This window comes from Salvia hispanica, chromosome 5, assembly GCF_023119035.1.
Source record: "Salvia hispanica cultivar TCC Black 2014 chromosome 5, UniMelb_Shisp_WGS_1.0, whole genome shotgun sequence".
Taxonomy (NCBI): domain Eukaryota; kingdom Viridiplantae; phylum Streptophyta; class Magnoliopsida; order Lamiales; family Lamiaceae; genus Salvia; species Salvia hispanica.
Window position 1 is genome coordinate 20504425 of NC_062969.1, and position 72089 is coordinate 20576513.

Sequence of the window (72089 nt, forward strand, 5' to 3'; positions counted from 1 at the left end):
AGAAATCCTTGTTTTTTTTTTCGACTACTAAAATTTTATGGTCGAGTAAAATGAGTTTCTTTTGTATATGGGCTTGTCCAAATCAAATTTTTGGGCTAGCAATTATTTTTTTATATTTTCTCTGGACCATTTCTTTTCTTGAGATAGCAATTTACTGGAGCCCAGTTGAATTCCAGCAATGTGAACCCATGAATAATTTTGAGCCAGATTCTTCAAATAAATCTGTTGAGCCAATACTCCTTTTAGCCCAAATATTCCTCCTCCACAATGATTTACGTTTCTTTTCAATATGCGAATCAAAGGTCACATTATTTATCAACCAATAAATCTCGCAATTACACCAAAGATTCAACCGGCACACATACTTCTATATTACGCGAATTACACATTACAAAGAAAAGAGAAAGCAGAGAAAAGGGGGAAGTGTTTTCTTTCAATCCAATTCAAGAAAAGTGAAGAAGAATAACAAAATCACCACCTTCTACCCAAGATCAACACGTTCAAAGTTTCAAACAAGGGGCTGTTTCGGCTACGAGGCTCGACGGGCTGAGAAATTGAGCGGAGCTGCGGCGAGTGGCTGTCCCAGTCAACGGCAGGGGTAGCGAACGGCTGTCGCGGCTGTTCGGCATGCTCGAGCAGCAGTGGTCGGCGGTATGTGAGTGGCAGCGGCTGCAGCGTGAGATTCAGAGAGAGAGAGAGAGCGCTTGTGGAGTGACTGACGATGACGACGGAGCCAAGGGAGTAGCAGTAACCGGTGCTGTTCCGGCTATAAATGGAGTAGGAAGGAGAAAGGCGCTGCTACTGAAAAAAAATGAAAGAGGGAGACCGATGGACAAATTATTTTAGGCATCAAGTGAAGAGATGAAATGAAAGAGAAGAGGCAGTCCCATTGTTTTGATCTTGGATTAACATTTGATTTAATGTTGGGCCTATGTTTCCAAACAAATAATTAGAAAAAGAAAATGAGAGACTTTGTTTAAAGTTGATTGGTGAAGAGAGGGTTTTTGCACGTGTGTCGTGTGCACGTGTCCCTCCTTTCAACAAAATTTATAATTTTTCCACTAATGCAACAAATATTACTAAGTATAAGCGGCAAAAGCGGGGTCGAACCACAGAGACTATGGACCTACTCGAGGTCGTTTCTATGACACAAGCGGAAAAGGGGTCGGCTGCTGCCACGATTCATTGAGTGGGTTAAAAGTCTAATCTGCTTGACCTGGTGGAATTAAACTGGACTCTATCTACCCGACCTAGGGGATGGGAAAAGTACGGACACTTGCAACTTGTAAACTGGAGTTAAACTGACTAGAACATCTGTAACTAAAGGAACATGCTGAAACTTTCCCAAAAAAAAACAGACAAAGATGCAAAAGTAAGTGAGGACCATTTTTCCTAAACTGGCTGGGGCTGGTAGAAAGCTGGGAAAAGCAAAAAGTAGATCTGATTCTCCTCTAACTAACTCCTACTTCATCTTCTCCAAAAAACCAAGTAAAAACAGAGCATGGGACAGAGCTTCAACACCATTGACAAAATAAAACAGAGCATGCATCAAAACGAGACGTAAACACGAAATTCAAGCTAGAACTACCAGATCTACGCTACTGGGTCAAGCAGAAAGCGAAATGAACACAAATTACCTTGCGTGCAACACCTAAATTAACGGATCTCAGAAATCGAGCACGCGAACAACTAAATCTCATCCTCTAAACTACTGGGAATCATGTAAACAACAAAGATCTAAACATCTAAGTCACCAATTGCGAAGAGCATCCAAGAAACATAAGTAAATAACATCAATAACATGAAAATAAACACCAAAACTTCATAAAACCGAAAATAAGTCGAGATCCAAAGGTGAAGTCGTCAATTCCTCCAATGAAACTACATATTTAAGCCAAGAAAGCAACAAACTATTGAACTAAACTAAGAGAGCGGTGGCGTTAAGCGCCTACGAGAGCTTCCTACCTAAACTACTATAGCGTTAAGCGCTCCTCTTCATTGTGGAAAGCTTCTATTTATAGAGTGGCTTTAACTTCAACCCTAAAGCAACTTCTTGTCGGTATTTGACCATTTTACCCTTGCAATAATTGAGGATCTTCATGTCAGCACGCCATTCTGTCTCCTTGACCAGGTAGATGACTTTTTCTGCGCTTCAGCTCTATTCCGCCATTCTGTCTCCTTGACCAGGTAGATGACTTTTTCTGCGTTTTTGCTCCATTTCTACTCTTGTCGTCAACTTCCTGATTCTCCTAGGTCCGAGCAATAACTTCTGGTATTCTACTCCAAAATCAGCTATTTTGCATCTGCCGGGTCAATTAGCACAAACTCCTGGGTCCAGCAGATTTCTGCACACTTAAGCTCAAAATTTGTGCATTATCTCCCCCAAAAGTATATAATATCACCCAAAACCAATGCATGAAACGAGCCTTATCAATTGGGCCGACAGAATAGGTGGAGTCTTTCCAAGTGGGCTTAGTTAGCTTTTAAGGGGGCGTTTGGTTACACAAAAATATAACCCAAGAAAAGGGAAGGGTCAAGAAAATGTTTTTTTTTTCTTGAAGATTTTGTTTCTTGGTCGGTTGTTTGGTTGTCATGATTTGGTTGTCGGATTTGTTTTCAGGCATTTGGTTTGTGCAATTAGAAGTCAATGTTGACATATATTTTGATGAATTTGCCCTGCACCAAGTGGGTAAATTCAAGTTCTACCCTTCAACCCTACATATAAAATCTACATTTCCCTCTCATTATTCCCACCGTCGAGTTTATTGCAAGGAGAAGAAGAGCACCCATACAGAATAGGTCACAGAAGTGTGAAATAGTTTCCGTTTGGCGTCCTCTACATACGGCGACGGTTAGTCATTCCTTCAATTACAAGCATTATGTTGTCAGATTTTATATTCCGTCTTCATTGTGTTGCTTTAGATCTTGTATGTACATCATGTTTGTCGTATCTCCTTTTGTTGGTTTGTGTTGTTGGAGTGTTGGGGCCTACTATTTTGCTTTGGTGGAGGCCGTTACTATGCTGAAGTCAAGTAGTTGTATGTGTCATTGTGGGGTTGGCTCTGTGTACCTTTGTGCTTTGCTTTGGTGGAGGCCGTTACTATGCTGAAGTCAAGTAGTTGTATGTGTCATTGTGGGGTTGGCTCTGTGTACCTTTGTGCCCCCTTTGTGCTTTGCTGTGACATATCTTTTTCAAAGCATCGTGATCGATTGAAATCTACATCACTAACGCACAATTGTTTACAGTCCAATGTCTCAGCCAAAGCGCAACAAGTTTGTCAGTCCTTCGTTTGTTCAACGACCACTGAGTGAGTTGTTGTATATGTTCTTGCTCTTCTACATTTTATTGAAATGTATATCTCATAATTTTTGTGTAAATGAGTTCAGTGACCCCCGAGTCGGCCGAGTGCGTAGGGGGAACGGTGTGCGAACACAACGCAGCTGAACTGAGCGTGAAGAAGCAACTTTGTTGTCGACTATGAAGGAACTTGTTGTCAATGGGTGGAAATCCGATAACGGATTTCGCGGTGGGTACTTGGGGAAGCTTGAAAAGGTGTTGCATGCTCAGTATCCAACTTGCGGCATCAGAACCACCCCTCATATCGTTTCCAAGATCTCGGCTTGGAAGAAGAGTTACAACTCCTTGCAGAATATCCTTCAACGTAGTGGAGTTGGTTTCAACCTTAATGGCGATCACAAAATTGACTGCGACAACGACCAATGGTCTCAAATCGTCAAGGTTATATTTGTTCTTTTGCTTTATTTGGTTTGTCTACTTTTTCATAGATCAATAGTCTGATAACATTTTGCAATGTTTTCATTTGCATTAGGCTGATTCAAATGCCCGATTTATGCGCGATAAATCGTGGCCACAATATGATGATAGGCAGGAAATCTTCGGGAAGGACCACGCTAATGCAGCGGGGCTGAAGATATCATGGAGGCTTTTAATGGGTTGTACTCAGCGGATAGGAATGACAACATGGCTGCTGTAGGTAATTTTAACGCACCATCCGCTGGAGGTAACTTGATAGAGCCTACTGATGACATCTCTGCTGCTGACGAAACTGGATGAATATGGAGTCTCTCAACGAAGCTGCTGCTGATAGCACGTGCCAGAGTGTAGGAGGGTCTGAGTCCCATTCTCAGGCTTCTAAGAAATCCTCCGGTGACCATACTATGGATGTTATGATTGAGCTCATTGGGAAGATGCATGACGAGACCAATGCTCGTATGCAGAGCCTGTAATTTTGTATAGGGTACGAGCACGATCTTGAGAAGACCCAGCAGGAAGTCTATGAACTTCTAGGTCGCATTCCAAAACTCACTCTGCAGCAGAAGTTCGATGCGGGTGACATCTTGCTGGAGAAAATGGAACGCCTCAACTTCTTCAAAGGCATTCCAGAGGAAGGGCGTCTTGCCTATGTGCTGCATGCTCTTGCCAAGTTTGGCAAGCCATGATATTAGGGTCTTGAAAGTGGTACGTCGGTCAGCACGGTTGCATCCTCGGCCGTTATTATATTAGGAACTAGTTAGTTGGTTGAGTTGCTCGTATTGGTTCTGTATTACGGCAAACTCAATTTATCTTTGGTCTAACTCTACGGTCCTTTCTATGTGGTGATATTATGCACACTGTGAGTATCATCATTTTGAGCCGTATATGTATGGCCGGTATATATGTTATGAAAATCATAGGATTATGGCTTTAACATTAAGTGTCTTTTCTATATATCTATCTTTTTCTGTATATGTTGTTGCCTTAGGTGACATCAATGTTTGACCAATTTCAATTATTTGCATAAAATATGGTCATGGTTGCAACACTAAAAAGACCAATACTTGGATTCATTCATCCGTTAGGTGAACTTAAACAACAACCAACTACAAACACATACGACCACCGGCCACACTTACTCCATACAATAACATCTTACTTAAGATAATACCTTGCACCTAACTACACAATACGATAGTACTTCATAGACAATAGTTAAACAAATTCACTTAGGTAGCCACCAGCGGTTAGCGGAGCCACATGTACTCCCGTTTGGGGAGTACGTGGGTGGCATACACTTGTTGTCGGTGCGTGGTGGCAAGGGACGCCCCATTCTTCTCACTATCTCGCCATCCGGGCCAAGATTGTTGTGGTTTGGGTGTTTTTCAAATGTTGATGCATTGTCCCCACTGACCCCTTCGTCGAAAAGTCTACGACGTAACTTTGTACCCGCATCGAATATTGGCGAATACACTGATTCACTCCCTTCATTCTGCTGATCGGGTTTTCTCTTGTCGGAGATGATCACCACGGTATCACCACTATCGACTTTCACCTTTGAAAGTCCGAAGAGTATTGATAGGTTATTGAACTCTCGCTCTCCCTCATAGTAGTATGCACTGCAAATTCTATTTTTCTGTATAAGCACAACAAAAAAAAATACAATATAAAGTCAATGACTGCATATTATGATTAACTCTGGTTTTCATTAGAAAATAAACTTACTTCTAATAAAGCAGTCCACACCGTATCAGGTGCAGTCACCGTGCTGCCGATAACGTTCCAAAAGACCCCATAAGTATCGACCACTTCCTTGAAGGCACGATACCTTTGCTCTAGCAATTGGAATCTTTCATACAACTTACTCCATGTAAATGTATGCCAACCTCCGTGGCTATAGTCTTTGATGCTTCGACCAGAAAAGGAATTGGGATGACAGTGTCTTCCCATTTGGCTTCTCTCTATGTGCGAATTATGGTCCGTAGCATCACAGCGTCGATCTCAGCAGACCAGTTTGCCTGGTAAATAAACGACCCCTGCCGAGGAATCATAACATTCATGGAGCTTAGTTTAATTTTGCCTATGTGAATATGAACAATGTTACTTGACTTGAGGCTGTAGGGATTTCTAGGACATCAATTGGTATTCATATACAAATTATTTGTAACATTACATAGAACTATTCCCATGTGATTTGTAAGTTTTGATTGATTACTCCATCCACGTCAACTCAATGCACTGGTGCACCTCCTTCACAGCTTGGTGGTATTCACATGTATATCAATGGGAATTCATATACAAAATCATTTGTAACACACGTGATTTGTAAGTTTTGATTGGCTACTCTATGGTAGTCCTTTTTTTATTCACATGTTTATCAATGATATCGTTGAAGAAAAGTTGGCATTCACGTGCATGTATTGGAAGAAAATTGTGAACTTCTATCCATAAAATGTGATAGAAGTAGCGTCATTTTTTAATATTCAATTACTACAAATTTTCCGATGGAGGGCGATGCGATACGTCCCTTTCCGAGGTGACTCCAGCTTTGCATACTTGCAATGCATATAGTTTAGTTATTGAAACGGATTATAATAACTTCTTATTTGCAGAAATTACCGTCCAAGTTTCGCGAGACTCTTCATGCCGGAGCACTGCTCTCAGAAATTGGTGAGCGATCACGTAATTGTTCTTGACCCTATTGCAATGCACCGTACTCGTGCTAAATTTGTTGTTTCGTAAACAGGTTCTGCCGACAGATTGGATCGCTGAGTTTGGACCAGAACTCCCTCCATAATGCCTTCTGGAGATGATAAATGGGAAACGATGGTTGGTACGTATGAAGAAAGCTCCTCGTGAATGGTTCTTCGAAGGCGGGTGGAATAATTTTGCATACTCAAATCATTTCAACCGCGGCGACGCACTTGTTTTCACATTTGACAGAAAAAGCTCTTTCCTAGTGACCCGATATGGAATGAACGGTTGCATGCCGCAACGTGATATGGAATGAGGTTTTCTATGTTATATTATCATCATTTTTGTATAACTTTTGTCTTCTATGTGGCCAGTTCCAGAGGTTAGGGATCCAAATGAATTTACTTCGAAGAGCGAAGACAATGATGGCTGGGGGGCAAGTGCCCAACCGCCCCCCTTATCGGGTTTCAGTTGTTCTCATTGCAAGTGATTTGGAACGGGGTCTTGTAAGTGGTCCTAACATTATATAAACCATGCTTGCCCCATTTTTTATATTATGTTTTTTTATAAATCTGGTGTACTTGGGTATTTTATAATTTTGTAACCAATGTTGTAGAGCCTTCCATCAGAGTTTTGGAAAACTGAAGTTGCTGACAAAGATACGGTCTATCCGGCCACACTTTGGAATGGGGAGGACGACTGGGATGTTTATGTACGAGATAGAGGTCACGACATTCGAATTAGGCGTGGGTGGAAAACGTTTGCAAAAAATAATCATCTCCAAGTGGGAGACGTGCTCAAGTTTGACTTAATGACGACGGACGCCACCAACTTACGAGTAACCATTAATCGCCAATTTTAATCTTGTACCTTGCACTCGAATCCTATGTATCCTTGGTCGTTCTGTTGAAATAAATTCAAAGTTTGGGATCATAGTTGTGTATCTGACCCTGTGAGCATTTGTTTTTTTAAAATATAATTAATTACCATGTCAAACTAATTTAAATTGGCAACACAAATAAGAGACCAAACATTCCCTCTTGAAACAAAATTGGAAACATTGTCAAGATATTACAACGTTTCATAAAGAGTCTTCAGTCTCATTACCAACAACAACAAGGTAGAATGATAATAATATCGATATGTAGAGATAACAACCATAGATATAAAGTAGGTCATACAACATCAGGAGGGGACGAACATGCTAGCGGCCTTCGTTGTCCTACAAATGGGAGCTAAATGTCACACATACTTCACCAATGTGGACCTCACTCGCTTAATAATGATATTGTGTGAAAACTTACATGTTGCCACATTGCTTGTGCAATCTCATCCTTTTGCTGATTCCATTCCGTGGTAGGTAAATTCAAGATCTCCATGCTCATCTTCATCATAAACTCCAGCTTCGGGTTCATGGTCGAGTAATTGCTCCAATGGATCAACTGCCATCTCCCCTCGTATGTAATTGTGCAGAAGGAAGCATGCTATAATCATTTGTACCTGCACTTTGATAGGATAGAATGGTGCACTCCTAAGTATGCCCTACCTCATCTTTAACACTGCAAAAGCGCTCTCTATCACGTTCCTTGCTCTCGTGTGCCGGATATTGAAAGTTTCGGCTGGATTTACAAGCCTCTTTGCAACTAGTCCCCATTCCTTCAAATGAACCCCTTTGTACGGAGTGAGGAAACCATCATTGTTTGCGTAACCATTGTTGCATAAGTAGTAATTTCCTAGAAAAAAAATTTCAACACCAATCCATTATATAGATCCAATATGTAGACGACAACAGCTACGCAGGAAGGATATTTTATAAACCATTCATTAGATTGGTAAGCATTTACCTATGTGAACCTTTAAACCGTTTGGTCTGTTCACGGCGTCATGTAATACCCTCGCATCACCAGTCGAACCTTCCCATCCGAGGAGTACGTACACGAACCGCATCCGATGATCACAAACTGCGAGGGTGTTGGTTGAAATTTGGCCTTTCCGTGTTTTTGTTTTTCTTTCTATGAAATATTAACTCTGTGATACAAAGATACACTAACCGGGCGTAATACAACCCAAATGAAGAACGAAGATAAAAGTACAATAAACTGAATTGAAATAATAAAAACAATAATCAAAACTATAAACCGTAAAGATATTAGCCAAGTCGAGGAGTCCTCTTTCCGCAAGACAAGATACGCCCTAGTAGTGCTCTCGGATTGGCGTGTCGTCCCCAAAGATAAAACAACTTCGTCTTGCAGCACCGCAAACATAACAAGCTTCAGCGAACTGGATGATGGCGAGGGCAGAGCTTCGACAGAAGACTATGCACAAAGTGGGAGAGAGCTATGCAAAATGATATGCAATCTTGTTGTGTCTAGTGTTGTTTAGAGAATGCAATGGATGCATGCCTATTTATAGGCCAGGTCCACTCATGCGCATTGATGGAGTCAACGGCCATTATGTGTGCCATCATGGCTTTGACTGTAACCGTCGGAAGTGACTAGCCGTTACGGGAGCTAGAGGAGACTGATGCATCTGGACACGCTACACGACGGGGTTCATCGTGAAACTTTTGGTCACACGATACGTCGGGGTCCATCGGGGACCTTTTGTCACCCGCTATGCGTCGAGGTCCGTCGTGGACCTCTTGGGACCCGCTATATGTCGGGGTCCGTCGTGGACCATTTAGCACCCATTGTGCACTTGGGTCTACTATAATTATTACACGTAATAATTCATCTTAATAAATCAATGTTTAATAAGATTCTCTCCACTAATGTGAGATAATTAACTCTTTTAATTAATCCATTGGTTTTATCTAATAGCTCCTTTATAGCTCACCACTGTGACAAACTTTAATTCATAATTTCTCACTCATCGGGAATCGGTTTAGAGAAAATGAATATACCACGGATATTTCTCTCATCGGGAATCAGTTTAGAGAAAATGAATGTACCACGGACATCTACTCCGAAAGTAGATCGTCGCTATTGCATTTAATTTTACAAAATTAAATGTCTCGTCACATTTAGATTGGTCAAAGTCCATTGACCAAACACGATTCCAACACCGTGTTCTATACCTTGGTTTGTCAGCATTCCGAACTAGTACGTTAATGTACGTACCGTCTAGGGCTCCTAAGCAACCCTGTCACAAACAAACAACAGTATTACATAACATATTTCAGTATTCATAAACAACAATGAAACAACTATAGCAATCCTAATAAGCTCAGTTATTGAGAAGCACCTTGAACCATTTCCATCTAGGATCCGTGCAATCCTCAGGGACGGAGTCAGGTTTTACTAGGAAAAGGGAGTGCATACTTAGAACTGCACGCAACACCTTATGAACATAGTGCGAGACCGTGTGTGAAGAATACAAAGTCATTAGATCTGGAAGTTTTACGCAATATCCTCCATCAAAAACAAGATTGCTTCATCAATGTTTTTGATTGATCTCATCTCCTAGACAACATTCCAAAGACATGTGGATTGTAGTAAGCAATACGACAAGGAGATCATCAATGCTCACCAAAAATAATACTCCCTTCGTCCCACTTTAGGAGTCCCGGTTGAGTTCGGCACGGGTTTTAAAAATATAAAGGAAAGTTGGTGAAAAAAGATAGTGGAATGTGAGTCCTACTATTTTATATTAGTTTAATAATAAAATATGAGTAGGAAAAAGTTAATGGAATGTGAGGCCTAATACCATTTATGGAATATTTCAACCAGGACTCCTAAAGTGGGACGCACAAAAATGGTAAACTGAGACTTCTAAAGAGGGACGAAGGGAGTAATCGACAAATGCAATAATAAAAACCAGATGTCAGAATACCAATTTATGCCTATAATTCAAATTTTAGAAAACAAATTTATGCATAAATCAGTGGGTATTCAATATTATGTATATAACTTTACAAGACTTCGGATTGATGGTACATTTCAATTAGGAGCGAAGATACACAAAATGTTGTGGACTCATTGTCCGTGAAGATATTCCAATTTGTGAATAAGGACAAAATTTGGTTGAATTGTTTCACATGGGTAAATGAATGGATCGAAACCGTTTTCGTTCATGGATGAATATGAAGGTAATTACGAGAAAAAGCAAGGGATCGAAACCTAACTGGTTCAAATTGACACTCCAATTCAACTGTTTGCCTCTGTCTTTCTGATCGGGTAGAAGAAATAAGTCGGATTTACCGAGGGCACACCTTCGCTTGGGAAGAGAATGAAACAGGAGGGATTCAAAGAGAGTTTTGACGAGGGGGAATTGGTTAGGGGCATTGATGAGGGAGAGTATGGTAATTTTATGGTCATAACTTGGTCCAAGATTCGAGGCTTAAATACAATTGGTGCCTCTTGTCAATATACAAATTTAACACGTTTCTGGACAAATTCCTCGGGGGCCTGTACTAATTTCTTGGGCCATGCTGTTACGATAACATGATAACCAAATATCTGTAATATCAAGATAAAAGCCACTAACATGACTTAACAGCATAACCAAACGTCCCCTAAATGTTTTGGGATGTTGGATTGAATTATTTGGGCTTAGATTAAATGATTATTTTGGGCCAGATGAAATGATAAGAAAAACGAGATCTGGCAAATGGAATATAATCTTGGAGGCGCGAAGGGCCGGCCGGCATCGCCCGCGATGCCACGGGCAGCCGCAAAAATTGAAAGGGAGATCAACTCAACGTTATGAAGTTAGTAGGATAAAATAAACATCACATAGGATGCATGTTTTTGTTTTTAATTTAATTATGTTCCTAAAAGTCTAATTTTTGTTTCGTGTGTTATGTTCTTTTAAAAAGGTGATTTTTGCACACTATTTTAAAGCCAGAATAGAAAAGTCGAGTTGAGGAAGTAAGCAACGAGGTGGGCTCTGTTACTTAAACTCTTTTATTTTCAATGATATGAATATGGTGATATCAGGGTGGTTTAAACGTTATGTCATGTCGTATTTTCTATTTTGAATTGCCTATCTGATTTTCTACTAGGATAACGTCCTACTAGACTTTGATGGTTAGTGAATTCGGGAGGGTCTAAGCACCTACTGAGGCTAGTGCACTGATAGGGATCGTGAGCAGCCTTTTGGGTCGGCCGGTCCAGTGATTGAGCTTGAGGCCACATTCTCGTTTCACATGATGGTTCAGATATGATATATGATGGATGATGATGATGATGTTTGTCTGTGTAGACACCTATTACTATGAAAATGATTTTTTAGTGTTTTTCAGCATTTTAAATTAAAACCCGAGTTTTACTCAACTATGGCTTGACCTAACTTTATTGATGAAAATATATTTGGCATGAGTTCACTTAGTGCATCAAGTACTCAGCCTTGCATGTGTTTTCCCTACGTGCACGTTGAGACGTGACGAGGATGGAGAATGTTGAGCATTGGGACGAAGGTCGGATTCAATAAATGTTTCGACTGTTAATGTGTCTTCATACATAGTAGTAGTCAACTCACAAATGCTTCCGCTACTCTAAGTTTTAAACTCTTATGTTCCTTGAATTGTTGGATGAAAGTGCAGGTTTTCGGTGTTGTGTTAAAGTAAAGGTGCGTCTAACTGATCAGGATGGAAATCCCAACCCAGCTGAGTCGTTGGCACGACGACCGTAACCTGATATCAAATATATTCCTCAACCCACTTCTACTGGCTAGATAGTGGAGGTAAGGGTCGAATCTCACAGAGATGGACACGTTCAGATAATTGTGGTGATAATCTGGGAGGTTTTGGTTAGCTACCACGCTTTTGGGTTGAGATTCTACCTAGACAGAAATTAAAGATGGTACTCTACTGACTAGTGGGCGTGAAAGTGACCGACATGTGGTTGTGTACGTGAAAATAAGGGACAAGATATCTCAGGGATATTGAAAAGTAGACAGTTACTAAATAAGGAAATATAGAACAGCAGGGGATATGTGGTGGCTGAGTGGCAACTCTGACAGGTCTAGAGGGTACAAACTTAAAGTAAAAGACAAAAGTAAAAAGTAACTAAAAGCAAAAGTGGTCCTAGAAAAAGTGGATTGTGATGTTTTCTTCTTCAACAAGTATGCATAGAAATTATATGAACACAAACTCCATGGATAAACTCAAATTCACAACTTCAAACATAAGATCCATCAATTAAAAAGCTTAAACTTGAAGATTAACGACTAATAACTCCAGATTATTCCTACTGGCTAACATGCAAGGTGGTAACGGCAACGCAAAACGAGAAATTCATGCACGAAAACTTAAACTGAGACATGAACTTGAAATTCCAATTAACAAACTCCATATCTGGTCTACTCAAACGAAGACATGCGTAAAAACTTAGAAAATAAACGCGATAACTAGATCTAATTTTCCTAGGCATAATGAAGCAGATTCAAACCAAAGAGAGATGCGTAAAACAAACTTCATAACTGAAACGTTTGGATCTTAACGAAATACTTCAAAAGGCAACAAGATTTAAGTTTGCAACAGATCCAACGAAGAAAACAAGTAAAGATTACACTGCTACTGTACGAGACAAACTGGCTGGACCGGTGGATGATGACTCTCCGGTGGACGTCTGGAACTTTAGGTGACCATGGTTGTGGCGAGGAACGAGAAGAATGTGGACAATGCTGAAGGAACTGATCTTCGAGAGAATTCTACTAAGTGTACTGGTTGGACTCCGAACTAAGAACTCTATCTCTCTCTTTAAGTGACTTCTTTTATAGGGAGGCTTGCTCTTACTTTTAGGGTAGACTTACTTCGTGAAATGACTCTCTTGCCCTTGTTTATGGTTGATCATCCCAGCAATCCTTCTTCTCCATCTCGAGCCTTTTCTCTGGCATGCATCCTGGTCAGTATTGCACCCTTCTAGCGCTCTTTTCACATGAGTTGTCTGAATCGTCTCCTACTGACTTGGACCCCTTTATCTTGCACACTTAAACAACTTCTTTGCGGATAATACATGCAATTCACGACATACTGACCAGTAACCAAGGCTTAGAATACGACATATCATTGGACTATTTTCATATAGACCTTGTTGCTTCATGATTTCAATCTATGATTTGGTATTTTCATTGGACTATGTGTCGTACTCTATGATCGTGATCCACCGTGCTTTCTATCCTTAGGTAAGTGCGGTTGTGACAATAACAGTGCTAGCAAGATTTGTGGTTTAATTTATCATTACATTTCATATTTGTAATTTTGTAAATATATAAACAAAAAGAAATTAAAATTTACATTATCATCATCTTTTGATTTTTTGATATATTTATATATCCCTCCGTTCCTCTACAGTTGAGGCAGAACTTTTGGGCATAGTGTATAAGACAATGATGTTTAGTGGGTTAAGTAGATAGGTAATAAAATAGATAAAGTGGTTGGACTTTTGAATTTGAATTTCATATTTTATTTGAACTTTTTATTTAAAGTAAACAAAAATTTGTTTACAAATTCAATTTTATAAATTGTTTATTTAGTTGTTAATTATCCAAATCTTCAAAATTAAATTTTGAATTTAAGAGAGAGAGAGAGAGCCGAGAATACATATACTAAAGTATAATGAAAAGTCTTTTTTTATTAATCCAAATGATTGGCAAAGCTGTAACATTTCAAGTTTAATGTTTGGCACAACTGTAACATTACATGAAATTTACAAAAATTTTCAGAGGGTGAATTATGGCGCCACTTCACATTCTGGCGAGGGTTAATCCAACCATCTCCATCGGCGAGGGGGTTGCGTGGCTGTCTCCGGTCGTCGGAGTTGGTGATGTGCGAGCGGTGCATTGTTTGGGGTCGGCGAAATGAGAAAATAGACGACGACGGGTGAGTTGAGAGAGAAGAGTAAAGTCGACGTTGTGAGTGAGAAGAGGAGGGCGGAACCTTAATTTGGTGTTCGAATTTCAGAGGGGACGACGGATTTTAGATCTAGGGTTAGCAGATGAAGAAGAGAGAAGGGAGAACGTTTTTTGTTTTAGAGAGATATGGGGAATGCGGCGAGTGTGATAAGGGAATTAGGGTTGGGGATTTTTTTAATTGTGTAATTAGCTATTAACTTTGATAAGGGGTGTTAATTAAACCAGCTAAACCATTAAATATCCTGATTTTTTCCATTTTTAAAAACTACTCAACTATGAGAGAACTTCCCAAAATGGAAAAACGACTCAACTATGAGGGAACAGATGGAGTTAATACTTTACACGGGTCTTCTTTTAATGCTTATAGCATCATAATCCAAAACTAAGACTAAATCTACACCTTTAGATTTTGAAATGAGTGGATGAGATTGAAATTCACAAATTTCAATAAATAATAGACAAATATCAACAAAAGGGTAATATCGTCATTATGTTATCATATGATAATTTTTGTGAGTTTTTTTATATCAACATAGTGTATTACAAATATCAATAGAAGGACATGAGTATTTCAACACAAATACACGGAAATATCAACACGGTTTTATTGATATTTTACATACACTATATTGAGATTTGTTGATAAAAAAAATATGTTTACAGACATGTACGAAAACTGAAATAAAACTTATCAAATTTCATCATCTAAACGTCGTCCGAACATATGCAATTGATATCTCGTTAGAATTCTTATAAAATTACCTTTAATTTGATATACTTTTTGCGAAAAAATAATTTAAATAGAGAGAGTTACGTAAATCTAAAATTTTGATGAGAGAGAATTGTCATTAATACCATTTAAATTTATTTACTAATTATTTAAATTTAAAATATAATTCATTTGACATTATTATAATTGATCTCTTCATCTAATGACTAAGAATTAATTTTAATTTGAGATTGTTAATTAGTTGATCATAGCCCACTAATACATATATTCATGTACACATACTCCATAAAGAAAAGCAGAATAGTTCCATCATATCTTAAATCAATCACCTTTAAATATATAATTTTACATATATACATGTATTTTATCATTCCATCTAATAATTTGGAAAGTTTTTAAATTCTAAAACTGTATTCCATTCTAAATACTTACATATCCAGAATCCTACTATATCCACATGTTAAATAGTGATTAGTGGGACATACCAAGTCATCATGCCATTTGGTATGCCATGACCACTAAATTTTTATTATAATACTCCCTCCATCCCAAGGTAGTTGGGGCAATTTTTTTGGGCATGAGATTTAAGAAATTGTTTTGTTAAAGGTTAAAGTAGAGAGATTAAAGTAAGAGAAAATAAAGTCTTTACCAAAAAAGAAATGACTCAACTATTTTGAAAAAACAAAAAAAAGAATACGACTCAACTACTTTGGGACAGAGGGAATAGTGAAATGAGTATCCAAATTCATAAATTGTAGTATAGGTAACTAAATTAATAATTTTTATTAAAAATAATTTATTGGTAATTAAAATTTAAAATTTATAATTTTATAAAATTAAATGTAATATTAAAATTAAAATAAAGCAAAATGAAGGATGAGAAAGGGAAAAAGAAGATAATTTTTAAATAGTATCATATTTAGTACATCATTGAACTAATATCATATTGAAACAGTTAAAATGTTTTCTTCCGAAATTGCCCAGCAGCCAAAAGGGCATTTTCGGAAGAAAACATTGCAAAATGACCAATTTTGAAATAAACCCTTAGTCGAGGGACTAATGGAGATATTTTTAAAATCCAGAGACTATTGGCGAGATAAACCCATAGTCCATAGACTGCTTTTGTAGTTCACTTTAAACGTAAAGGTTTTCATCAAACTACTCAACACTAAATCATAGTAGTCTAAGCCTAGAACTCTATCTTTTCTTTATATTTTCTCACATCAATTCATCTTTCCTATATTATTTTAAGGAATAAGTCAAATTCTGGTCCGTCCCACAAAATTTGAAATTGAAATATTATTCACGAAATTCAATTTTTCTCAATTGTCTTATCAATGCACATATCAACATCTTTTGGTGATATTAAAACAACAATATTCAATAAAATAAGAAAATAAAGCATTATATAAGAAAACATATTTAGTTTAATGAAACACATTGTTTTGATTATCGTTAAAAGATGACATTTTGTGCATGAATGAAAAATTTGAGAAAATCGAAACTTCGTGATTTAATATTCTAAATTCAAACTTCATGGGACAGACTAGAATTTGACCAAATTTCATGATTTAAATTTTTAATTTGCTTTGAATTAGTTGTGATCTAGATTTTAGAAACCAAACCAAAACTTGAACTGTTTAAATTGTGAATGATTATAATTAAAAGTACTTAAGCGAACTAAATACTCCGTAGATACGATACTCTTATCTTGCCCAAACAATATATAATAGTGAAGTACACTTGCTGGATTATTCTTACGAAAATAAAGGCAAGTCAAGTTTTTGGCGCCGTTGTCGGATATTATTTAAGTTTATATATACTTGAAATTTTGAAGTATTTGAATTCTCTAATTTAGACATTATTCTTTAATTTATTTCTTTATTGAGAAAAAGATATCTTAAAATAAAAAGTTTCTAATTTTAAAGGACGAACCAAAATTAACGTGAATCTTATAGATTGAAGATTCATGAATTTGCCCCGGACTTATTCTTGTAAATAAACCCAACAAATAAACAAGATAACCCAAGAAATGGAACAAGAAAAATGGATAAAAGGATAGAGAGGATGGATAAGTGTTATGATTTAGGTGAAAAACAAGAAAGAAATCCCAAAGGCACTTTCACATACAAACACCTAATGGCTCCACAAACTAGCAACACAAGAACTAGCAAGCATACCTTTACAAATCAACCTTAGCCCGGCAAAAGATTGAATGCAACTCGAAGGAATTTGATAAGTCTTCAAAAGATGAAGAAGGTGAGCTCTCAAATATGGAGAAATGGTCTCTTACAAATATTCAAAAGCTGAAGACAAAAACACTAGACATGGGTATTTATACTAGAGGTTAAAAGTGCAAAACAAAAGAGGAAAAATGAGCAAAAATCGCAAGTCGCACAAAACGCCCGGGTCGGGCGTTTTTCCTCTCCAGGCTGGGCAAATTCTCTGTGGTCGGGCGTTTTGCTTGTTGGACTGCGCAGCTTTTGTAAAACGACCATAACTTCCTCATCCGGGCTCCGATTGAGGCGTGTAAGGTACTCACGCGAAGCTCTTTTGACGATGAAGACAATGGTGGTCTTAGAAGAGCATTTGGACACCATCTTGATAGGAAAATTCTGGTTTGAGTCAGACCTCCGAATCCGGCTTGGCTCCTTGCCATATCTCCACCTTCTTTTCAGACCACAATCAACCCATGGCCCTCGATGTCGTTGCATCCTATGATTGTGAATCCCCAGATTCACATCAAAAATGTAAATAGTTTTTTTCTAAAAGACAAAAACAATAGTAATTTCTTTCTTTTTTTTATCGTAAGTGAGAAATGAAAATAGATTAACTTTATAAGATAAATTAAAATTAAAAAAATATATATTTTTATAAAATGGGGTAACAAAAATATCCTTCAACTATTCGACCATATTCCAAACAAAAACATGTGCACTCTATTAGTAAAACAAAAGAAAATAAAGGTATTATTGGTTTTCAGTCTCAAAATGGGAATTAAAAGAATTCCATTTACAAAAAGGCATCAAAAGAAAAATAAAAGACGTCTCAAAGGAGTGGGAGAAAGTTAAAAATCATTTATTAGGTCACCTCCCCTATGATTGCATCTTTCATTCAAGGAAATTAAACCAAAACAAAACAATGTTTAAGATATTGACTTTGATCACCGGCACACAATCACCTGACAACCTGATTGGGCGTCCCACACCAATCACAACCTGGCGTGCAACTTACGCTCCCAAGTGTTATCTCTTGGCAGTGAATCTATAATTGATATAAATAAATAAATAAATAAACCATAAAAAGGAAGACCTAAATCCTGGAATAAATATAAAAATCAACCCATAATAAGAGGTGAAAAGAAGAAGACAAAATCCACCTCGATCACCCCTCCTCCTCCTCTATCTCTCTCTAATCTCTAATCAAACTCAGTAGTAACTCTGCAGATTTAGAGAGAGAGAGAGAGAATGAGGGAAGAGAATGATTCAAATTGGTTTAGGAAATGGGAGGAAGAATTACCATCGGCAGAGGATCTGATGCCCCTTTCCCAATCCCTAATAACACCTGATCTAGCTCAGGCTTTCAATATTCAAAGTGAAGAGGAGGAGCCGGTGGCTAGGACGCTGAAGAGGCCGAGGCTGGTGTGGACCCCACAGCTGCACAAGAGGTTCGTGGACGCCGTCGCCCATCTTGGGATCAAGAACGCCGTCCCCAAGACCATAATGCAGCTGATGAGCGTTGACGGCCTCACCCGTGAGAACGTCGCCAGCCATTTGCAGAAATACAGGCTCTATTTGAAGCGAATGCAGACCAACAATACCCCCGCCTCCTCCGCCACTGACCGCCTCTTCGCCACTTCCCCCGTGCCCCCGCATTTCCTCCACCCTCCCTCCGACCACTTCATGCCCTTCCTGCACTTCTCCACCTCCCCGACCCCTCCAATTAGAAATCCCCAGGATGATGGCACGAAAATTCTCACCCTTTTCCCCACCACCGATCGCTGATACTGTTCAAACTCTTAAATCTTGTTTCATATCCTACCTTCTTTATATAAGTGTGGATAACTCTCCCTCTTTTATAAGGGGTGAGTGACTCATTTCTAATAGATGCTTCTTATATTGGTTTCAATCTCTGTTCTTAGATTTAGTTTTTCTTACTCAGCTTAATTACCAGAGTTGTTTGTTTGTTGTGAATTACTAATCCCTCTCTATTGTATTTGAATCCACATGCACTTTTTTCTTCATGCTTATTACCAACTCCTTTTGTGTTTCTTGTTTCCAAATGTGCCAAATATTGTTTTTTCCACTCAGTTACTTTTATGGCACTTCACTTCATCATTAATAATATCCCTTTTTTGGCTATGGACACTTACTCTCTCTGTATTAAGCAACTTAAGGCCACAATTTTCAACTGCTTTATAATTCATTTTTAAGTACACTGGCTTTTATGATTCTTCACTACATTATTGTTTTGATTTTATTAGTCTTGTTGGAACTTCTTTTGAATTAAGATCTAATAATAATCTTTCTTCATCTATGGATAATCTATTCTTGGATTTCCTATTTTTAAGTTGATTTCCTGGATTTTATTTCCCACAGCTTATGAATATTTATAGTGCAGAAGAGAGAATTAGCTGATGTTACTTGCTTGGTTGATCTAATTAATTTCTCTTTAAATGCAATTCGGATAAGGTTTTTCTTTCGTTGTATTATAATGTTAGCCTATACAAAAGTTGTGCTATAATAATTTTTTTTAAAACTTTCTATAAACTATACTCCCTCCGTTTCTTCATAGTTGAGTCATTTTACCATTTCAGGAAGTTTCTTCATAGTTGAGTCGTTTCCTTATATGGTAACTTTTTCCTCTCTCTTACTTTACTCTCTCTACTTTATTCACTTTATACTTTATTCTCTCTACTTTTTCCTCTCTCTTACTTTTTTATCTATTTATTTAACACATCCAACATTCATTTATAAAACTTCGTGCCGAAAAGTTCCGCCTCAACTATGAAGAAACGGAGAGAGTACATTCCATTGTTTTACATTTCTTGCTTTTTCAATAAAACACTTTTAGCTTTCAGTGATTTGCTCTATGAGAAATAGAAGATTAAAACCTTAAAGATACTAATTTAAAAAATCCCAACAAAAAAAACATCGATTTTCATCTTATGAAATTGTTGATATATATATTGGGGATCTTTTGTATCTTTCTATATATAAAATTGTTTTTTTGTGTATTTGTAGTATAGAACTACTTGGAACACTGAACTTTACATTGAAGTGCCCTAGTACACAAGTTGATATTTTTAAATTACTTTTTGCATATCAAAATTTTGTTTAAAAAGAAAAATCAGGCAGAAGAATTATTAGCAGTTTGTTGGTTTGTGATTTCATTTTCATGTGGGCCAAGCTAAACAACTACGTAGACCACGAGATAGAATCGCCTGGCATTTGATTTTGTTTTATAACGTTCCTTATCGTAAGATTTTTAATTCTTTTATTTAAGCCATAGATTTTTAAAGACTTCATAAATGATTTGTGATTTTGTGCATTGTTTCGTGTATGATAGATCTTCTGGAGAGTGACTAAAATTGACCAAAACATTGTTAATGACTGGAAAAAAGCAGTATTTTAATACACTGAAAGATGTTGATTTGTATACGAATTATTGAAAAAAATTAAAATTTTGTAATTTTATATATTTTAATTCATGAGACTGATTAGAATTTGAACAAATATAATAAATTTTTAAAATAAAGTTGCTATTGTCCCTATGTCTGACTAAAACTCAGAATTATAGTACTTAAACAATAGGTGGAAAAAGATTGAGCGAATGAAACCAAAAAATGAACTATTCATTTTGCAGAATTAAAAATTAAAATATTAAAGAGAAAAATGTAAGTGGATGCCTCCCTATAATGGATAAGATCAAGTTTCAAAATATGTATAGAATAGTTAGAAAATTCTATACAATATTACTACTCCGTATATAATTATTGAATCAACATATGTAGACAAAAAATATACAATATTACTACTCCGTATATAATTATTGAATCAACATATGTAGACAAAAAATAGTGTTAGCAAGTTATTCGACGAGAACATAATAACATCAATCTATATACAGACACTTAAGCAATAAACGGATGATCATATCCAAATAGGATTGTGTTAAAATGACAATACTATTTAATATAACACCATACCACCATTAGGGGCCCCAAGATCTAGAAATTGGACGGTTGCTAAGCTGCCATATAGCAGCTCATTTTATTTGTGTTTAATCAAATTAAAAGGCTGAAGGGAATACTATGAATTTTCTTTTCTAATTCATCTTCATCCATTCACGCCTAAATTTATCATTATGCAAATTTCCTTATCATTCTCAACCCAAATTTCACGCTAGATTCTGCAAATCACTCAACCAATCTCGATTTTGATTCTCGATCCTGCAATATCTAGCTCCAAATAACACGCCACATGTTCAATCCAGTTTGAATTCATCTCAATTTGAGCTATCAATCTCACCATCGGTTCAATTAATCTAAATTTGATTCCTCTAGAATTGACAGCGATTTCTTTGCAATTACAGCACTTGTGCAATCGCTTTTTGTGCTCTCTGCAATTCATTCACAAAATCGTTCGATTATGGGTGAATCGATTATCAACTCTGACCTGTATGTTTTTCCAGAATGTGAGCTTTGTTAGATTATCAATTCTCGATTCAGATTGTTTGCTGATTTGTCATATTCAGATTCAGATTGTTTTGATTATCATTGGTTGGCGAGTTTTTCTTTTTTAATTTTGGTTGAAGGGTAGTTTGCGATTTTGGTTGATGAGAAGTTTTTGGTTGAACATTGTTCTGTTTCAATAGATTTAAGGAATGATGCAGAATATGCATGCTGTGATTTTATGGCAATACCATGTTTCTGTTTATGTAGTTTCTATGTACTAATTGTTGTTTTACATCTTGCTGTTTATATAGTCGTATATTGCAGTCCATACTATCGTATATTGCAGTCAATATTATCTGAACTGATTCGGCTTTGATTTCTGTGAATCTCTTCTTGGTACTTTCTTTTTTTGCTGCTGATTTCATAAATTTCGTTGTTAACTGTTGGTTTCAGTTTTGTTCACAATTTTTTTGCAGTGTTATTCATTGAATATTACAGTGTTACCATGGTGATATGCAGTTTACATGTTATTTTAATAATTTTTGTTCTTGTTGTAGTTTAAAGAAACGATTGCAGATTAATTATTAAATTTTATATTATTGTTATCAGGTTAGCATTCCATTTCAGTAATTAGTGTTTGTTAACGAGAATAATTTTATTTTTATCGAGATTGCAATATACCGCTATATGAGTTGCAGTGCACCCAATAACTAAAGGTTCGGAAAAGTGATAACAAAAGCCATTTGGTGTCCACGAAGGAGAAGGCTATAAAGTTGAACAACAAACCATTGTGTCGGTGTTATAAAATGTGGAGAATTAGGTTACCATGACTCTAGGAACTGTGGCCCACAAAAAGGAAAATAAAATTGTTAGTTCATTTTTTCATTACCAGATTGCAGTCTTATACATTGTATATTGCAGTATTAGTATCATCATATTGCAGTCTTATACATTGTATTTTGTTGTATTAGTATCGTCATATTGCAGTCTTAATGTAACGATTGCAGACCACACTATTTGTTTCAATCTATTATTTGCAGAAGGATTAAATATTAATTTTATACTATTGTTTCCAGTTTGCCTTCCATTTCAGTAATAAGGTAACTTCAATCCTTTTTAATTATAAATTTTTACATTATCATATTGCCGTGTTGTTCAATGAATGTTGCAGTTTTGTTCAATGAATGTTGCAGTACACGGCTATATGAATTGCAGTGCACCTAATAACAATATTCTGTATAGTGTTGAGACACATTCTTTACCTATATATTTAATCTCAAGCATGCAAGCATTTTATAATTAACTGAAATCCAAACAACTATAGAAAAAAAAAACGTCAATCAAATTAAGTCACCCACATTGTCTACACCAAAACAAAACTACATGTTTCAGTATTGAGTTCATTCACACAGCCAAGATTTCATTCATGTTAAAAAAAGCCAAGAGTTCATTCATTGTCTATGGTTTCTTGTACTCTGCAACCATCTTCTCCACATCTATCGGTCCTCTCTTTTTTGCCTCCTCGAACAGATGTGAGGCAATTCTCAACACACAGCCAAAGGCTCTATTGTCGTTATTATACAACATTGTTGTACAATATTTGGCACGAAGAAGCTGCAAAGACTTTGATTATTTGTTTGTATGATCACATTTCCAGGCGGTGACCTTCGTTCCCATACGACGCATTGCATAAAGTTCACAATTTATGGTGTCATCTTTTGTACTCCATTTCAACTCTAGAACATTCACTTTTGCTTTTCGAGCGATTTGTCCCTAGCTAGAACATTCACCTAAACTACAAAAAAGATAGTATTTCCATCATGATAACCAATACTGCAATATTGTAAATGATGCACTGCAATCTATGATCAACAATACTGTAATATTGTAAATGATGCACTGCAATATTTGGTGATATACAATACTGCACTATTGTAAATGATGTACTGCAACATATAATCAGCAAAACTGCGGTATCAGTATCACATATATAACCAGCACAACTCAGTAGTTTGGGCATGCAACTGTACAAATTTGTAAAAGATGAAATATATGAAACTGGAATTCCAAGATGCACATCACAATACACATGAATCAAGATAGGTTACAATGCACTACACAAACTCCACTAATCAGTCAGTAAACAAAAAGCATAGTGCAAGCAACATAATTCAGATTCATCAATGTTTAGTAATACTAATGATATTACATAACTTAGATTCATCAATAGTTTGAGAAAGCAAACAATTGAGTCATGAATCGAAATTGAGAAACCAAACATGCAAAGAATAAAAATTCTCAAAAATATCCATGTTCAAAATTCATTACACATGATACCAACCACAAACATGCACTATATAGTGCATTAGTATGCAATCACATAATATAAGATATGCGATTTTTCAAAACAAACATGAACTGCGCAAAATAGAATTACAAAACCTACCAAAATGAACATAACATAAACAAACATCTTCTAAATCAAAGTAATTAATTAGCGGGTAGAGAAAAGAAGAAGAATCAAACACTATCCACAAATCATATAGCAAGCAAAAAACATAGATCTAGCAATTCAGATTCCTCAATGTTTAGTTATACTAAACATATTACATAACTCAAATTCATCAATAGTTTAAAAAAAAACGAGCAATTGAGTCATGAATTAGGATTGACAAAGCAAACATAATCAGAAACCAACCAAATCAGAATTGAGAAACACAAACCCTCCAATTGCACCGGTAAACAGAGTAACTCTGAAATTTACCTAGGTGTAGTCGGAGAAACAAGCAGCTAAACTCAATTCACAATCGCCAACAAAATTTCTTCGTTTGGCCAAGCAAATTCCTTCTAATCGTCGATGAAATTGAATTTTCGAGGGTTTCCTTTCGATTCGCCGTCGCCGTCCCTTCGTAATCGCGATTATTCACCGATCATTGATGGCAATTCACGTTAGGTTTCATAAAAGAGTCGGAGTGGTAGGGGAATTTGGGTAATGGGGAGAGAGAGAGAGCATCGCTGATTTTGTGGAATGAATCATCACACATAATTTGGGAATTTACCATATTAGTTATTATTTGAATCAAAACAAAATAACTAAATTACCCATGAACTGCAATATCCACTTCCTTATTTTGCAATTCGGACGTTTTAAATCAGATCCGTCCATCTATAAGATCTGGCGGTCCAGATTGGTGTTATGGTATCACCCTAAAAAATAAGGGTGCACCCTAGTGCTCCCCTATCCCAATATTGGTAGTCTTTAATAAAGCAAATTAAAATTATAATTTAACTTCTCATATGTAACATCCTATACATATAGTATTCAATAAAATTACAAATATATCATTAAAACATAAATTTTTATTTGAATCCTGACCTGCGTCACAACAGTTACGCACATAGCATGTTACTAGTAAATTACTTATTACTTCATCAACATAAGATACAGAGATACTACACAACTAATTAAGTAATTTAATCTAACCAATAGTACTACATAAAGAAAAGGAGCGTAGTTGATTTTCCATATTGATTTTGTCTGAAATAGGGGTTTCATTCATTGTTTGACAGTTCACACTCACATGAATCCAAATCCATGAGACCTATCCCAATCGTTGAGTTTGTACAGAAAAATCAATAAACAAACCATCCATTATCCACCAACTCAATAGTTTTATAACATCAAGAAATGGAGAATTTTTATTTTAATGAGTTTACTAAGTTTGTAAAATATAATTTGTTGGCAAGCTGTCATCGGATTATTCTCAAGGAATCATTAATCATTCGGCTTTTCTTTTCTTCCACCTTGGGCCATGTGCTATAGATTTTTTACTCTACATATTTCGAGTGCAAAACAAGATCTCACAGGATGTAGTGTTGTCAATATATATTAAATAATTCACTCTTTTGATTCAAGTAAAGGTATTGCTTCCTCCGTCCCATTGAAAGATGATCCATTTTCCTTTTTAATTTGTCCCAACCAAGATGATCCATTACTAAAAAAGAAACATCTTTATCTCTACTTTATTCTTTATCTTTACTTTATTCTTTATCTCTTACTCTCTCCACTTAATACATAAAATAAACTTGCATAAAATTCTGTGCCGTCCAAAGAAGGGGTCATCTTCCTTGGGACAGAAGGAGTATTTTGTTTTGCCGATTGGGAGATAAATAAGTTCAATGACATTGGAGTTCAAACATTAAATCCAATTACTAAGCTTTCAACCAATTAATTTTGTTGGAGTGATTTGGATTGTGGATGATAATGTTTCCAATGACAGCAGTACAGATTGAATCCAATATAGACGTCCCTAAGATGATAAAGTCAAGTTGAATACTTGCTACTCGCTCCATGAATATTGCACTTTTAATTAGACACAAATCTTAATACTCTTTCCAAATAGTGGAGTCATTTTATTATTTTAGTATTTTAGTATGTTGCATAATACCCTTTTCTTCTGACTTACTTCACTCTTTTATTTTATTCTATCTTCATTCTTCTACCTTTTCTATTTCCTACTTTATTCTTCCTTTACTTAATTCACTTAACACATTTTTTCTTGATCTCCATGCCAGAAAGAAATGTCTCCACTACTACGGAACGGATTGAGTACATACTCTTAATTGGTAAAGTAAAAGAGGTAAAAAAAAAAATAATTAAAGTATTGTTAGTGAAAAATGAATCACGCCTTATTAGAGAAAATAAAATTTCTAAAACTAAAAAATGGATACTTTTGTAGGACTAAGTAAAAAAGAAAGAGAGCATACTCTCATGGGACGGAAAAAGTATATAAAAAGAAACATAACAGTACAATCAATAGTCTTTGATACGGAAAGTAATAGGCAGAAAAATCCGAGATTCCTTAGCCAGGTTTAACACTAACCCACGATAGGAAACCCTGCATCCATTGTAACCCTCTGCGGAGAGTGAGAGGGCATCAATTGGGCACCGGTGATTGGCGGCCGGAGGTGATTTGGGCGGCAGTGAGACATCCAGATTTCGCATTAGTGGTGGTAATGAACCTCATCGCCTACAAGGCGGCAAGCCAGAAGTTTTATTCCCAGCTTTAGGCAAGGGATTAGGCTACATGGTGGTAAGAGGTTTAAGCATAGAAGTGAAGGAGATGGTGGTGATGGTGGGTAGCACCGAGAGGGTTAAGCTACGACAGAAACATATTTTACATCTTAATATACAAATTAATCTGAGCTACCAAATACCTCATTTATTACGATAAACAGTACTAACATCATCGCCTGGAACATGTTTTCGTGAATTCAACAATCTGTAACTCAGAAATTTACTCAACTTCTACGGAAATAATAATAGATTAGATATCATGAACAGCAAAGTGGGTCTGTAAAATTTTCCCTATATAATATTTAACAAATAACAAGTCCAGCTTGTGACCACTTTTAACAATCAAAATACAAAATTATAGGATCTAATTTCAACCGTCTTTAACAAAAAACAAACAAACCTAAAGTGGACACCCCAGAGAATACATGAATCTCCCAGTTTCAACTGTTATCGATGGTTCTGGGAGTAATCAAAACTTAGAGGCTGCTGACAGAAGGGGGCCTACAACGTACATACATAACAGAATTCATTAGAAGTTGTAAAATGGACAAGACGGATTCTACATAAAACAGAATGAATGAATTGGCGCATGATAAGGAATGACAAAATGCATCAAATGTTCCTTTGCATAGGTCCTATCCTAGTTTCAGGAATCCATATCTAAAATTAGCACATTCATTGCACGATCCAATTCCAGATGAGACATAGTTATGCAAAATTGACAGCACTGACAGCCAAGAACTCAATAATGTGGTAACTTCGATAATTCTCGACACTTTCTTTAGAGATGGAACTGCCATGCTTTTGCCTTATTTGATATCCAGTAATTAATTATAGGACAAAGATAAACTCTCTACACCTTTTTTCTCCGCTCAACTAAAATATGAAATAGGTGCAATTTGATATTAGTGCTTAACTATTTCCGTAAAGTTTATGCTAGCTTCATTATCTAAATGATTGTTTATGAAGTTGGATCAAGGCATACTTGTCAAGACTTACCAGGGGGAAAAAATGGCAAGCATCTAGGAGGATAATGTAAATTAATTAGATAATATGCAACTGACTAAAGGGAAAAGCAACATGAGAGAATTGCAGAATGTACCTGAAAAGAGGCATGCCGCATTTGATCATATGATTGAGCATACATCATGGTATGCATTGGAAAGGGCATATATAATGCATCCCTAGAATTCTGACTTGATCCTACGGCACAATAAGGGCTCATCACTGGGGTCCTGTAGTTGAGGGAAGCTTGAGGAGGAGGCATCTGACCCATCTGTGGGAAGACAGGGTCATACTGGACAAATGGAGGCTGAAAACTTTGCAAACTAAAAGGTGCCATCCTAAAACTCTGACCAGTGGGGATGCTCTTGACATATCTGCATCTTAGAAGAGGGAAAAATGAAAATAATATATCAATCCCTATGCCAATTACAACAAAAAAAAACTTGAGATTGAGAAAATAGAATATTCACAAAATTCATTAACTAGAAACTGGGACATCGTTGCAGTCATAAAAAAACAGAGGATTTAGAATTTCAAATGTGTCACTTTTGATTACCTGTCATAACTGCGATCATAATCAGGATCAATGCGGTCCTTCTCCCTATCTCTTAAAATTGCAACTCTCGAAAAATTTCCACCTTCCATGCTGCAGTTCCTTCTTTCCCAATCCAAACCCAAGTCTCTTGAAACTTCAGTGTCATCAACAGCGGTGTTCGTCCTATCTGAAGCTGCCCAAGGCAATGCCTCTTCTGCTTCAGAATTACTAGGGCTGCTGAAAATACGAGCTCTTGCTCTGTCATACTCTTCCTTCCTCTCTTCCACAGTTCTTACTGGATTGCGTTTATGGCCAATTTCATTGAGGTCATTAGAGGAAGCTTTAGGCCTTGGTCTAATTACAATCTTGATCTGATCAAGTTTATCATTTTCCGACTCTTTTGCAGGAACATCTGACAAGCAGACTGCAGGGAACTTGGACTCTGGCTTCTTTATAACCAAAATCCTGATTCCATGGCCATCTGAAACATTTTCCTGAACCATGGTTTGCACACCATAGTGTTGAGCAACACGGTGGGCGGCAAGACGAAGGTATGAAGTCGGGAAGTGAGGAAACTCGAACTGCTGTAGATCATTGTTTTGCATGAACTTCTGTATATCAAGTTCCATCCGCAAAACTGAATACCCAGATAAGATGTATGTCATCACCAATATATTGCAAATTAACTTAATAAGCAGAAAATGACCCATATCTTCATAATATATGAGATATGAACTCTTATTCTCTTAATGAGTGTTTTTCTGAGCATATGTGCTCTTTACAACAATTTTAAGATGCTTTTGAGATAATAGGTTTATCTTAAATTTGGCAATCCCACATCTTATTGTAAAACCCATAATTTTAAATTAATGTAACTACAAGTTTGTCACTAGTAATAATCTTATATTCTATAAGCTAAATGTCCAATAATGCTTTTTTAATAAGATGATACATCTAATAAGCTCTAAAAACATCTTTATGTATGCAGGAACTTATGAGCTCTCTAAGAAATAAGATAAGTAGCTAAAGTGGTCAAACACCCTCTTAAACTAAAAAGATAAGTGTTGAAGTTTGTGATTTGCTTGTCTGTAATGGATGTACGATAACACAGTATGAATGTCAAACTTCTTGTATTCTCTTTAACAAAACATGGTTTTCAGTCTATCATAACATTACCGAATAGAGAAGATAAACAATGATAAAGTAATCAACAAAGACCGCAACCTGTACTCTTTCTTATCAACCTATGCTTAGCCAATACCTCAACCATCCGTGTCAACGACAAAATATCACACATCATCTAGTATTGAATTAGCTACCACAATCACATTGCAGGAGCAGGGAAGGGATATTCTCCTCCCTTAACTCCATCTATGATAAAGTTTGCATTTAGTACTCACTTACTTTATATGCACATTTAGGAACGATTATAAGCGTTGTGATTTGTTTCTTCTTACTTCAACAGCAGTAACAAATACGAATAAATCTAACACAGAACACCAATTTTAAAAATGTGCTGTGGATAGCTTTCTTGTATCTTCAGCTAAAATTTCAACAAGCAAACTTTTCCGAAATTCTAGATTATGCAACATATAGCCAACGAACCAAATCCAGTTTGTTTAAGAGCAACCCAAACTATCATACAATTCAGATCTACAAATTTCAGCAACGCAGTTGAATAAATTCAACGACGTAACACATCCAATGATCAAAACTAGAATTCTAACTAACACGCATCTCAAAATTACTCTCAGAATTGAAACTAACTAGTAGCTAACTAACTAAGGAACAAAACTGCAAAAAATGAAGTTAAAAAAGAACTAACTAGTAAGACGATGGCGAGGATTCTGAAGCGCCTCGACGAGAAAAGGATCCACCATGGAAGCGTAAGACGGCGGTTGATCCCCGTCAGCCATGTGCTCCAAAACAGTCGAATCCATATCCATATCTCGTATAAAAGAGAAAAAAAAAATGCAAAATCAAGAACAATCTACGGCAGTAGATAGAGAGATATGGTGACTCCTAGTGAAGAGAAGAGGAGGGGAATTGAGAAAAGGGAAAGGCCCTTTCTCGAATTTTCCTTGGGATTATCCCTCCACCGGTCGAAGAGAGTGATTGAGGAGAATTAAGATTTGGATTTATATGGCATTTTTTCCTCTGATATTTTTCTTTTCTTCAATTTGCGGATTTTTATTATACATAATTTGTCAATATTTGAATCGGGTTATATTCTAATGCTTATAGCACCCTAATCCAAAATCAATACCAAATCTCTATTTTAGATTTTAAAATGAGTGGATGAGATTAAATCTTACGAATCTCAACAAATAGTAGACAAAATATCAACAAAAGGGTAATATTGTCATTATGTTATCATATGATAATTTTTGTGAATGTTTTTTTATATCAACATAGTGTATTACAAATATCAACTATGACATAAAAATATCAACACATATTTAATGAGATTTTTACATGGTTTTATTGAGATATTTACATAGTTTTATTGAGATTTTTTAATGTATTTGTTGATAAAAATCTGGTTATCAGCATTTTCAAAAATTAAAATAAAAAATATCAAATTTCATCATTCGAACGTCGTCGGAACATATGCAATTGAGATCTCGTTGGAATCTTTATAAAATTATCTTTAATTTGATATATTTTTTACAAAAAATAATTTAAATCGAGAGAGTTACGTAAATTTAAAGTTTTAAGATGATTTTAATGAGAGGGAATTGACATTAATACCCTATAATTTTATTTATTAATTTTCTTAATTAAAAATATAATCCGTGTAGCATTATTTCAACCACTAGATCTTCTAATCTAATAGCTAAGATTTAAATTTGAGATTGTTAATTATTTTGCAATTGATCACTCCCCTATTTGAATCAGCACAAATTTAAAAATCCTAAAAAAATAAGTAAAATATGAATTTACTTTTATATAACAATATTAATTTTATTATAAAATTGAAAATTTATTATCTTATATTGCCACTTCGTTTTAGGATCCTAACAATACACAATATTGTGGAACACAAAGATGGGGAAATTTCATGTGTCTTCGGATTCTGATTATGAACCCACGGAGCAAGAGAAGGCACAACTTAGTAAAGAGAAGGCGCGACGTGAATTAGAGAAGGAGCAGCGTATGCAAGAAAAAAAAGAGAAGGCGCAGCGAATAAAAGAAAAAAGAGAGAAGGCGCAGCGTATGAAAGAAGAAATAGAGAAGGCGGCGCAACGCATGAAAGAAACAAAAGAGAAGGAAGAGAGGAAAGAAACAAAAGAGAAAGGTTTGGGTAAGAGAATGAAGAAAACAAGGGCAAGAAAGTATCCATTGTTGAGCAACTATCTTCGCTGTATTTTCCAGAAGAGGCGCGTGTAGAGAAGTATTTGCGTGTGATTCCCAAACAAGATTGCATAAGCTTTGAGAATTCTTGGGATAAAATATATCGATATGAGTTTCTCATCGCCCATAAATTGGAAAACCTGTACAGATTTCGTTGTTTGGTAATCGAACACCTTAAACACTAGTTCTTTGTTTACCTTTTGGAAACAAATTTATTTATTTATAAACCTACATTTTACTCCTATCACTGTTTTATATGTTTATGGTGTCAACCATCTTAAGGGTGCGTTCTGGTAGAAATGCAGTGCTTTTATCAAGTTCTCATATTATGGGTATTCCCAGAATTTTAATTAACTAATCTCGATTTTTCCATTGTTTGGTAGAATTATTTTATGTCTTATTCCATTGTTTTGTAGCCCTTTTACATTATGCTGAATACTTATATTAAACATTGTGAAGACATGTATGCCCTTTCTTTTTGAAGAGAAATGTCTCCCTTGGCCTCTTCCGTCCTTGCTCCCCTGCAAATTGGCGCAGATTATTTGCTTGATTCGCGCCATCTTCACATCCTTCCCTCCATATAAGCATGTGCACCACCTTTTCATTCCATCGCACACCCACTCTGAAAACCATCCACAGGTAAGCTCTCGGATCATCCGACTCCAACAAATCAATGATCCTAGATATGAAGTCATTGTTCACATACTTCTTAGCCACCTTGGCTTCCAAAGAGGACGAGGTCACAAACTTGAGCAAGAACTCGTATACCAGCTGCAAGTGTGACCACGCAGGATCAAACATGTGCTCATCATCGTTCTCATTTTCACCCGAGCATGTGCTTCTTGACCGACATTTGGGTGGGAAAACACGGAACAAATTAATGGAACACATCTTGCAAGAAGCTAAGATGGCATGCTCTGAGAACTTTGGAGGGGTTTCGGATACAAAATCGACTAGCTAGACCAATGTGGCTCGTTTTAAGCTCATTTTCTTGAACATTTTTGGTAGGATCAGAGAAATCAAACACAACACAACAAAGACTCAACTAACTAATGAACAGATTCATCTTCTTCGAGTTTGAAACATTTTAAAACGTAAGCAATGGCTCGATTCCTGCAATCACACTGGCTGGAAACACCGCAGACGAAGCCCGCTTCGCAGCGAAGCCGCCTGAGCAGGCAGCGGAAACATCTTTAAACTGCTTCCACATTCTTCCCTTTTCAAATTTCTCTCACTATTTTCTTCTCCTCAGATAATTAAATCGAACAAATTACACGAATGAGATAAAAAAAAAAAGGGTGAAATTCAAGTAGTTTCAAACTTCCAAACTAGTAGCAGAGTTTTATGATAAATAAAACTGCGGATCTGATGAAAACCACACCTGATCAACAATGTGCCCTACAATTTTATCACAAAATGTACAAAAATGAGATCTCCAAACAACAAAACTAAACCGAATCACAACATGAATTTCAAAATAGATAACACAAACAAACCGAATCTAGAGCTACACCATCAACTCCTACATCATATACCAAAATTTGAGTTTCAACAATAATGCGCAATGTGCTTGCACATGAATATAGTACTGTATAAACCCCAAATCTTAAACTTGAGTCATCAAATTAGCTATTTCTGTAACGGCTTACCTGTGGTTATCGGAGCCATCGATTTACCGCCGCCTAGGAGTGTCCGGTGTTGCCTCTGTGTGTTCGGTGCTGAGTGACATGCAGAGCACCTCGTCCCACTGAACAAGGGCCTCATCGGAGATCATTTGCGTAGCTACAAGCAACAGAATCAAGCTCAGCTTTGCAGCCTGGTGCAGGGCAAGCTATCTCTCCCACTTTTTCTTGGATCTTTGCTTCAATGTGGCTGGCTGTGCATTCATAGCAGAATGAGTGTTGACACGTGTCGTTCGCGAACATCAGCCAGATCGTTTTGTCTTCCAAGCATATCCCACAGAAGATTTGGCCCGAACCCTTATTATTTCTGTATTAGTTCAGGCTCTTGCATTGATGAAGATGGATAGTCCAACTCTGAAGCAAAAAGTGAGGCTATCAGTGTTTCTTGGAACAAAAGCTCCTCAGCATAACCAGCATCATCAATTGTGAATGCGTCCTCGTACAGAACATCAGAAGCAGGGGCTTTGCCTCTCCTGATTCCTCCAGAGTGTGCTGCAACACCTCATGAGAGAGACACTAATGCTTCAGCAAGCGCAAAGGTAATATACTAAACACAAGTCTATCTACTTGCGAGCAAAGGTAAAACGACAACCACCTGTAATATACAGCAGGGGACCTTGCATAGAGACTAAAGTAATGACTCTTTACATGCTTAAACACCTTCATAGCTTGCCTCAAACAGAGCTACATAACCGGTTGTTGTATTTATAGAATACCACAAACGCGAAAAATGCATAAACACAAAGATTTTCCAACAGGGCCCACCTAGGATACAGAGGTTGACCAAAGCATCCAATACATAAATAAAGAAACACAAAACTAGAGCAAACTTGTGGCATGTAGATTGAAGAGTTTTAACAAGCTTATTAGTGACAAAAGTAGTTATCTTTTGATCCAATTCAAGACTCATAAGCCTAAATTTCTTCCAATCTTCAAGAATCAAATCAATTCGATCTGGACTACTCTCCCCCACACTCAATCACAGGAAATTAAGCATCACAAATTGAGGGGACACTTCTTGGCTCAAAGAAACAAACTTTTTACTTCAGGGCAAAATCCCAACACAAAAAAAGCACCGGAATTCAAGAGCCCACATCTAAAAATTCCCCAAAAAATATCATCTTGAACAGTCATAGCCATATAGAAAGAAAATAGACAGCAGGAATCCACAAACCATGGCTACCTTATCACACAAAATACTCCGGTTACGGCTTTCCTTGTGCAGGTCAGAAACCTGAATTTTGCCCAGGCAATGAGGGACTCGTGATGGGTGGGTATTATGATGGGTAGAGCTCGAAAACAACGAGGGCAATTTGAGCATAAAACAGGAGAAGACGAAGTCGCGGAAGCCCAGAAAACCTTAAACCACCACTTTGCTCCGATAGTGTTCTGCCAGAGTCGCTGAAATTTTTGCGGATATCACCGATATCCGGAAGTTTTTTGCGGGGTTCACCGACAAATTCGGCCGCTACCAAATGGTGGAGAAACGGGAAAATGACAGGTTTTATGGCCTTTTATGCAGTAATATGAGTTTATACAAGCTACCAATATGCCCTAAATGAAAGTTGACGCTCCTCTCTTATTATAGTATGATACTAGTTGATATTCATCGTTTCTCTTCTTATCAAATCACTAGATTACTAATTCATTCGTACGTGAATATGAGTCTCATTTCTTTCTAACAAGATTTTTAAGAAATGTTAAAAAACAGGTGGAAGAAAATTAGTGGATTAGGGGCCACTTGTAATATTAATTTTAAATGATATGTAAGTGGAATTAGTTAGTGGAATTGATGTCACTTTACAATTTATGGTATTTTGTAAATCGGGACACTTATTCGCGGACGAACCAAAATGGGAAAATGAAACGGAACTCCTATTCGCGAATGATAGGGCAGGTTTTCGGTGTTGCGTTAATTTAAAGGTGTATCCAACTGATCAGGATGAAAATCCCAACCTAGCTGAGTCGCTGGCACGACGACCGGAACCTGGTATCAATAAAATTCCTCAACCCACTTCTACTGGCTAGTGTAGTGGAGGTAAGGGTCGAATCCCACAGGGATGGACACGTTAGGATAATCGTGGTGATAGTTTGGAAGGTTTTGGTTAGCTACCACGCCTTTGGGTTGAGACTCTACCTAGACAGAAATTAAAAGTGGTACTCTACTGACTGGGTGGCGTGAAAGTGATCGACATGTGGTTGTGTACGTGAGAATAGGGGACAAGGTGTCTCAGAGACATGTGGAAAGTAAAACAGTTACTAAATAAGGTATTATGGAATAACAGAGGATATGTGGTGGTTCGGTGGCTATTCTGACAGATCTGTAGGGTACCGACTTAAAAGCAAAGGACAAAAGCAAAAAGTAACTAAAAAGTAAAAGTGGTCCTAGAAAAAGTGGATTGTAATGTTTTCTCTTCAACAAGTATGCACAAAAATTATATGAACACAAACTCAATGGATGAACTCAGATTCACAACTTCAAATATAAGATCCATAAATTAAAAAGTTTAAACTCAAAGATTAACGGCTAATAACTCCAGATTAATCCTACTGACTAACAGGCAAGGTGGTTAACAGTAGCATAAAATGAAAAACTCATGCACAAGACCTTAAACCGAAACAAGAAACTTGAAATTCCAGTTAACGAACCCAGATCTAGTCTACTCAAACAAAAACATGCGTAAACACTTAGAAAATAAACGCGATAACTAGATCTAAGCTACCTAGGCAGAATGAAGCAGATTCGAACCAAAAAGAGATGCGTAAAACAAACTTCATAACTAAAACGTTTGGATCTCAACGAAATACTTCAAAAGATAACAAGAGTTAAGTTGTGCAACAGATCCAACGAAAGAAAACAAGTAAAGATTAAACTAAGAAAGCGATTAAAGATTGCTTTTGCCACTCCGAGCGATGAAGCTGCTACTACTACGGAACAGACTGGCTGGAATGATGGATGATGATTTTCCAGTGAACGTCTGGAACTTCAGGTGACCATAGCTGTGGCGAGGAACGAAAAGATGTGGACAATGCTGAAGGAACTGATCTTCCGAGAGAGAATTCTAGCTAAGTGTAGTGGCCGAACTCCTCTTCTCTCTCCAAGTGGCTTCATTTATAGGGAGGCTTGCCCTTACTTTTATGGTAGACTTCCTTCGCGAAATGACTCTTTCGCCCTTGTTTATGGTTGATCATCCCAACAATCCTTCTTCTCCATCTCGAGCCTTCTTTCTGACATGCATTCTGGTCAGTATTGCACCCTTCTAGAGCTCTTTTCACCTGAATTGTACGAACCTTCTCCTACTGACTTAGATCCTTTTTCTTGCACACTTAAGCAACTTCTTTGCGGATAATACATGTAAATCACGACATACTGACTAGTAACCAAGGCTTAGAATACGACTTATCAGCGAACGAGGGAGTATATAGTACTCCCTCCGTCCCCAAAGAGTATGAACATTTGGTTCGACACGGGATTTAGTGGAGAATGAGTCCCACCTCAATAAATGAGTTTCTAAAATTAGAAAGTTCATATTTTTCAGGGACGGACTAAAAAGAAAATAAGGTCATACTTTTCAGGGACGGAGGGAATAATCAATAATTTCAAAGTAAAGTTTACTATACACAAATTAGAGGGCATGTATATTTCTAAAAAATTTAAAGGGCTTGGGAAAAGTCTTAACATCACCGAAGATTTTGGATTTTGCCGGAGAGTGATCTGTTTGGAAGCCCGCTGGCATAAAGGTAGTATTCATGATGAATCCCGCATTGAGCCAGTCTTGGTTGACCATGGTTCAGGAATTTTTGCTGAAAACGATGTTGTTGGACTATATGAAGTCGCATCCCGTGGATAGAGGTGCCCACAGTTCAGAAACCAGTGGTTACGGTTCGGAACCGTCGGTTCCAGTTTTGGAAATTGTTGAACCGAAACCAAACCGCGTGGGTGTTTCGCAGTTACTGTTACGGTTCCAAAACCGCCAGTTTCGGTTTCGGTTCTGAACCGGTGGTTTTTTACGGTTCCGAACCACTGGTTTTTTTTGCAATTCCGGCTTGATTTCACGGTTTTCCGGTGGTTTTTCGCGGTTCCGGTTTGGAACCGTCCAGAACCTGCGGTTCCATCACAGTTTCGGTTCAAAATCTTTTGAACCTGAACCGAACCGAACCACGGTGCAAAAATCGACGGTTTCGGTTCGGGTAAATACTCACGGTTTCGGTTCGAAACCGTAACCGACGGTTACGGTTTTGGTTTTAACCGCCGATTCGGTAAACCTTGGGCAGGTCTACCCGTGGACGGGGTGTCCTAAATACACAGCCGTGCACAAGCTTGGATCGGTCCATTCATCCACATGCATAACAATGTTGAAATCTCCACTAACAAGGGTCCACCCTGCATGCCAAAATCAACCATCGACTCCCAAAGAGGTTATCGTGTTTCAGGTGAATGTAAGCCATAAACAAGAGAGTGCCCGACAAACAGAGGGGGCATTTCTGCTCAATGTTCTTGAACCCAAGTCTGTCCCTCGTCGGTAACCTGCCCTTGAGAGCCTGCCACGTCGTGAAGGAGTATATAGGAGGGACAAAGTCCTTCCACACAAATATCTACCATAACCTTCTTTCTCCCTTCGGTCTACTGAGAGTTCTTTCTTTTTCTTTTTTTGATAATTAAATAAATTGAATGGATGAAACAAGTTATAATCTACTTCTTGGGACAAGCTCGGATCCCGCACAAGAACAAACAACCCACTGGGAAAACCCCTGTAGTGTCCTTACATCTTTGGGAGGGGTTGAATGACTTGATCATGAAGGAAGCCTGAGTAGAGCAAGCTAAATGTGGTCGATTTGACCAAGAAAATCGCCCTAACCACATCAAACTTCTTCCCATTGAAAATGTGGTTGTTCTGGGCCTTCTAAATGAATTTGATTGAGGTCATGAGAGCCAAGCGCCTTGCTTTTTGGACGATAGTCGAGCCAATTCTGTTCCTCACATTCCAATTGATAGCACTCTTGATGGTGGTGATGTTCCTTCAAAGTCCAATCCAAACTCTATGATGTCCCAAACTTTTTTGGTCTCAGAGCACTTGAAGAAGAGGTGATCAATAGACTCATCGTGCATCGAGCACAGAGTGCACGAAGTGTCAATTTTCATAAAACGGATACAGTCCCGAGTCTGAAGCCTTCCACGCAACGCAAGCCAAGCAATGAATGAGTACCGTGGCGGGATAAGGTCTTTCCACACGAACTTGGACCAAAACCTTTTCTCACCTCTATGTCGAAACCAATCATAAACTTCTTGAGTGCCTTTGGGATGGTTCCATTTTGTGAGGAGTTCAACAACTTGATGTCTCGAACCCTTTTCCAACATGGTATCACGGATGACGATAAGACGCTTGATGAGCGGTGAGTCTTGTTTTACCTAGGGCATCCAATCCCAAAAGTCGACACCACGAATGATCTCCAAGTGGATCCATTGGATCCAAAGAGTGTCTTTTTTTGCGAAGATGTTCCAAAGGATCTTTGCGTGAAGGGAAAAGTTCCACATTTCCAAGTCCTGCAATCCAAGGCCTCACTCTTCATTAGGCAGGCACACGTCTTCCAAGCAACATTCGCGTGTTGGGGAAAAACGCAGCGGAAATTGCAAAACCAAATAAATCCACAAAAGAATCTATTTAGGTGATTATGTGGATCGATTCAATTTCATGCTTGAACATGTAGAGACATATAATTGCGCAATTAATCACATAATTTAAATTAAATTATGATGTTGAATACTTACAATTATGATTCTCCAAAGAATCGAAGTGGCTTGCTACTTCTCCACGTGTAGATCTTGAAGCTTGATTGTGAATGCAAGACCAAAGATCTTCTAACCTATGACCCTTAGAAATTTAAGGATCTTGAAGGAGAAGACAAGAAAACCAAGAACACACAAAGAGGAATTTCGAATTCCTCTATTAGAGAGAGAGAGGGTCGAAAATTCCAAGTGTGGAGGCTAGGATTTTGTGTTGTGTTATTGTCTCCTCTCCTTACATCCTTATTTATAGAGTTTATGATGGGCTAGGTTAGGGATCTATGGGGCTTGGATTGGGCCTCCCCAATTGGACCTTCTTTACTAATTAAATTATAACTCATAATTCAATATAAGGCCAATGGAATATTTCTTGTGCCACTATCGAAGAAATACTGACCGCCCATCCAATCCGTGATTACAAGCAATCCGGGTTAACCTCTTTAATATATTATTTCCCGTGTCTAAGACTTTCTATATCCATTAATTAATTTGTAGTCTGCTATAGACTTTAAATTAATTAATATCTTTTTATTTCCAAGATTTTTTCTAGTACGAGATGTATATCAAAATATACTTTTCCTTTTCTATTTATTCTTGGATTAAATCCAAACCGGCCGGGTTTCCGAATAATAGAACTTTTCTCGAACACCTCTTGGGGATATAGTCAAACCACGCAGGCACACGATTCAATGTAATAATAAAACTGACACCATACTGGTTATTAATTACTACTACCCAAGATATCAGGAATATTGGGTTACGAAAAACCCGCACCTATTGATAAGTCAAAGCAGCGTATGATTAAATAACGTGTGTCCTATATTATTACAAAGATTAGGAAATATTAAATCTTCAAGACATCGTCTTACAGTAGATAGCAACAAAGACATGTCTATACGTTAGATCCATTCAATGCTATACCACACCAGTGTCACTAGTCATTCTCAAGTTAAAGACGACTTTCGGATGGACATTGCAACCTTTCACGATAGGTAGACAAGGCCTATCTAGGTTGTGAAAAAGTTTTACTTCTACAAGGTACCGGTTGGGCCACCTACTGTGATGACCTGTTCCACGACCAAATCTTCAATGTAGAAGACTTAGACTGATTTTACTTTCCGGCGTTTTAATTATATAATTTAATATATAATTAGATACGGTCAATACCCATTAAAGTAAAATACACAGTATGAAGAAAACATTTATTATTCTCAATAAATGAAGAATGCTTACAATATACAAGCAATTTATCAAATTCAAAATAAACTCGAAAAATGTTTTTTAGTATATCTGTTCCAACATCGCGTTCTCCATTCCCCACAGAAAATCCCTCGCAATGGTCACCACCCAAGAGATGATAGTCCCAGTGAGCGGGAAAGCTTGGAGCCAATATGCCTCCACTCCCTGCAAGCAAGATTGAATCAGTTCCAAACATCCCGCAAAGGAGAGGGACTTACCTTTCCATTTTTTGACAGTAGAAGACATCTTCTCAATAAGTTGAGAGTAATCCGTCGTTTTGAGCATTCTTGATGCAAGGGGAATTCCGAGGTACTTGACCGGAAGTTAGGCTACCGGGAAGCCAAAAATGTTGAAGATATCCTCCCTTCGGGACAACAGCATTGTCCCTGCAATGAAAATGTTAAGACTATCCCCGGTTCACCTAGAGTCACGAGCACTTAGAAAATTCTTTGAGTGCTCCAGCAAGGACTTGCATAGACATCAAATCACCTCAGTCAAAAAGCATTAGGTCATCAGCAAAAGCTAAGTGAGTAATGTGCAAGTTAATACACTTAGGGTGATAATTGAAGTGTTGCCTAGTCATGCGAAACGTAAGAAGACGGGACAAGTATTCCATACACAAGATGAAAAGGTCCGGGGAAATCAGATCACCTTGCCTCAGTCCCCTTTTACCTTTGAAGAAACCGTGCGAGCTACCGTTGACCACCGCGACATTGCAACAAGCAATCGGTCTGAAATCCCCCACTTTTGAAGTTCTTGAGCAGTTTTACGGTAAGTAAGAACTCATTGACCACCGCGACCATATCGACTCCAATAGTGGCCCAGTAATTTTTTAAGAAGGCCGAAGAGAATCCATCCGGCCCCGAGGCCTTGCCGTCCTCAATAACGAACATGACATCCTTGATTTCTTAGATCGTTACTGAAGGAACTGGCAGCGGAAGCGATCGAGATTAATCAAACAAATAAATCACTTAATAATCAGATCTACTTAGTAGATAATTTAGACAAATTCTATTCGCGTAATTTTCACATGTATCATGCTCATAACTTGAATTAATCGTGCTTTAAGTATAATTGAAACCTAAAACATGCTTTTCTACGGAGCAGAAATAATACCTTGTTGATTCTCCAAAGAATCGACGATGGCTAGCGACTTCTCCACGTGACGCTTTTAATACTAGACCACGGATCTTCTCTCTGGTTCCCGAACTGTACTCCAATATCACTGTGGTTTGATCTCACCGTAATACTAGGTTAAATAAAAGAGACAGAAATTTGACTCCACGGAGGAGAGGAAAAATTCGACCAACACTATTGGGGGGGGGCGAAAATTTTTGGAAAAATAAAAATGTTATTTTTCTGTCTCCTTCTCCTATTTATATTAAATTCCTTTTGGTCCCAGACATGGATCTTTGGAAGGTTTTGGATATGAGCTCATCCAATTCACTTTTTACTAATTAAATTGAACCCACAATTTAATACAAGCTTTAATTGGAATATTACGAGCAGCCACTACAGAAGTAATATTGAACTCTCCCCATCCAAATCCGAAATTATAAGTAATCCGGGTTTCCGCTTTAACTTTCATTTCCCGCACTTAAGATCAAAATGTCCAGTAATTAATTAATGCCTGCTATGCGCTTAATTAATTAACACCTTATTAATTCCAAGAGTGGACTTAGCATGAAACACTTATTTATTATTCTTAGAGTAATCAAACTCCAACTAGTTAGGTTCTGAATAATAAAACCTTGTTTCACGCTCCTCTTGAGAACATTATCAAACGAGACTCACCTCTCGCACGATTCCACATAATAGCACCTACCACCACTAGATATTAATCACCACTACCCAATATATCAGGATTATTGGGTTGCGAAAAACCAGCACCATTTGATAAGTCAAAGTAATGCATAATCAATACCATATGCTCAATGCTAACTTACATTGATTAAGAAATAAATATTTATCAAGACCTCGCCTTTCAGTAGATAGCATAAAGACTCGTCTTGCTGTTAGATCCGTTCAGTGCTTTACCACACCAATGTCATCTTATTTCAGTAAGGCTTAGAAACATGCGGACTGACATTGCAACCTTTCACGATCGATAGTCTAATTCCATCTAGGTCATGAAATTCTTCTTTTTCTTTGTTTAGGACTGACCGTGTTACCTTAAAGTGGACGACGCCCACAACCGGTCTACTACTAAAACAAAGACTTAGACTTTGTTAAGTTAACTTATACATTTAAACATGCAATAACATCCATTAAATGTAAAACATAACAACATTATGACAAAAATAATCTGTTTTATTCCTTGGAAAATAAAATAAGAGTTTTACAGTATTCAATCACTCGAAACGTGATTTTTAGTATACAAACTCTAACAGTTACCTCTCGAACAAGGTTGTTCTTCTCTTCCTCATCAAGTCGATAGTCGTTCTCAATAATTTCGTGGCAAAGTGGGGCTGCATCTTTCATCATGCCAAAAAGGCCTTGGTAGAATTGTAGGAATGTCTCAATAATCTCATCTTGGTCATCCATAATGGATCCATCGTCCCTGCAAATAAGGAGATGGAATTCTGACAGTTGTTGGTTTTGATCATTGAGTGAAGAAAGAGGAATTCTTGTCACTAAGGAAAAGGTGTTTGAGCCCTGCTTTTTGGCTGAAGTAATGCTTCTCTTAGGTAACAAGGAATTCCGCCTTTTGTCTAAGCTCCTTAACTTGGGCTTGAAGCGCCAAACTATTCGTGTCTTGGTCCAGTTTCAGTTGTATTTCCTCAAACGCCTTAGAAGATTCCTTGGCTCTTTCCGTGATGTTGCTAAACTCTTTGAAGTTAAAGGCCTTAAGGACTTGTTTGAACGCCTTCCCTCGTTCAAAAAGGATGAATTGCTTCGAGTCCATGACAAGCTTGCGCCCGTTCTCACGAACGAGCGGCTCAAAATCTGCATGTGTCATCCAATAAATGAACAATTTGAAGGGCTTAGGATAGGATTTTACATCATCGAAAATTTTCGTTCTTGCCAGGGAGTGGTTTGTCTGAAATCCTGCTGGCATAAAAGTGGTGTTGACGATGTATCACGCGTTGAGCCAGTCTTGGTTAACCATGGTACGATCAATTTTGCTAAATACAGTTCCGTTTGACCAAGTGAAGGAGCAGCCGTAGAGGACGTATCAAGAATCCCAAGTCGTGCACAGGCCTGCATGGGGCCATCCATCTCTCCGTTCTCCGGTTTCCTCTTGCCACGGCGTTCATCCACATATATAACCGTGTTGAAGTCTCCTCAAACAAGATACGGACCTCTGAGCCAAAATCAAACATCGAATCCCAAAGGGATTGTCAGGTACCAGGTGATTGCAAGTCATAAACAAGGGAGAAATTAACCTCATTACCCTAAAAGACAGGAGGAATTTCCCTATAATCAGAAATGGAACGCAAAGGTTTTTGTCTAGCCGAGAGCAGGCTGATAGGGTTTAGGCTGAAAGCCGGCCGTCCTGGTCGAGAGGCTCTGCACCCCACTACCATGCCTCCTCATGGAAATGGACCCCGTGTTCCAAAATGGCCTCTACAGCAGTCATTTCCACAATAAACAAAAGCGGGTTGGTCGAATTAGGAAATGAACCTGGTGCGGATCAAATGACCCGGCCCCACTGGATCCGCGCTTAAACCCTAACCCTAAAACCAACAGCTAAGGATTTGAATTTGAAAATATGGTTGTTGGAGTCCACCACCCATAATTAATGCCACCACCCAAGTTGATAGTTCCCAAGGGAGGGTGGTGCTGGAGTATTATAGGGTTTATGCAAGAGCGCCGGAAAGATCTAGGGTTCCGGTGACCGCACTGAAGAGTACGCTGGAATGTGGGTGCAACTTGAAAACTCACCAGAATCTGCCAAAAAACACCAAACAACCACAAAACCTCTCCACAAACTGATTAGAGTCAATCTACAACCAAATAACGACCTAGAACGGAAAGGCTCAAAGAGCATAGCAAAAACACAACAGTAGGACGCTACAAGAACACATTAGAGCAACAAAATGAGCGCAAAAACACTTAAACGAAAAAAGAACAGCCAAAACCTCCAAGAAAATAGGGGTTAATTGTCGCAGATTTCAACTTTGTGTCAGATTGTGAAAATAGAAGCTCCAGCCTTGAAAACGCAGATAGAGACACTCCCAAACAGAACAGATGGTGCACTTAAAGGAATTAGTTCAGAAATGTGACCAAAACAAAAAATGATGAACAGTAGCTCAATGGGACAGTGAAATTGAAGATTCCAATTTGAGCACCGCAACCAAGATCTGGGACAAATCATAGCTCAAATTCTGAAAAACACCACATCGGTTGAAGAAACACGCGATAATTAAGAGGGGAAGAAGAGGAACTTAGCCTGAAATCGTGAGGGACAATCTACACTCAGATGAAGATTTCCAATCTTTGTCTTCTTCACCCTAAGAACCAAATGCAGTGGCCCTCTCCTAAACTTCACAATCCTCGCTGGGATCGAAGATTTTGTTACTGTAAGAAAGGCGTACGGGTGGTAGGGTGGTGTACACTCCTATTAGAATCTACACTTCAGATTGGGCCTTCACCAACCTACTCTTCCGCCACCATGCGAGTACAGATTCAACTTCCGGCGAAAGAAATCTCCTCCCTTCTCCTTCTTCTTCACGCCGCTGTCCATCTGGTGTTGGGACACCACTGCAACTGGGAGGAGGAGGGGAGGCTGCCGAAAAACTAGAGAGCTCATCAAGAATCGGCGATTCGAGAACTTCAATCAATCCACAAAAGTTTAGTGTTTGTACCAACAATTCTAATCAAATCAATATCACATGATAATTGCGATAGAGATTGAGATTAGAAAAACGGAAAAGAGGGCAGATTGATGAGGGAAAGAACGCAAGCATGAAAAAGCATAGAGAGAATTCTTTTATAGAGAGAAAATCTCAACCCCACTACTGAGAGTTCATCCCATACAAGGTACAAATCATACCATTCAGATATTCATCCCATAGCAAGCCATCCCAGAAAGAGGTATCGACACATGTTGCTCATTTTATATAATAGACGCCACCTTCGCCTCGCTAATCCAGAAGACGAATGATCACAAATGAGCATGATGTCTTATAGCATGCCAACTACACCCAACATACACACTAAAGTAGTAAAGTAGGGGTCCAATCATACACACTTTGTTCAAATAATAGTTCATGATTTTTGCAATTATGTCATCTGTCTCCTTCTTGGCGAAAAACGCGATTATGCAGCAGTTGATTTCAAAATGTCACCCACCATATATAAACAAATACTATCACCCTAAATAAGGAATCTAACTTTCTTAGCAGAGTCATAACATTTGTGCATGTTTAAAACTGGCTGCTTTATCAATGTGTACTTCGCCAAAACTTCTAGATTAGATATATAGAAGTATTGAACGAACCAAAATTTGGGATACTCTATTAATTTTTGCAAATATAAATTCTCAAATTACTTGATAATTTTGTTACAATATTAAAAGATAGTTATTTGAAGAATGAATGTTGGTGTGTACTAGAAGAAGTAATTCAGTTAAATAATCTTTTTTATTCCGTATTTTATTAGTAAGTTTTGTGATGAATATATTAAGTCTTTGTAAAGGAAATTCATGGCGTGATTTGAGCTTAAACAAAAGAATACGTTGATAACATTTTCAATTTTTGTACAAATAAAAAGGAGAATTTCTCACCTCCTAGGACCCCACACACTAATCTATTAGATTAGTGAGGGGTTTAAGCACACTAAATCTCAATCTATTCTTATAGGCGGTGGTTGTTAGGACCTAAATGTCCACTTCGGCACCAGCAACGCTTAAATAAGACAACCCGTGCATTACATGGATTATAACTCAAAGTAGCTATGTATAACTTTTCCTATTTTTTTAGGGCGTGTTTTGTAGGTGGGTTTGGAATGGATTGGATCATTTTATCTAGTCAAAACCCATGTTTTGTACTCAGATTATTTTCAAAAAAGCCCAACGGGCTAGTCAAATTCATCTAGGCCCGACGTGAATAGTGCCCAATTCTACTGTTACTCTTAGAAAAATAATACATCAAAAATTTAGGGATTATTCACTATTTTAATTGAGTTCCCCCCTTTATCCTTCAATCTCTTCCCCATCCTTTCCCTCTCCCTCTCTTCAAAATTTTCTTCCTATTCCCTCTATTTTAATTGAGTTCCCCAGCGGGCCACGGGTTGCGCTTCAGCTCGAGCTTCAAGATTTTGGCATTTCTATGTCCTTTTCAGTTCTATTTTGCACATTTCTCAGAAAACACGTCAAAATACCAAAATGAATAAAATATGTTAATAATGGACATGTAATACAACTTTGACACTCAAACGTACCAATTAATGGCCTTAAAATAGTGCAAAATCCGAACGATATTAATAATACAATAAAATCTTACTTCTAAATGAACAATTATTAAAACTTAAATTTAATATTGAAGACACAGAAAGTGTCGGCACTAATGATCCGCTCAAAAAGCATGGTGACTTGATTTCTACATGGATTTGAAAGAAGGAAAAAAAGAAAAGATTTCTAAATGGATTTGGTAGAAGGAAAAATGAAGCGATCAAAGGGTGAAAAAAGGTACCAAACTCTTGGAACAGACATGTATTCCAATGTTGCCGCAATAATTGATTCATCATCCAAAGAAATATAATTGGTGAAGCATTTTGTTTTGTGCTAGGCCCCGACAAAATGGACTTGACACTTAATGGCTTCACTGCATGAAATCAACTGTCGATGACACTACACACTAGTCCATGTCCGAATGAATTGGGGCTGAATAGATGCCCATTTTCTCCACTAAATTAAGTTCCCCATCTCCATGGAAGATTTCAAGATACATACACATCTTATATTTGTGTCACCACATAATTGAATCTTGATGTTTTTCAAGAAATTAAGGAATGTGCGTAGCAAGGTGACGATTTCTTGTCTTATCTAGATTTATAATCATTCGTGTGTCTTTGAGAGCTCCATATTTTGTCCTCCGATTTGCTCTGTATGTAGTTTGAGATTATATTTTATAATGAATTAATCAAGCTAGTCATGTCAAATTAAATGAAAATACAATTTCACATATTCCAGAAACTGGCTAATTGCAAATGATTTTGTAAATTGAAAACATATATAAAGACAATCAACTGGCATTACTGTTTTCTAGTGTCTGTCCAGAAATGAAACTTTTGTAAATGTTTTTTTTGCAATTCTATAACATACGATCGAGTGATGATAAAAAGGACAAGTCATACTCTATAGTATATCGTATGATAATTCCAAAAGCCTACATGCATGGTTGTTTCCATGAACAACATCAAATGTTGGCAAAAACGATTTATTTGTCGCCACTTTAACTTGCACATTTGAATTTCGATTCCATGCTTTTATATATAAACACAATAGTCCGATGATGACGCTCCATCGAATGTTAATTGTACTAATTTTCCATAGTAATTGATTCTGTTGGAAAGCTTTTATGCCCTTTATACTTAGCACACAAAATTCCCTAGCCCCAATTATTACTCTCTCCGTCCACAATTTAAAAAGCCCTTTTAATTCAGCACGGATTTTGAAAAGCCCTTTTAATTCAGCACGGATTTTGATAAATTGTTTGACTTTATGAAAAAAAAGGAAAAAGTGGGTGGAATGTGAGACTCATTTAAAGTATTAGTTTTATATTGGATTAAAAGTATAAAATTTGGTGAAATGTGATCTGCATGCCAAAAGTGGAATAAATTAAATGGTTCTATAAATTGTGGACAACCCAAAATGACAAAATGGTTTTAAATGGTGGAGAGAGGGAGTATGTGTTTCTTAGATCTTAATATTTTTTTGGTAACTAACGCAGGCAAAGCCTGATATTAAAACAAACTAACGAATATAAGAAAAACCTATTCTGTCATGCAACAACCGACTATGGAGGCCCATAGGTACTGTTTCTAATACTTGTGTTCCCCAGTTAAAGCATAATGAGACATAAAGTCAGCAGCAAAGATCCCTTCTTCATGCACGTGTTGTACCACCACTGAATCGGCAATAGATTTGGTTAGAGACATATATATATATGAGGGAACATCTTTTTTGGTCCATGAACTTCGCCAAAGTATCATTTTAGGTCCGTGAACTTTGAAAATATCATTTGAGGTCCATCAACTATGGATTAATATCATTTGAAGTACTTTTTTACTATTTCCAAGTTTTTCTAGACGAAAATACCCTCAATACCTTAAAGGGTATATATTCTTAATAAACTTATCGTATACTCATATTTTTTATAAATATCTTTACAATATATTTTTGACGAATTTTCTAAATATAATTTGACATTCAATATTACTCCATCACTAAATATACACGGACCTAAAATGATACTTTAGCAAAGTTCGTTGACCAAAAAAGATGTTCCCTCTATATATATATATATATAAGACTATTGAATATTTCAGCTGAGTCGTGTATATTATTTATTTCATATGTGAGATATTATTGTTCACTCATGTGGAACTGCAAAAATATGCGTCGGAATCTAAAGGGGCTCTCTATTAAATCTTAATTAGTAAAACTAGTAATTTTACTTTCCTATTTGAATATTATCATAGTACGAATATGAGTTGTGTGTATTTTAATTTTAATTTTAATTTACTATTTGGGTCTAACAATCACTTCCTCTGTCCGTAAAAAAGAGTCTCGTTTTTTCATTTTAGTCCATCCATGAATAGGAGTCTCAATTCCTTTTTATTATAAATGATAATAGGGTCTCATATTCCACTAACTCATTCCACTCGCATTTCATTTAATACAATTATATACAAGTGAGAGTGTGAGACTCATATCCCATTAATATTTTTTGACCCACTTTTTTTTATCATAGAGGATTTTCAGCGCGTGACGTGATTCTGGACCTTTTTTTTAACCACCCAAAATAGCAAAGCAGCACACTACAAAAAAAACAAGCTTTGCCGAGCACCAAGTGCTCGGAAATATAAAGAAAAATGCTCGGAAAATCGTGATATACCGAGCACTTTCCTAGCACCGAGAGTGCTCGGTATTCGCTTCGTCGGAATTTTTATACGAGCACATAAAGTGCTCGGACATCCGAGCACCCGATTGTGCTCGAAAACTGCCGAGCACATAACCAAGTGCTCGTAATATTCCGAGCACTTGCATGAATTTCAGATTTTGGAACATGGCGAGCACACACTCAGGTGCTCGGACATTCGAGCACCCGATTGTGCTCGCAAAATGCCGAGCACATACCCAGGTGCTCGTAATATTCCGAGCAGAATTTCATATTTTGGAACATGGCGAGCACATACTCAGGTGCTCGGAAAAAGCCAAGCACCTAGGTGCTCGGAATTCTGGTTTCTAGAAATATTATTATTTTTCTATATTTTTATTTGATGAATAGTTAATAAATTATTTTAGTTTATTATATTTTTTAAATTAATATTAATTAAATCAATAAAGTAAACAAAACTGAAATTGCATTATATTAAATTGAATTCAATTGTTTTCCAGTGAATTGAATTGAAATGCTAAAAATTTAAGAATTTGAATACAAAGGATGTGGACAAGTACTAAGCTTGAGTCAAGACCTAGAATCCAAGCCAGCAGAACCTTGCTATGCATCTTCAATCCGTATCGCTTCAATGTCTCGTAATGCCAGCCAGACGTACACGATGAGGAGGAAGGCATCAGCTACCACGTAATCACCTATGACAAAGAAGCCAATGATGGTGGATTAACCGCCTATGACAACAGACTATAAGTAGGACATGTAAAAGAGAGACTTTCTCTACACATCTATAGCTCCTAAGCTATATCAGATTCTCTTACAATGATACTTATGGCTAACACTTTTCAGAAAATTAAGTATCTATGCATCAAGATACTTATGGCTAACACTGACATTAAGTATCTATGCATCAAGATACTTAAGGCTAACACTTTTCAGAAAATTAACTGCTCACCTTGGACACCAAGGCTCCAACTTTGTGATATCAAATTTGTACTCCGAGAAAAATCTAATCAAAACTAGAGAGAGAGAGCTCTGTTAGTGCACATGTATCTCAAATCAAGTCCCATGATGAGGAGCTTTCACACAAAACAAACTCAAACAAAAGCAGGTAAAAAGAAATAGTTATGGCAAACTTGCATGGAATGTGATCAAGTGCTACCTTGCTTGTCCATCACTATAAACTGGTTCATAAGGAACCGATGTCTTGTCCTAAGAAGAAACCGGAAAATATTAGGCCCCGTGGTCATGACTGAGAAAAATGCAGTTGAGATTACTGGGTATGACAAAGTCATGCCACACTACCTGGAGATACTTGAAGGTTGTTGCATCAGCAGGGACAATGCCGTTCTTTCCCCAGCTTCAATAACCATGTTGCACAATGTTATGCTGTAATCTATCTTCCATCATTGGAGAAAGACAGTCAGTCAAAGACACATTTAGTGACTTATAAGACAAATTCACCAATTCTGAGTGGTAAACTTACAGTCAAGCTTATAACAGTAGAGCCAACAAATTTAATGGATTTGTATCTTGCACCAGCCACAGATATTTCACCAATAATCTACCCATCCAGTAACGAAGTCATCAAACTCAAGGCGTTGTAACTTGTAACTCTGCATGATGATAATGAATTCTATTACTTACTTCTAGACGGAAACACAATATAACCAGCAAAATTTAGAAATAAATTCATCATTCTGAAATATCTAAAACCACACAAATAAACTTAGGGAACAAATGCAATCATCAATTAATTCATCTTCGGTATTGCAATCATCATTTCCAGCATAAGCCCTAAGCAATTTATTAGTATGTTAGAGTAAGCAATACTAAAGATTCAGCAATTTTTACTAATGAGAAGGCAGCTGACAGCAGATTTAGAAAAAAAGAAGAAAATGATAAGCCATAGAACTGGTTCCACATTCCATAAAAGAGTATCTATAATCACAAAACTAGCTCAAATTCATACATTGGATAACAAGACACATTTCACTTACATATGCAGTGAAAATCTTGGGTGATGCTCACTTCAAATGTTGCTCAGATACATAAAAACCCTCACTCTGGCTCCCTGGTCACAATTAAAACAATTCAAAGAAAATAACAAGAGAGTCGTTGCTTATATATTGAGAATGCAGTATAATAGACTTGCTCAGAATAGGAGTTGAGCAAGAAAGAAATTGTGTCTCAGCAAGCAAGAAACATGCATTCAATTTACCATAAGAATAGGAGCTCAAACTTCAAATCAGTACTGGCTATGAATTAAGCTCAAACTTTAAATCTGTTTCCAAAACAATGCTGATCGAATGAATTTACACATGATCCTTAAAGATATTTACACCACAATCTCAAAACTCACTGCTAAAACAAGATAAAAACCTGACAATTGCAATATAACTTCACATCATTCAAAATAGACACACAATCAAGCAGTACTGACTATGAATTAAGCTCAAACTACAAAATCAGGATTGAGCACTTACTGAGATAGTCTCCGAAATTGAATCTGGTATTAGCAGCCCAAGCAGCTTAGTCACAGGAAGTTTTATTGGTGGTGGAGTCAAAGAACCAACCGGTGGTGGAGGTTTGTCTGATCAGGAAAAAACAAGCAAATTAAAACGAATTGAATCCCTAATCTCAGTCTAACCAAATCAATTTTACCGAAAAACTTGGTGTTCGATTGTGTGCGGAGAGCGGCGGCGGCGGAGAAAACTGGAGCGACGGCGGAGCAATGAGAGGGAGCTTGTGGCGGAGTAATTTTTACGCAGTGAGGAGAGAGGCGGTAGAAATTTTGGGATTGCTAACAGAGTGAGAGAGAAGACGGAGAGGGAGAAGTAATTTTGTTCAAAAAAAAAAAGGCGGTGAGGTTTTGGAGCCCGCGGTTTTCTTATAATATTGTAATTATACAAATATCTTTTCATATTTTGCCAACCACATACAAGGTGCTAGCAATATTCCAAGCACATGCTTGGTGCTCGGCTGCTCGCTATAAAATTGTTTGTTGACGTTTTTCATACCGAGCACAATATATGTGCTCGGGATAAAAAAAAAAGTTAAATAAATTAATTTCCAATAATTTACCATGCATAGAGCTAGCTAGCAAATTAGCACATATAAATATTTTTAAGCAATATCTTGGAAAATTTGCATACATAAATTTATGGATCATTCATCCCAAATATTAAAATTTATTTTGAACATGAAATATTAATATTTTATATAATTGTTCCGAGCACTACATATGTGCTTGGAAAACGCCGACCACTGTACAAGTGCTCGAAAATCATAAAAAAAATATAATTAATACAAATTATTTATCAAAAATAATAATATAAAACATGTCAATATTTTTTATTAGTGCATAGAAATATCTCGAAAAATTTATATATAAAAATTTATGGATCATTCACCACAAATATTAAAATTTATTTTGAACATGAAATATCAATATTTTTATACAATTGTTCCGAGCACTATATATGTGCTTGGAAAGTCCCGACCACTATATATGTGCTTGGAAAGTGCCGACCACTATATAAGTGCTCGGAAATCATAAAAAAAATTTAAAACATGTCAATATTTTTTATTAGTGCATAAAAATATCTCGGTAAATGTGTATATATAAAAATTTGTGGATCTTTCAAGTCTTTTTTTTGACATACATTGAATAATTATGCAAGTATTTTTTTATACATATATTGAATAATTATACAAGTCTATTTTTGACAAACATTGAACAATTATAAAAAAAATTTGTTTGGCGAGCACATTTATGATGGCAGGGATTTTCCGAGCACTTTACATGTGCTCGCTATATTTAAATAATAAATTAATACTAACTTTTTATATTTATTTTTTCCGAGCAAGTACATGGTACTCGGCATTTCCCGAGCACAATTATATGGTGCTCGGTATTTCTTAAAAATGTTGGTATTTTATGTTTAAAATAATTTTAATATTTTTACAAGGCATTGCATTGCTTCAAAATATTGATATGTAATAGTATTTATTATGTTTTAAATCCTTATTGTTGAATAATTAATAATAATTTTTTATTTATTTTATCCCGAGCAAATACATGGTACTCGGCATTTCCCGAGCAAGTACATGGTACTCGGCATTTCCCGAGCACAATTATATGGTGCTCGGTATTTCTTAAAAATATTGGTATTTTATGTTTAAAATAAATTTTTATTTTTTCATGCACATTTATGGTGAGGGATCCATACGAAAATTTTACAAGGTATTGTATTGCTTCAAAATTTGATATGTAATAGTATTTATTATGTTTTAAATCCTTGTTGTTGAATAATTAATAATGATTATTTATTTATTTTATCCCGAGCAAATACATGGTACTCGGCATTTCCCGAGCAAGTACATGGTACTCGGCATTTCCCGAGCACAATTATATGGTGCTCGGTATTTCTTAAAAATATTGGTATTTTATGTTTAAAATAAATTTTTATTTTTTCATGCACATTTATGGTGAGGGATCCATACGAAAATTTTACAAGGTATTGTATTGCTTCAAAATTTTGATATGTAATAGTATTTATTATGTTTTAAATCCTTGTTGTGGAATAATTAATAATGATTATTTATTTATTTGTTTCCGAGCAAGTACATGGTACTCGGCATTTTCCGAGCACAATTATATGGTGCTCGGTATTTCTTAAAAATGTTGGTATTTTATGTTTAAAATAAATTTTAATATTTCCATGCACATTTATGGTGAGGGATCCATATGAAAATTTTACAAGGCATTGCATTGCTTCAAAATATTGATATGTAATAGTATTTATTATGTTTTAAATCCTTGTTGTTGAATAATTAATAATGATTTTTTATTTATTTTATCCCGAGCAAATACATGGTACTCGGTATTTCCCGAGTACTTATATGGTGCTCGGTATTCCTTAAACATATTGATGTCTTTATTTTAATATATTCCGAGCACATTAACACTCCCGTTTCTGAGATTGCCGAGCACCTTCAATTGTACTCGGTATGTTGCCGAGCAAAGTGGAAGATGCTCGCTATTTTCCGAGCAAAGTTGATGGTGCTCGCTATTTTCCGAGCACATTTTACCGTGCTTGGGAACGGTGCTCGGTAAATAGCCTTTTTTTTGTAGTGCCAGAGAATTTCATCCATGGAATAACCGGTTGAAATTCACTCCATATATATTCGTCATTCCCCACTAATACACACGCACACATACTCATACATATATAGAACTTCCTCCATCTAAGACAAGCGAAGCGCTTCTTTTTTGCCCTCGTTTTGAAAAAATAATAGTATAAAATAGTTAGAGTGGAGAGAGAGTAAAGTACGAGAAATAATTATGTAGAGAAGACTCTTCTCTACATAATTCATTCTTCTACATTATTTTTTCTCCACTTCAACTATTTTATAGTATTATCTTTTCAAAACGTGTTAGTACAAACCTATCCCAATTAGTTTGAAGTCTTTTGGGAGTGACAAAAATAAATCCGTGCGGGCCTGACCTAAAGCGGACAATATCAAACTAATACTACCGATGCCGACAATCCTGACAAAATGAGTGCGAAAAGCGTCTCGTTTGTCTTAGGACGAGGGGAGTAGTATATATTCTGAAATAAAAATTTGTGCGATAATGATTCATCAATAAGCTCCTATCACCTGGCTGCTGACAAGGAATCAAGAATCCTCAGCTAACACGTTTCTGATGCGATCGGTCTTAGATTTTGTTATATATGTATGAACATGTAATTAAAAAAAAAAAGATACTAGTACGTCATCATATACTGTTTGAAATAGGCAACATATTCTTGCCCCAAAAAATTTCAAGAATATATTCATTTTTGTTACTCGTCTTGAATTAGTTATTGTTATGAATATTTATATGTAAGGGAGGTTGGGATTCTGATCACATTTGGATATTTTATAGCATACTCTGTATTTATCATTGCTCACTAATAATCATGATTCATGTGTTTGTCCTATTATGATAACAAAATGAGATTTCTATGGTCGTCTAAACAGAATTTAACGTGTTTTATGTGAAAAAAAAAACACAGTACACGCAATAACATTAGAAAATTCGAAATTGTAATTAGTGGACAGTGTGCCTTAATTAAAAATTTACAAATACTCCTGATAGCATCAGAAACCGCAGGGAAATAAGTGATATATTAAACAGATAAAAAATGAAACTGATGCATTATCACCTCCCATTAAGTGCTTTACTTTTATATCTTCTGTTCCTATTGCGAGTTTGCCTACCTACCAAATTTAATGCAATAGTATTCTTGTTTTTAAAAGGAAAATGCCACTAGCTTGTTAACAGTATTTTGAATTAATACTCCTCATATCCTAGCCTAATTAATACTCCCTCGGTCTCAAAGAAGTTGGCACACTTTCTTTTTTAGTTTGTCCCACGAAAGATTTCACATTTCCCTTTTTGGAAAAAGTTCTCTCTCACATGAATATAAAAATTATATTTTCTCTCTCCATTTAACACACAAAACAAAACCTTCTAATATCCCGTGCCATTTTCAAAGTATGCCAACTTCTCTGGGACGGAGGGAGTACAATATTCATAAAGTAAAACTACAATCTGGTAAGATAAAAAAAAAACTATTCAAGTAATGCAGGCGTGTAACACTAACACTGCAATATTTATAGAGTAACAATAAAAATAGAGAATTTTGATTTCACCCTTCGGCATTTTTTTATGTCCCAATTTAATTAAAATAGGCTGTCACATAGCAGTTTGAGAATCACACGATCTTAAGATCTAACGGCCTAAAATGGTGGTATGGTTTTACAATAAAGAAGGTTGTCATATTAATACATCCCTATATAGGGTTGTGATCAATTGAGATCGTTTAGCTTAATTGAAAATTGAGATGCATATCAGGCATTCATTTTTATTAAGTGAGTGGTCCAGAATTTGCCACATGAAAAATATTTTTAGATTAATTAATTATGAAAGGACGGAATGGTAATTTCATGGTACATTTGTCAACTACATATACAATTTATGTCAACTACACACATATAATGTTAACTACATATACAATAATGTCAACTACACACATATAATACTCCTTCCGTCCCACTTTAGGAGTCCCAGTTTACCATTTTTTGGTGTCCCACTTTAGGAGTCCCGGTTAGAATATTCCATAAATGATATTAGGCTTCACATTCCACTAACATTTTTACTCTCACATTTTATTATAAAACTAATATAAAAAAGTAGGACCCACATTCCACTATCTTTTTTCACCAATTTTCCTTTACATTTATTAAAACCCGTGCCGAACTCAACCGGGACTCCTAAAGTGAGACGGAGGGAGTATCAACTATGTGTACAATCCATGTCAACTACATATACAATTTATATCAACTATACACATATAATGTGAACTGTAAGTTGTTGACATTTGATATACAGGCTATTGACATTTGATGTGCAGACTATTGATGATAATACCCTCGAGTTGACATAATCTATTTACAGTTGACATTTTCGAAAATGTTGTAGATGAGTGGCAGAAAATGCATCTCAATTCTCAATTAAATGTTGTGGATGAGTGGCTGAAAATGCATCTCAATTCTCTATTAAGCTAAAAAATCTCGAACCTAACAGGACCCTCCCTCCGTCCCACCTAAGATGACACGTTTTCCTTTTTACTTTGTCCCAACTAAGATGACACATTTTTCCTTTTTTGGAAACTTTCTCTCTCAAATTAATATGTCCAACTACTTTTCCCACTCATATTAAAATATTCATCTTCTCTTCTCTCTCTATTTTAATACTTACACCCACTTTTTCTCTCTTCAATTAAATACATTATCTAACTCCTAAAATCTCGTGTTGGCCAAGGAATGTGTCATCTTAGCCGGGACGGAGGGAGTATAATTTTATTAGAGATTAAAATTCGAATAAAATATCATTGTTTAGTTTATTCACCCATATTATGGTTTCAAATTTGATATTTATAGTTTAATTTCTCTCCCTCTTTGTGTTTAATAGTACTATTCAGCAAATTATCCAAATGAAACAACTCATGCACAAAAGTATCAATAAAAGTTCTACTGTTACAACAAAATTTTTTATTATAATAAACTATTTATAAAATTAAAATTGATTAGCATTATTAAATGATGTAATTATATTGCACGTGGTCCTTTTTTTAAAACGTGGGCATTAATGTGAATTAACTAAAACAAAATTAAATCTTTCCCCTCTTGTATTATAGATTGTTGACAATATTTAATATTTTTATTCAAGATATGTATTGATTGAATATTAATGTAACTTTTTTTTCAAATACAAATATAATGATATTTTACATGAAATTTAAATAAAATAATAGTAGTCTCAAAATTAATTGATCCATTCTAGATGAATTGTTTGCAGTATATTAGCTTTATTATACTATTTTTATTATTTTTTAATTTGTGTAGTTGTCATTTTATGAATGTTTAGTATCATTATTTTCTTTATCACAACAAAAATAAATAAAAATATCAAGATAAGAATTGGAATAAAAATGATTAGTTGCGTATATTATGATAGTGAGAAAGAGATTCAAATTTTGATTTTGATGTGTTTATGAATGGGTGTTCCCGAGATAAATGACAAAAAGACTTTATAATTAAATGTGAAGAGTGGTGGTGGTTGGCAAACGCATAATTACAAAGTTATGTGGAGAATCGATGTTGCATAATTGATGGTCGGATTTAGTGGATTCCATGCAAGATTAATTACCCCTTTTGCTCTACCCATTATTCATATGCTTTACGAAATCAATTTGTTATCTACCTCAATACACATATATCAAAGAAAGGCACAAAAACCAAAAGAAAATAAATCCCATTAGAAAAGATAATGAACAAAATACACCAAAATAACATGTGAAAGAAATAAAAGGTTCCCTAGAGTTTAAGGAAAAAGAAATGAAAATTACGGCATAAATTGATTCAAACGCTCGAAATAAAATATCTATCCTTTAATCATTAATGAATGCAAGATTTAATCCATTACAAGTACAGGCCAACTATAATTGTATACGCACATAGTATACTTCATCCATCCCCATATTTAAGAATATGTACTCTTTCCTTTTTAATTCGTCTCACAAAAATATGCACTTTCTAATTTTAAAAAATCTTTTCTTTATAATAAGGTAACACATTCTCCACTAATAATACTTTAATTACTTGTTCTCTCTACATCTCTCTTACTTTACCAATTTTGCATTAAAATTCGTATCGAACCTAAAGTGTATATTCTTTGGGGACGGGGGAAGTAATTTTTTATAAAAATACTCCCTCCATCATCCATATATTGTCCCACTTTGACCCGGCACGAGTTTTAAGAAATATAATGAAAAGTGAGTTGAAAAAGTTAGTGAATTGTGGGTCATTCTTATATATATATATATATTAGTTTTATAAGTAATAAAATGTGAGTATGAATGAGTTAGTGGAATATGAGGTCCACTACCAAAAATGGTAAAATGTGAAATGAGACAAATTTTGTGGGACGAACGGAAATGGAAAAATGGAACAAACTTTCAAGGACGGAGGAAGTATTAAATAGAAAAGCAACGTATATAGGGATGTAATCAAATGCTAACTCTAATTATTGTACAAATTTCAAATTATGATCAAGATCGTTACAAATTTTTTACAGATGACAAAATAACAGCAACAAAAAAAGTCAACACAGTGTTGCTGTTAACATTTTCTAACGGTCAGATTATAGTTTAGAGTTTATACATTATATAGAGTTTGCATTTTATCACATTTGTATGTATAGAGCCAGAAGTAATTACTCTTTAAAAATAAATCAAATTCTAAAAGTATACTCCCTTTGTCCATGAAATGTTGTCCTGTTTTCCCAATTTTGTCCATCCGCGAATTGTTGTCCACTTTCTTTTTTTCCATTTTTGGTAAATGGACTCCACTTTCCACCAACTCATTATACTACATTTTATTATAAAATTAATATATAAATGTGGGACTTACATTCCACTAATATTTTCCACTCACTTTTCTTCATATTTCTTAAAATTCATTGTGAGTTAAACTGAGACAATATTTTGCAGACAGGGAGAGGAACAAAAATGAAAGTAGTGATAAAAGTAATTGCATTTCAGATTCTTGATAGTTAATAGGCATCAATCACTTATGCAAATATAATATTCCCTTCGTCCCATAAAAATATGTGCATTTTTTATTTCTATTCATCCCATAAAAAATGAGCATTTCCATTTATGGAAGATTATCCCTTACTCATTAACCATATACATCAATTTATTTACAACTTATACCACCTGAGTCAACCAAACACTAATAATAATGTAGATATAATTATCCACTAATACTAATTCTCATGTCATTTCAAATACACATATTTTTATGCCATATTTTTATGAGCCGGATAGAGTATTTTTAAAGATGACTTATTGTCACGACCGCCCTTCTAGGGTTCAATAAATGCGGGCGATCGCGACCTAAAAGGGCTTAAATGCAAACAAGGACAAAGTCTAGGGTTTCATGAAAGAATTTGACCAATATTTAATGAACGGTTAATATCAAGAAAAATCAGAGCAACGCTTTGGCAGTTAAATCCAATGGATAACGACTATCTTCATAAATTATAAAAATGTCAAGGGTTCAATGAAATCAGAAATATATCATGCCTCTAAGTTCCAAACGGAAATCAATATAGTTTCAAAATCATCCAACATTAAGCAAAACATGTTTCAGCGGAATCATCCAAGAGAAGAGTGAAGTCATGTGTGAAGACATAACGACACTCGGAGTTTCAAGACTACCATGGTACTTTATTAAATTGCTCAACACCACCAACCGCTCGTGGCCAGCTCAACCTGCACATAGGGAAAACACATACAGGGCTGAATATTTTGATATACCTAGTGGACTCATGCCAAAATATTTTAATAGATATGCCATCCTTACCATAGTGGACTCGAGTTTTGCATTTAGAAAAGAATATCATTGAGTATCACAAAATAATTACATAGACTGGCCAGTCAAAACAATCTCCCCCATTTTCTCAATAATCCAACAATCACAACATTTTCATAGTGCGACGAAAGTGTGGCCACACTATTCGCCCTCTAGACCGCCCGACTAGCAAGGACAACTCCTGATCCCAACCATGTACACTAGCCTGATAGGGTTTGCGGCCCTACTCAGACCCAAATTCGTTTATATAGTCCTATAGCCTGATGGAGCGAACTCACAAACTAGGCATCAGACAACATAGCCCTATAGCCTAATGGAGCGAACTCACAAACTAGGCATCAGACAAATATCATTAAAACAATCACATACATGGCATAACATTTTAAACCACCCTTATAACGCCATAATCATGCTTTTCAATATAAAAGAGTTTAGGAGAGTAAAACCCACCTCAACTTCTTAGATCTCAAGTACTTTTTTCCCTTTCTATCACGCTTTGAGCGCGAGTTATCACCTTTAAATTAAAGTGTATCACAAATCAGTCTCAATCAATGACTCGAAATCATGCATGTTCCCAACGTTTCTCTTTTCCCATCAATTTGTTTTATATTAACAGTCACAATCAAGACATGCTCTTCATATCAATTTATTCATACTACAACTCCATATCTATCATCAAATCATGGTCGCGCATGAGTGTTCTTCAACACACATCACATGCATACACAAACACACACGCCGACACACACACATACACGTCGATCTACACACACACACATGCATCCCATTCCTCAATTGGTTTCCCCTTTTTCGCTCAATCTATATGCATGAGGGTTCAAGAACACCGATTTATCGGTTAGATGAGAAAGATAGATCAAATTACCTCTTCTTGATAGAAACAATCGGTAGAAACAAAGTAAAATCTTGATTCTTAATTCTTGAGGCTTCAACGTTAATTATTCTCAAAAGATGAAGAATTCTAGGAGAAAAATAGAAGAAAAATTTAAAGAGAGTGGGAGAGTGGAAGGCGTGAGTTTAGAGAGAGAGGCGTGTGATTAGTGGTTAGGGTTAGGTTTTTCTCCCATGTATTTATAGAGTGCAAATTATAATTTTGAATTAAATAAATCAAAGATTTGAGAAGATATGGTGGGGAGGGAGTTGGCGTGAAATCTGGGAAGAATTAGAGGGTTTCGAATTCTACGTTGTTTAATCAGCATATGAATTAATTTGGAATATCACGGAGTAGAATAAAATATCACGGAGTAAAATAAAATAATAAATCCCACTATTAAATAGGAATAGGCGATTTCTGCCTTTAAGTTATGCGTAAGATTTATTTAGATTTTCACGGAGCATGAGATATCAAGGAGTAGAATAAAATAATAATTTCGGAAGTGGCATTTTTTTCTTGCTCTCCCACAAGGAATTAAATTCAAATCATAAATAAAATAGGATATGACAAGATCTCCTTAGATATGATAAGATATGCTAGGATATTTGCATTTATTTATGGAAGGGAATAAATAAGGGATCAAATAACGGAAGAATTTAGACCGGAAAGAGGGATTAGACAAGGTGACCCTCTCTCTCCATATCTCTTTGTTATAGGCATGGAGAGACTAAGTCACACGATAAACTAGGCAGTCGAGGAAGGAAGATGGGTCCCGTTGAGATTCAGTAGAGGTGGATCTCCAATCTCTCACCTCTTCTTTGCGGACGATCTCGTTCTTTTCAGTAGGGCTGACTGCTCCAATGCGAAGGCGATTAAATATCTCCTAGATCAATTTAGCCAATACTCAGGTCATCGGGTTAGCATTAACAAAACTCAACTCTACTTTAGCCCAAACACCGATGCTTAAACTGCTAGGGAAATTGAGAGCATTTTTCACTTCAAGGTTGTGGATAATCTGGGCATGTATTTGGTTTTCCTTTTCTTCATGGTAGAGTCACAGGTGCAAATTTCAGGTATATTATTGACAAGGTTCAAAGAAGGCTAAATGGGTGGTCGGCGGCTTCTCTATCCTTGGCAGGGAGAGTCACTCTAGCCAAGGCTGTCCTTTCTGCCATTCCAACCTATTGTATGCAAGTAGTCATGTTAACTGCTAATGCAATTGATGAAATTGAGAAGCTGATTCGACGTTTTGTATGGGGTGGTTCTGAGCAACAGCCAAAACTCTCTTTGGTTAATTGGAAGACCGTTTGCAAACCTATTAGCTCAGGGGGTCTAGGTATACGTGATCTAAAAACACATAACCAGGCATTCATGATAAAGCTTGGTTTTCGTCTAGTTTCAGAGCAGAAATCTCTATGGGCTCGGATTCTTAGAGAAAAATATAAAGTTAGCAGTGCATGCCCAGCAGTGATCAAAAGGAGCTCAAGTTCTTTTTGTGTGGCATTCCTTATCGAAGATTTGGGACCGTGTCTACAACAACATTTGTTGGTCTATTGGCAATGGGGTTCGTACTAATTTCTGGTGTGATACTTGGATCCCGTCTCTTGGGCCTCTCGTCGCCCACAAAGTTAGTGATCTTCCAGCAGTTGTGGATGCCTCTGTTTCCAATATGGTAAGTGATGATGGAGAGTGGGACTGGTCTATGTTTCAAGATCTATTCTCTCATGACACATGCCGGAAAATAGCGAGTATTTGCCCCCCTATTGCAGAAGTAGGGCCTGATGTGTGCACTTGGCGTTGGGCCTCCAATGGAAAATTTTCAGTTGCAGGCGCTTATGACTTTCTATCTGCCGACCTAATGACTTCCACAGAACAGAAATGGACGGTGGCGTGGAGTTTCAGAGGTCCCCAAAGAGTGAGACTCTTTTTGTGGCTTGTTATGCATGGTCGTCTTCTTACCAATGCTGAGAGATGTCGTAGACATATGGCCGATGATCCATCTTGCAGCAGCTGTTGTGCTTGTGAAGAAAATATGGAACATATCTTTCGTTCTTGTCCCAATGCAGCAGCAGTTTGGGGCTCTCTCGTTCCCCCCAACAAACGCAACAGGTTTTTCTCCCTGCCTTTTGACATTTGGATCAGGGAAAACCTTAATGATAAGAATAAAACTGATGATGGTGATTGGGGCTGCATATTTGGTTTGGTGGTGTGGAAATTATGGTCTTCTAGGAATGATATTGTATTCCAGGATGCGAGCTTTAATGGTTCAACAATTATAGCTCAGTGCCTAGCTTGGGGAAGGGCTTTTAGATCTTATGAGATTAAGAAGCATGCTGTTAAGAATAGAGTCACTAAGCTCATCCAATGGTTCGCTCCCGCTCCGGGCTGCTGGAAATTGAACACTGATGGCGTAGTTAAACTCTCGACAAAAGAAGCATCTGCTGGTGGTGTCATTAGGAACTCAAACGGAGAGTGGTTTTTGGGATATGTCCGACGCCTTGGGGAAAGCTGTGTGTTGAATGCCGAGTTGTGGGCTATATATGATGGCTTAAAGCTTGCATGGAAGCACAAACTTCAAAATGTTGTTGTGGAATGTGACAATATTACCGTAGTGCTCATGGTTAACTCAAGGAGGAATGAAGGCTACAATTATAGCATTGTTAGACACATTTGGGCATTGATTGATAAAGAGTGGCATGTAGAGGTTAAACATGCCTATCGCGAAGCAAACCGGGTGGCAGACTTTATAGCTAACTGGGGTTTGAAGATGCACGAGATCTTTCGACTGCTAAACGATCCTCCAGGAGGCGTTGATCATCTACTTCAGCGAGATAGGATAGGTGAGTCTGTCTCTCGATCTGTTGCTGCCTAAGCATTTGTATCTCTAGAGCTTTGGCTCTCCTCTTGTAACCAAAAAAAAAATATATATAATAATTAATTCCTCCTCTCCATAAATAGGAGGTTTTCGAAATCTCAAATAACATGGGGATCGATTTTTCTCATGGAGGAATAAAGAATAATCGGTTTTTGGATTTAATTGGATATATATCCCATGCAATTAATTAAATCCAAGAAAATAGGATTCCTCTCGAATAAATCATAGTGGTCGAAAATTCCAATAAAATAGGTGGAATAATTATGGATGAACCTATTCAATCTCACTCACCCTTAGGAAAATAATTCACCACAATATATTTCACCCCGCACTCAATTATTCACACAGTCACGTCACAATTTCAACCATTTTGACTATTCCACCTCCACGTCACATTTTCAACAATATTGACTATTCAACAGCCACGTCATATAATCAACAGATTTGACTATTCAAATCAATCACAACTCCAAATCGCAATTAGGTCACAAAGAATCATGAAATTAATTCACTCATCATTTAATCCACATACTTCACGGCATTAAAAGCATTTAATGCAAAAAAATTTATGGCTCGAAAAGTAGGGTTCGAAAAGTGGGGCGTTACACTTATGCTCAATGGTCATAATCAGACAGAGTTATAATGTCATCTAGTAATAAGTAACCCCTTTGTACTAGGGAAGTTAATCAAACTCGAAACTCGTGAATTAACCCAAATAATCCGATAAAATTAACAGGGTTATAATTTCGCAACCCAAACCCAAAAACGGGTTAAAAGAGTTAACTCTTTAAGGAGTACTAAGTTTTGGGATTTTTTTTTGTGCTGTTGGATTTTATGCATCGCAATTTACCAGTGTTTATCACTCTTCATTGCATATTTTTCTACTCAGTTCCATGCAATCGACTTTCAAGTTCTACCTCAACCTATTCTTCAATCGTCCCTACATCCATTATTGTCGTCTTACCACCAACAATCGAGACAAATTTGAGAATTAGCATATTTCGAGTTTTAACACTAATTGAAATAAGATGTGATTTCTTATTTTCACAAAAAATTAATCATGGACAATGCCTAAATAATGACACGAACACAAGTTTTAATTCAAATTGATTGCTCTAATTTTGATTTATCTTTGTTTATGTTTAAGTTGATCAAGATGAAAGACTATTATTAAAAAAAATTACGAAAATTTCAAAATATAACGTGATTCTGGAAACAAGAATAGAAAATTTTCTAAAATTAAGAATAATTTTACAAAGTAAAAATTTAATTACGAGAGTTTGTTTTCTAAAGATTTTTAGTTCAGATAACCCGATGGGTTAGCCTGAAATCCAGTGGATTAAAATTAGTGTTGAAGATTTATAATATGAATATCCTACATCTAAATAGTCTGACAACTTGGGTGGATTGTCCCAAACCCGAATGAATTAGCCTGACTAACATCCTTATCTATAACTATATACCCATTGTCGTCTTTATCAAAAATAAATTAAAGGAGTAATAAAAATACTCCAATAAGCATCAATAATCATATCTTGTCCAGATTCTAACTTTATTTGACGATTTTTATGTTTTTGATTGTTATATTATTTTGGCCAAACAAAATTTGTTCAACCTTTTCCATTTCACAATGAATGATAGTTTTACATACTATTATTGTCTTGCTACGAATTTTGCTTTGGTTGAAGAGGATTGAGCGAGGGTATGTTGGCAGATGAGAAAGATTCACTATAAGACATTAGTGGAGTATACTCCCCTTACTAAAGAAAAGAGAAATTGTATTTTGAAATAGTGGATATCCTAAAATGACAAAACACTATTTTCATTTTGTGTCGTCCTTTAAAAGTAAAAACTTACTAAAGTTTCGATTTTAGAACATAGAACTCACAATTCACTAAGGTGGTGTTTGGCTTTCTAGATAAAATAATATCAAAAAATATAATTTAATACTCCCTTCGTTCCAATAAATATGCAACATTTGGTTTCCGGCACGAGATTTTATGCAATGTTGTTTTGTGAGTTAATGAAGAGAGTAAAGTAAGAGAGAAGAAAAAGTAGAGATAGTATTATTTCCATTTTAGAAAACGTTTCATTTTTATTGGGACGACCCAAAAAGAAAAACATTTAATTTCTAATAGGACACATAGAGTATTAAGTTGTGAGACTATTTTAGTCGGAGAGAGTTGGCTATGACTAGTTAATTATTATATGATTATTCATCTAGGATTGAGTTGTGAGATTCAATCTCAAATTACTAGATACAATCTTGCAAATTAAACAACCTCTAACACTACTTTCAATGATTTTTTCTTCATCTCTCTCTTGCTTTGTCAAATTTTCTCTCAATCTCTCTTATTTTACTAATTTTACACTCTTACTTTACTGATTATGTATTAAAATCTGCAAGCCTGATGACGTAGTGAGACATCGCTTCGTCCATGATGGAGCATAAGGTGACGATGCACACCACCCCTCACTCGTATCACTAAACTCAACTTGGTTATGGATCAGTTGGCCACTACGACTGAGAAAAAAAGGTGATGGACCCCACAAGCCCCGATCTCCGACACGTGGAATCACATGATCAGCTTGTGCGAAGCAAATCAGAATATTCAATCAGGTCCGCATGAAATTACTAAAATACCCCAAAAGCCACTTATAAATAGCGGCTTCACTACATCACTTTCCTTAGGACAAACACAGTCTCTTCCAAGTGTAGTGTTTTCCTCTCTCTTTCTCTCTCTCTCCCTAGAAATGGAAACCAAAGGATGTCTGAGCAATTTCTTCGAGAAGGCCAAGCCTTACATAGCCATGACCTCTCTCCAATTCGGGTATGCCGGTATGAACATTATTACCAAAGTGTCCCTCAATAGAGGCATGAGCCACTACGTCCTCGTGGTCTACCGCCACGCCTTTGCCACGGCCGCCATCGCCCCCTTCGCCCTCCTCCTCGAAAGGAAAGTCAGGCCAAAGATCAGCTTCACCATTTTCTGCCAGCTCTTCGTTTTAGGACTTCTCGGGTTAGTTAGTTAGTCCTTAAAAATATAAACTATTTCCATTTTGGTTGTCCCTAAAAAATAGAAAATTTCTGAATATTCTATTTTAAGACGCAGACTCGACAATTCACTATTTTCTTTTCAGGTCTCTTATTTTAATTTTTTTTTTCTCTCTTACTTAACCAATTTGTCTTTTTTACTTCAACAATTACATTAAAACCTGTGTTGATGTTGGGCGGGGCAGGCCGGTTATTGATCAGAACTTGTACTACGCCGGGCTGAAGTTCACCTCGCCAACATTCTCATGCGCAATGAGCAACATGCTGCCTGCGATGACCTTCGTGATGGCGGTGATCTTCAGAATGGAGAAATTGGACATGAAGAAGACGAGATGCCAAGCGAAGGTGGCGGGAACAATAGTGACGGTTGCAGGAGCCATGCTGATGACGCTCTACAAGGGCCATGTTGTGAAGATGCTGTGGTCGGACTACATTCATCCCAGCAAATCCTACGATGCACCAGTGGCGACGCCTGTGGACGAGGACAAGGACTGGATCAAGGGCTCCATCTTCCTCATCATCGCCACCTTCGCCTGGGCCTCTTTCTTCATCCTTCAGGCCATCACTCTAAGGAAATACACGGCTCAGCTGTCTCTCACCGCGCTCGTCTGCTTCATGGGAACCCTGCAGTCCATTGTCGTCACCTTTTTCATGGAGCACAGACCCCACGCTTGGGCAATCGGATTCGACATGAACCTCCTAGCTGCTGCTTATGCTGTAATTTCTCATTTCCCAAATCAATTCAAAAACTCCCACAACACCATCAACCAACTAACTGTATTATTATTATTATATAATAATAGGGTATTGTCTCCTCGAGCATTGCCTACTACGTGCAAGGACTAGTAATGCAGAAGACAGGACCAGTCTTCGTGACCGCCTTCAGCCCCCTGATGATGATCATCGTCGCAATCATGGGCTCCTTCATCTTAGCCGAGAAGATTTATGTCGGAGGGTAAATATAATTAGTGCCAGCAATAATTCGTTTAGTTTAGTTTAGTTTAGTTTAATTTACGAATTAAAGCGCAGGCTTCTCGGAGGAGCTTTGATCGTGGTGGGGCTATACTCGGTGCTGTGGGGAAAATACAAAGAAACGGAAGCGGAGGAGATTCTTGAGCCGGTGAAACAAGGCCAGGGCATGGATATTGAGGCAAATACAATGCAAATTCACGGAGATGACGAGAGAAGGATGCCTGCACCGGTCATCACGATTAGCGCGACGCCGATGCTAGCGGTCGAGGCACCCAAGCCATGAGTTTTAGTTACCACTTTGAGGAGGAGAGAATAAATTTGAGGTGGAAGCTTTTTTCAGTCATTGTTGCTTCCCTTTTTTGTTTTGGAATTAGAAATTAAGGAAGCTTGTAGCGTTTGAGAATTTTGTTAAATCAAGTCTTTTTTTATTGATGGATACTTTGATGCTAGTGTTTTTCCTTATACAACTCCACTAGTGGATTAAATTCTGTCCATTTGTTCACACACTGATTCATATTCGCACTCACGAATTACACTTCCAATCGTGTCTCATCTTCAATTTCATCAACATTGCTTATATATATGAGCATGTGTTTTCTATTTTTATATATTCCACCCATCCTATAGAAATATGTCACTAATTAAGTTGAGTCATATTTCTTTTTGGATGTCCCAGCTAAGATGAGTCATTTTTTTAAAAAAAAAAAAAATCCAATCACTCTTACTTTATTACTTGGTAGCATTAGTTAATATGTGATACTTAGGGCTGACGAGTGATAAATTGTAATACGGCAGTTTATGGTTTTTAATCGTGTATAACATTGTAATAGGAAGAAATAGATTTTACATAACTAATTTTGAATGAATACGAATCACTGAAATACCACATATGATACTCCTTCTATTTCCTTTGTAATTTATACCAAAAAATCTCATTAATTAAATTTCGGTGACTATACTATTCAGCAGGTACAATATGCACAGTATCAAAGTGTTTTTTCCTGAGTGGAAGATGGAATCTGAATTTATGAAATGGACAACATACATGGGAATGTTGGCCTAAATGCTTATTGCTTTGTTCACTTGATTCCACCCATCTATCTAGACGCATATTATGATGATGTAATTCATGTAACTAGTATAATTTATAATAAATTAAACAAACCCCTGATCACATATTTATTCGATAGAGATCGATTTAGAACATTTTAATATTCATATGGATCAAGATTGCAAACATATTGTGCATGTATATATCTTTATGTGGTAGCAAAATGTAGTACGATTTGATTGATTATGTAAAATCGTGGGTCGATGAAAATATATTCTTGAAGAAATTAATTAATCATCATATGTCGTCAAATTTGAAGATAGCATATTGCTGTTTATGTTCCTTATGAAGTACTCATGTAGAATACGAATTACTCATTAAATTAAATCGGCTGTAAAATATTTAATTATTCTCTCCGTCCCTTATAATTTGTCACTATTTGACCCGACATAGATTTTAATAAATGGAATGAAAAGTGGGTTAAAAAAGTTAGTGGCATATGAGTCTTACTTTTATGTACTCCTTCCATCCCATAAAAGATGTCACATTTCCCTTTTTGGAAAAAGTACCCTCTCACATGAATATAAAAATTATATTTTCTCTCTCCATTTAACACACAAAACAAAATCTTCTAAAATCCCGTATCGTCCCACAAGTGTGACATCTTTTGTGGGACGGAGGGAATATTAGTTTTATAATAAAATATGAGTGAGAATGAGTTAGTGGAATTGTGGGGTTCACTACTTAAAATGGTAAAAATGAAAGGTGACAAATTTTTAGGGACAAACAGAAATAGAAATAAGTGACAAATTTTCAAGGACGAAGGAATATATTATACTCCCTCCGTTCTATAGTAATGGAGGCGTTTCTTTTCGGCACAGAGATTAAGAAAAATTGTGTTAGGTGCGTTAAGTAAAGAGAGAATAAAGTGGAAAATGATTAAGGTAGAGAGATCAAGAGAGAAAAAAGTAAGAGAGAATAAAGTAGATGTGGAAAAATGTGTTGACTTTTACCAAAAAGGAAAATGACTCTATTACTATGGAATGTAACAAATGGCAAAATGACTCTATTACTATGGAACGGAGGGAGTATATAATTAGGGATGTCAATCGTGTCAATCCAGCGGGTTTCGGGCCAATCATATCGCGTTGCATGTTAATCGGGTTGTGATTTTATGTATTGTGCTAGCCCAACGGGTTAATAAGGTTGCTACCGATAAAATTAACATGCGATCAATCCAATAAATAATGATGAAAATTAGTTATATTTTTAAAATGTAAAACATTTAATTATGATATATTTGATAATTTGAGATACATGCTTAAACTCAAACATAAACATGATCAAATATTAATATGTGAGATCTGTGTAAAATGAAATATAAACATATTTCGAGAAAATTTAAAGCATGTTTTAGAAATTTAAATATTTTTTAGTAAATTTGGAGTTTCTAATTTATTTATTTATTATTATATTAATAAAAAAATTAATATATAATTTGCATATTTAATATAAAATTGAAAATTATTTTATAGGTTATCTATATTATAAAAATAATCAATGAAGTGACGAATTAAGAGTCAAATAAATAAAATAATAGAAATTTTATCGGATTTTTGGGTCAGCACATCGGGTTATCGGGTCTAGCCTTAACGTGGTGTGGGTTAATCAGGTGCAGGTTATTCGGATTGTTATTATATCGGGCTATAAATTTTCAACCCTAGCCCTTAAAATTTGGCGGGTTGTTCAGGTCAGCCCACAGGTTGTGGGCTGCACTGACATCCCTGTATACAATACAAGTAGTATTGAGTGCGAGTGTTATATATCAACCATATATGGAGTATCATATACGCCCTAGACGTGGTTTGATGGTTGCCTCCTAAGGATAAAAAATACACTCCATCTGTCTCATAATAAGACTCACGTGTGGTATGGACACAAGTTTTTAGAATGTAAAGAATAGTGGGTTGAAATAGTTAGCTGAATATGTGGCCTACTTTTTTATATTAATTTTATAATAAAATGTAAGTGAAGTGAGTGAAAACTGCTTTTCTTCGTACTCAAAAATTCACAAGTAAATTAAAAACACGTAGAGCATGCGCAACCTGATCAAGTCAAAAGATAACCGGTTCAAGTTGGATAACTACTACTGGTCGTTGGTTGTGAACAAGAGACGTAGAGAGCATTCAAAACCTTAACGCACAATACTACTAGACTAGTAAAGGGAAGTAAGGGTCGAATCCCACAGAGATGGATGCGGTTGGAGTTGGGAATGAGACATCTGGAAGGTTGGTTGCGGCCACGCTTTAGTTTGGGTTAAGTTTAACTAAGAGAAATAAACTGATCAACTAGACAAGAGACATTTTGGACAAGAAAATTAACTAGATCAACTAAGCTAAAAATCCACTGACACAGGCGCGTGCACTACGCAAAAGTTGTAAACAACGAAAAGGCGACAGTGGCTGCAGTTTTAACTAACTTCCTTCTACTTCCTCTCTAAGCAACAAGACGAAAACATAGAGCACAAATCTGAAACAGAGCACAAGCGTAAAACATGAAATCGAACAGAGCGAAAGTTGATCCATGAGAAATTCACGTAAGCAAAAGCAGATCTAAGCTAATTAAATTAATTCCATGCAAGTTGACAAACGAAAATGTTGATCTACCTATGGGAAAGCATAAACAGAGCAGATCCAAAGTAAATAAAAGCGATCAAAGCAGAAAACACTAAATCCAACAAGGCTTGAACTAAAAATTAAAGATCTTCGGTAAAAGGAAACGGAAATA

At 36.5% G+C, this 72089-nt stretch overlaps 3 protein-coding genes and 3 long non-coding RNA genes across 16 annotated transcripts; 2 read left to right on the top strand and 4 right to left on the bottom strand.

The window, feature by feature from the left end:
* Window positions 1-18406: 18406 nt before the first annotated feature.
* On the top strand, window positions 18407-19296 carry LOC125187736 (transcription factor MYBC1-like). The gene has a single exon (XM_048084365.1). It carries the CDS (start codon window positions 18521-18523, stop codon window positions 19055-19057), a length of 537 nt encoding a protein of 178 aa, XP_047940322.1. The 5' UTR covers window positions 18407-18520; the 3' UTR covers window positions 19058-19296.
* A 3752-nt stretch (window positions 19297-23048) lies between these two features.
* LOC125191345 lies at window positions 23049-24804 on the bottom strand. Its single transcript, XR_007171085.1, has 2 exons — window positions 24494-24804; window positions 23049-23524 (listed from the first exon to the last, which is right to left on the bottom strand). It is a non-coding gene; the product is annotated as an uncharacterized LOC125191345 (long non-coding RNA).
* Window positions 24805-26501: 1697 nt separating this feature from the next.
* Window positions 26502-30460, bottom strand: LOC125188158. 7 transcript variants are annotated; one of them, XR_007170698.1, is made up of 7 exons: window positions 30172-30460; window positions 28368-28983; window positions 27909-28191; window positions 27806-27828; window positions 27207-27307; window positions 26947-27011; window positions 26502-26759 (listed from the first exon to the last, which is right to left on the bottom strand). XR_007170698.1 is itself a non-coding variant. In XM_048084911.1 (5 exons), exons 1-4 carry the CDS (start codon window positions 30290-30292, stop codon window positions 27254-27256), a joined length of 1074 nt encoding a protein of 357 aa, XP_047940868.1. In that variant the 5' UTR covers window positions 30293-30459; the 3' UTR covers window positions 26502-26759; window positions 27207-27253. The 7 variants fall into 7 exon arrangements, 4 of the variants coding, with proteins under 4 accessions (XP_047940868.1, XP_047940870.1, XP_047940869.1 ...); XR_007170697.1 differs by lacking the exon at window positions 26947-27011; XR_007170696.1 differs by lacking the exon at window positions 27806-27828 and having other exon boundaries at window positions 30172-30459.
* A 2175-nt stretch (window positions 30461-32635) lies between these two features.
* On the bottom strand, window positions 32636-34918 carry LOC125191046. Of its 3 annotated transcripts, none has more exons than XR_007171023.1 (3): window positions 34566-34918; window positions 33082-33874; window positions 32636-32941 (listed from the first exon to the last, which is right to left on the bottom strand). It is a non-coding gene; the product is annotated as an uncharacterized LOC125191046 (long non-coding RNA). The 3 variants fall into 3 exon arrangements; XR_007171022.1 differs by lacking the exon at window positions 32636-32941 and having other exon boundaries at window positions 33011-33098; window positions 33350-33874; XR_007171021.1 differs by lacking the exon at window positions 32636-32941 and having other exon boundaries at window positions 33011-33874.
* A 15002-nt stretch (window positions 34919-49920) lies between these two features.
* On the bottom strand, window positions 49921-52305 carry LOC125190478. Of its 3 annotated transcripts, none has more exons than XR_007170927.1 (8): window positions 52133-52305; window positions 51955-52061; window positions 51469-51542; window positions 50955-51084; window positions 50774-50868; window positions 50631-50680; window positions 50424-50487; window positions 49921-50166 (listed from the first exon to the last, which is right to left on the bottom strand). It is a non-coding gene; the product is annotated as an uncharacterized LOC125190478 (long non-coding RNA). The 3 variants fall into 3 exon arrangements; XR_007170925.1 differs by having other exon boundaries at window positions 50774-50864; window positions 52133-52300; XR_007170926.1 differs by lacking the exons at window positions 51955-52061; window positions 52133-52305 and adding an exon at window positions 51690-51906 and having other exon boundaries at window positions 50774-50864.
* A 14622-nt stretch (window positions 52306-66927) lies between these two features.
* LOC125187494 (WAT1-related protein At5g07050-like) lies at window positions 66928-68700 on the top strand. Its single transcript, XM_048084091.1, has 4 exons — window positions 66928-67244; window positions 67465-67996; window positions 68083-68234; window positions 68309-68700. Exons 1-4 carry the CDS (start codon window positions 66979-66981, stop codon window positions 68532-68534), a joined length of 1176 nt encoding a protein of 391 aa, XP_047940048.1. The 5' UTR covers window positions 66928-66978; the 3' UTR covers window positions 68535-68700.
* The last annotated feature ends 3389 nt before the right edge of the window (window positions 68701-72089 follow it).

Bases quoted from the DNA above. Each gene is read 5' to 3' on its own strand.
- LOC125187736 (XM_048084365.1), top strand. From the start codon at position 18,521: ATGAGGGAAGAGAATGATTCAAATTGGTTTAGGAAATGGGAGGAAGAA.
- LOC125188158 (XM_048084911.1), bottom strand. From the start codon at position 30,292: ATGGATATGGATTCGACTGTTTTGGAGCACATGGCTGACGGGGATCAA. The intron at 28,984-30,171 runs GTTAGTTCTTTT...CTGGGTATTCAG, and splicing joins TCCTCGCCATCGTCTTACTA to TTTTGCGGATGGAACTTGAT. The intron at 28,192-28,367 runs GTAATCAAAAGT...CCCTCTTCTAAG, and splicing joins TATGATCGCAGTTATGACAG to ATGCAGATATGTCAAGAGCA.
- LOC125187494 (XM_048084091.1), top strand. From the start codon at position 66,979: ATGGAAACCAAAGGATGTCTGAGCAATTTCTTCGAGAAGGCCAAGCCT. The intron at 67,997-68,082 runs GTAATTTCTCAT...ATATAATAATAG, and splicing joins TCCTAGCTGCTGCTTATGCT to GGTATTGTCTCCTCGAGCAT. The intron at 68,235-68,308 runs GTAAATATAATT...ATTAAAGCGCAG, and splicing joins GAGAAGATTTATGTCGGAGG to GCTTCTCGGAGGAGCTTTGA.